Source organism: Triticum dicoccoides, chromosome 2B (genome assembly GCF_002162155.2).
Source record: "Triticum dicoccoides isolate Atlit2015 ecotype Zavitan chromosome 2B, WEW_v2.0, whole genome shotgun sequence".
NCBI lineage: Eukaryota > Viridiplantae > Streptophyta > Magnoliopsida > Poales > Poaceae > Triticum > Triticum dicoccoides.
Window position 1 is genome coordinate 198,035,237 of NC_041383.1, and position 72,089 is coordinate 198,107,325.

At 45.1% G+C, this 72,089-nt stretch overlaps 3 protein-coding genes and 1 non-coding gene across 4 annotated transcripts; 2 read left to right on the forward strand and 2 right to left on the reverse strand.

Moving 5' to 3' along the window:
* Positions 1-9,004: 9,004 nt before the first annotated feature.
* TRNAD-GUC lies at positions 9,005-9,076 on the forward strand. The gene has a single exon. It is a non-coding gene; the product is annotated as a tRNA-Asp (tRNA).
* Positions 9,077-9,871: 795 nt separating this feature from the next.
* LOC119363034 (UDP-arabinopyranose mutase 3) lies at positions 9,872-13,023 on the reverse strand. Its single transcript, XM_037628337.1, has 4 exons — positions 12,709-13,023; positions 10,893-11,143; positions 10,646-10,814; positions 9,872-10,471 (listed from the first exon to the last, which is right to left on the reverse strand). Exons 1-4 carry the CDS (start codon positions 13,021-13,023, stop codon positions 10,124-10,126), a joined length of 1,083 nt encoding a protein of 360 aa, XP_037484234.1. The 3' UTR covers positions 9,872-10,123.
* Positions 13,024-22,230: 9,207 nt separating this feature from the next.
* Positions 22,231-28,722, forward strand: LOC119360773. Its single transcript, XM_037626278.1, has 5 exons — positions 22,231-22,295; positions 25,719-26,180; positions 27,271-27,535; positions 27,660-27,836; positions 27,920-28,722. Exons 1-4 carry the CDS (start codon positions 22,231-22,233, stop codon positions 27,735-27,737), a joined length of 870 nt encoding a protein of 289 aa, XP_037482175.1. The 3' UTR covers positions 27,738-27,836; positions 27,920-28,722.
* A 269-nt stretch (positions 28,723-28,991) lies between these two features.
* LOC119367529 lies at positions 28,992-29,860 on the reverse strand. The gene is made up of 3 exons (XM_037633012.1): positions 29,719-29,860; positions 29,459-29,547; positions 28,992-29,379 (listed from the first exon to the last, which is right to left on the reverse strand). The coding sequence occupies exons 1-3, from the start codon at positions 29,740-29,742 to the stop codon at positions 29,226-29,228; spliced, it is 267 nt and encodes an 88-aa protein (XP_037488909.1). The 5' UTR covers positions 29,743-29,860; the 3' UTR covers positions 28,992-29,225.
* Positions 29,861-72,089: the final 42,229 nt, after the last annotated feature.

The following is a 72,089-nucleotide window of genomic DNA, read 5'->3' on the forward strand; positions in this document are numbered from 1 at the left end:
AACGAGAACGATGCTACGATGGAGATCAAGGTGTCGCGCCGGTGACGATGGTGATCACGACGGTGCTTCGGAGATGGAGATCACAAGCACAAGATGATGATGGCCATATCATATCACTTATATTGATTGCATGTGATGTTTATCCTTTATGCATCTTATCTTGTTTTGATTGACAGTAGCATTTTAAGATGATCCCTCACTAAAATTATCAAGAAGTGTTCTCCCTGGGTATGCACCGTTGCGAAAGTTCTTCGTGCTGAGACACCATGTGATGATCGGGTGTGATAGGCTCTACGTTCAAATACAACGGGTGCAAAACAGTTGCACACGAAGAATACTCAGGTTAAACTTGACGAGCCTAGCATATAACAGATATGGCCTCGGAACACGGAGACCGAAAGGTCGAACGTGAATCATATAGTAGATATGATCAACATAGTGATGTTCACCATTGAAACTACTCCATCTCACGTGACGATCGGACATTGTTTAGTTGATTTGGATCACGTGATCACTTAGATGACTAGAGAGATGTCTGTCTAAGTGGGAGTTCTTAAGTAATATGATTAATTGAACTTAAATTTATCATGAACTTAGTACCTGATAGTATTTTGCTTGTCTATGTTTGTTGTAGATAGATGGCTCGTGCTGTTGTTCCGTTGAAATTTGATGTGTTCCTTGAGAAAGCAAAGTTGAAAGATGATGGTAGCAATTACACGGACTGGGTCCGTAACCTGAGGATTATCCTCATTGCTGCACAGAAGAATTACGTCCTGGAAGCACCGCTGGGTGCCAGGCCTGCTGCTGATGCAACTAACGACGTTAAGAACGTCTGGCAGAGCAAAGCTGATGACTACTCGATAGTTCAGTGTGCCATGCTTTACGGCTTAGAATCGGGTCTTCAACGATGTTTTGAACGTCATGGAGCATATGAGATGTTCTAGGAGTTGAAGTTAATATTTCAAGCAAATGCCCGGATTGAGAGATATGAAGTCTCCAATAAGTTCTATAGCTGCAAGATGGAGGAGAGTAGTTTTGTCAGTGAACACATACTCAAAATGTTTGGGTATAATAATCACTTGATTCAACTGGGAGTTAATCTTCCTGATGATAGTGTCATTGATAGAATTCTTCAATCACTGCCACCAAGCTACAAGAGCTTCGTGATGAACTATAATATGCAAGGGATGGACAAGACTATTCCCGATCTCTTCGCAATGCTAAAAGCTGCGGAGGTAGAATCAAGAAGGAGCATCAAGTGTTGATGGTCAACAAGACCACCAGTTTCAAGAAAAAGGGCAAAGGGAAGAAGAAGGGGAACTTCAAGAAGAACACCAAACAAGTTGCTGCTCAAGAGAAGAAACCCAAGTCTGGTCCTAAGCCTGAGACTGAGTGCTTCTACTGCAAGCAGACTGGACACTGGAAGCGGAACTGCCCCAAGTATTTGGCGGATAAGAAGGATGGCAAAGTGAACAAAGGTATATGTGATATACATGTTATTGATGTGTACCTTACTAATGCTCGCAGTAGTACCTGGGTATTTGATACTGGTTCTGTTGCTACTATTTGCAACTCGAAACAGGGACTACGGATTAAGCGAAGATTGGCTAAGGACGAGGTGACGATGCGCGTGGGAAATGGTTCCAAAGTCAATGTGATCGCGGTCGGCACGCTACCTCTACATCTACCATTGGGATTAGTTTTAGACCTAAATAATTGTTATTTGGTGCCAGCGTTGAGCATGAACATTATATCTGGATCTTGTCTAATGCGAGACGGTTATTCATTTAAATCAGAGAATAATGGTTGTTCTATTTATATGAGTAATATCTTTTATGGTCATGCACCCTTGAAGAGTGGTCTATTTTTATTGAATCTCGATAGTAGTGATACACATATTCATAGTGTTGAAGCCAAAAGATGCAGAGTTGATAATGATAGTGCAACTTATTTGTGGCACTGCCATTTAGGTCATATCGGTATAAAGCGCATGAAGAAACTCCATACTGATGGACTTTTGGAATCACTTGATTATGAATCACTTGGTACTTGCGAACCGTGCCTCATGGGCAAGATGACTAAAACGCCGTTCTCCAGAACAATGGAGCGAGCAACTGATTTGTTGGAAATCATACATACTGATGTTTGTGGTCCAATGAATATTGAGGCTCACGGTGGGTATCGTTATTTTCTCACCTTCACAGATGATTTGAGCAGATATGGGTATATCTACTTAATGAAACACAAGTCTGAAACATTTGAAAAGTTCAAAGAATTTCAGAGTGAAGTGGAAAATCATCGTAACAAGAAAATAAAATTTCTACGATCTGATCGTGGAGGAGAATATTTGAGTTACGAGTTTGGTTTACATTTGAAACAATGCAGAATAGTTTCGCAACTCACGCCACTCGGAACACCACAACGAAATGGTGTGTCCGAACGTCGTAATCGTACTTTACTAGATATGGTGCAATCTATGATGTCTCTTACTGATTTACCGCTATCGTTTTGGGGTTATGCTTTAGAGACGGTCGCATTCACGTTAAATAAGGCACCATCAAAATCCATTGAGACGACGCCTCATGAACTGTGGTTTGGCAAGAAACCAAATTTGTCGTTTCTTAAAGTTTGGGGCTGCGATGCTTATGTGAAGAAACTTCAACCAGATAAGCTCGAACCCAAATCGGAGAAATGTGTCTTCATAGGATACCCAAAAGAGACTGTTGGGTACACCTTCTATCACAGATCTGAGGGCAAGATTTTGTTGCTAAATTCGGATCCTTTCTAGAGAAGGAGTTTCTCTCGAAAGAAGTGAGTGGGAGGAAAGTAGAACTTGATGAGGTAACTGTACCTGCTCCCTTATTGGAAAGTAGTCCATCACAAGAACCGGTTCCTGTGACAACTACACCAATTAGTGAGGAAGCTAATGATATTGATCATGAAACTTCAGATCAAGTTTCTACTGAACCTCATAGGTCTACCAGAGTAAGATCCGCACCAGAGGGGTACGGTAATCCTATTCTGGAAGTCATGTTACTTGACCATGACGAACCTACGAACTATGAGAAAGCGATGATGAGCCCAGATTCCGCAAAATGGCTAGAAGCCATGAAATCTGAGATGGGATCCATGTATGAGAACAAAGTATGGACTTTGGTTGACTTGCCCAGTGATCGGCAAGCCATTGAGAATAAATGGATCTTTAAGAAGAAGACTGACGCTGATGGTAATGTAACTGTCTATAAAGCTCGACTTGTTGCGAAAGGTTTTCGACAAGTTCAAGGGGTTGACTATGATGAGACTTTCTCACCCGTAGCGATGCTTAAGTTTGTCCGAATCATGATAGCAATTGCTGCATTTTATGATTATGAAATTTGGCAAATGGATGTCAAAACTGCATTCTTGAATGGATTTTTGGAAGAAGAGTTGTATATGATGCAACCAGAAGGTTTTGTTGGTCCAAAAGGTGCTAACAAAGTGTGCAAGCTCCAGCGATCCATTTATGGACTGGTGCAAGCATCTCGGAGTTGGAATAAACGCTTTGATAGTGTGATCAAAGCATATGGTTTTATACAGACTTTTGGAGAAGCCTGTATTTACAAGAAAGTGAGTGGGAGCTCTGTAGCATTTCTGATATTACATGTAGATGACATATTATTAATTGGAAATGATATAGAATTTCTGGATAGCATAAAGGGATACTTGAATAAAAGTTTTTCTATGAAAGACCTCGATGAAGCTGCTTACATATTGGGCATCAAGATTTATAGAGATGGATCAAGACGCTTAATAGGACTTTCACAAAACACATACCTTGATAAAGTTTTGAAAAAGTTCAAAATGGATCAGGCAAAGAAAGGGTTCTTGCCTGTATTACAAGGAGTGAAGTTGAGTCAGACTCAATGCCCGACCACAGCAGAGGATAGAGAGAAAATAACAGATGTTCCCTATGCTTCAGCCATAGGCTCTATCATGTATGCAATGTTGTGTACCATACCTGATGTATGCTTAGCAATAAGCTTAGCAGGGAGGTACCAAAGTAATCCAGGAGTGGATCACTGGACAGCGGTCAAGAACATCCTGAAATACCTGAAAAGGACTAAGGATATGTTTCTCGTATATGGAGGTGACAAAGATCTAGTCGTAAATGGTTACGTCGATGCAAGCTTCGACACTGATCCGGACGATTCTAAATCGCAAACCGGATACGTGTTTTTATTAAACGGTGGAGCTGTAAGTTGGTGCAGTTCTAAACAAAGTGTCGTGGCGGGATCTACATGTGAAGCGGAGTACATAGCTGCTTCAGAAGCAGCAAATGAAGGAGTCTAGATGAAGGAGTTCATTTCCGATCTAGGTGTCATACCTAGTGCATCGGGACCAATGAAGATCTTCTGTGACAATATTGGTGCAATTGCCTTGGCAAAGGAATCCAGATTTCACAAGAGGACCAAGCACATCAAGAGACGCTTCAATTCCATCCGAGACCAAGTCCAGGTGGGAGACATAGAGATTTGCAAGATACATACGGATCTGAATGTTGCAGACCCATTGACTAAGCCTCTTCCACGAGCAAAACATGATCAGCACCAAGACTCCATGGGTGTTAGAATCATTACTGTGTAATCTATATTATTGACTCTAGTGCAAGTGGGAGACTGAAGGAAATATGCCCTAGAGGCAATAATAAAGTTATTATTTATTTCCTCATATCATGATAAATGTTTATTATTCATGCTAGAATTGTATTAACCGGAAACATGATACATGTGTGAATACATAGACAAACATAACGTCACTAGTATGCCTCTACTTGACTAGCTCATTAATCAAAGATGGTTATGTTTCCTAACCATAGACATGTGTTGTCATTTGATTAACGGGATCACATCATTAGGAGAATGATGTGATTTACATGACCCATTACTTTAGCCTAGCACTTGATCGTTTAGTATGTTGCTATTGCTTTCTTCATGACTTATACATGTTCCTGTAACTATGAGATTATGCAACTCCCGTTTACCGGAGGAACACTTTGTGTGCTACCAAACGTCACAACATAACTGGGTGATTATAAAGGAGCTCTACAGGTGTCTCCGAAGGAAGATGTTGGGTTGGCGTATTTCAAGATTAGGTTTTGTCACTCCGATTGTCGGAGAGGTATCTCTGGGCCCTCTCGGTAATGCACATCACTATAAGCCTTGCAAGCAATGTAGCTAATGAGTTAGTTACGGAATGATGCATTACGTAACGAGTAAAGAGGCTTGTCGGTAACGAGATTGAACTAGGTATTGGATACCGACGATCGAATCTCGGGCAAGTAACATACCGATGACAAAGGGAACAATGTATGTTGTTATGCGGTTTGACCGATAAAGATCTTCATAGAATATGTAGGATCCAATATGAGCATCCAGGTTCCGCTATTGGTTATTGACCGAGAATAGTTCTAGGTCATGTCTACATAGTTCTCGAACCCGTAGGGTCCGCACGCTTAATGTTACGATGACAGTTTTATTATGAGTTTATAAGTTTTGATGTACCGAAGATTTTTTGGAGTCCCGGATGTGATCACGGACATGATGAGGAGTCTCGAAATGGTCGAGACATAAAGATTGATATATTGGAAGCCTACATTTGGATATCGGAATGGTTCCCGGTGAAATCGGGATTTTACCGGAACACCGGGGGGGTTACCGAAACCCTCCCGGGGGTTAATGGGCCTTAGTGGGCCATGAGGGAGAAGAGGAGGGCCGGCCAGGGCAGGCCGCGCGCCCCCTCCCCCCCCCCTAGTCCGAATAGGACAAGGAAGGGGGGGCGGCGCCCCCCTTTCCTCTTTCCCCTCCCCCCTTTCCTTCTCCACCAAGGCAAGAGGGGGGAGTCCTACTCCCGGTGGGAGTAGGACTCCTCCAGGCACACCCCTAGGGGGCCGGCCGCACCTCCCCCCTTCCTCCTTTATATACGGGGGCAGGGGGCACCCTAGAACACACAAGTTGATCTTTGTGATCGTTCCTTAGCCGCGTGCGGTGCCCCCCTCCACCATATTCCACCTCGGTCATATCGTTGTGGTGCTTAGGCGAAGCCCTGCATCGGTAGAACATCATCATCGTCACCACGCCGTCGTGCTGACGGAACTCATCCCCGACACTTTGCTGGATCGGAGTCCGGGGATCGTCATCGAGCTGAACGTGTGCTGAACTCGGAGGTGCCGTACGTTCGGTGCTTGGATCGGTCGGATCGTGAAGACGTACGACTACATCAACCGCGTTGTCATAACGCTTCCACTTACGGTCTACGAGGGTACGTGGACAACACTCTCCCCTCTCGTTGCTATGCATCACCATGATCTTGCGTGTGCGTAGGAATTTTTTTTGAAACTACTACATTCCCCAACAATTAGTCATTAGTAGCAATATTGGAGCAAATATCTTAGTTTAATGAAATATCTCAGTTTAAAAAAAGGGTAAATGAGTGTAAAAATATCACTCATCAAATGTCTTGTATGTGTGAAATAAAATTGCTTCGTAGTTGGCTCTTGTCTCGTTCACAATCTTTGTCCCTGCAGGTACCTAGAATCATAAAGATTGAGCCATGGAGAGGCTAAGGGTAAAGAAATCGTAAAATACTATTCTGAACACCAGTGACATAAAGGTATAGTATGGTAGCTTGAGTCCTATCTGTGGCAATATAAGAGGTGTAGTCATTAAATGCCAGATGCTTTTGCCTGATTTTATCTTAATTACTGATGCAACCTTACGCGATTGATAGGGCCTTTGGTTGGCCAACTCACTCTCGATGTAGGACGTGTGGCGATCAAGACATAATTTGGACATATCCCCCACTCTGATACGTTGCAAGCACATCTTGACTGTGCACAAACCAATATCATCATGATCTCGTCCGGAAATAAATGATTGTAAGAATAAGTCCTCATAACCATGACTATTTTTATTTATAAGTGTTCAGTTGTGCAACTTGATTTTGATATGCTTAAAGACTGCAATTTAATACTCTTGCAAAGCTTGGTAAAAACCCTTGTGCTAAAGGTGCACTTCCTCTCGTGGGTTCGATAACTCAGGGTCACCTCTAGGGAAAAAGGCGAGATCATTTCTGCTCCTTTACCGGGTCACTAAAGGGACTCATCACTCGTCCCCGTCCTAGACATGTTCAGGCTGACGACGAACAACGACAACACTTGGAAGGTCACCAGAAAGATGATCAACGGCAGGCTCAACCTTGATAAGGGCTGGGCCACCTTCTGTGTAGCCCACGAGATCAGGACCAGAGTATTATCACCTTCAAGCTGGTGAGCTCCACGAACTTGAGAGTCCTTGTCTTCAACGACCAGAGCATTCAGGTTGTGGCAAATTGCTTGCCGCACCACAAAGCATTCGACATGGAAGCTGAAGGTGTTGATGAGGGTGTTGCTGCTGCTAAGGGTGGTGTTGCTGATGTTGCTTAGGATGGATCGTTGCTATCTATGCTATGTTAATCAACTTTGAAGACTATGTGGTATTGTAGTGATGTTATACTGTTTGAACTGCTATGGTGATGGTTATGCTACGATTATGGTTATGCTAGATTAAGGTTATGCTTATGGTTTTGGTTGTGCTTATTCTTATGGTTTACGCTTATGCTTAAGGTTTATGCTATCGTTATGGTTACGCTATATATGTTGGTGTTGTGTGTGTATGTATTGGTAACCTCACCACTTCTAGAAGAGATCATCACAACACCTGTGTAGTATTTAACCAAACAACAGCTCTTTGCATCTGGGTAGAACATGCAGACAACCAAACACAGGTTCTGATGTTGCTGCTCAGTCAGAGTCGGAGGGGATGCAGACAAACGAACAACATGCAAAACTTAGTTTTTGACCTGCATCCACTCGGTCAGGCTGAGCTGGGTCACAGATACAAGTGCCCAAAATCGATGCGAGTAACCAAACACATCCAAAACCTACGGCCATGCACCTGAACAAAGTCTCACGTTGCATGCATTGTTATTCTCTGATGAAACTGAAGAAACCTAACACCCAGCAACTAGAACATGCATCGGGATTCAACAGCCTAACATTTTCAGCGGGCTATTGAGAGACGGAGGAAGTCGTGATGCGCTGAACAAGGTTGAAACTTGAAACGGAAGAGGAGGATGTTCCCCTAGGAGCAGCGCCTCCTATATATATCTAGCTTCCAGTTGGCTGCGGCGCAAGATACGAACCAAACAGTCAAATATCAGTCAGGCGGCAGGTTTCTGGCGTGAGGCCCCGTGGAGCTTTCAAGTGGCCGGCCACCACCATGTGTTCCCCGCCGCGGGCGAATAGTGTTCCCTCTGTCGGCGTCGTCCATGTCCAATCCGATATTCCGATCTCGCCAACGCTGCCGCAGCTGCTAGCACTGCTACTGGTGCTACAGCAGACGGCAGGCCCTCCTCCAGTCGTCAGTCGTCACGTCATGGCGCTAGCTGTGTGAAAAGTAAGGGCAGCAGTGCAGCTGGTTGAGCCATGGATGCCCTAATGATTGAACATGTTTCCTTCATGCCCTGCTATCTTCACTGCTAACCCAGCAGGGGTACAGTTCTTTGGTGAACTGGTTCTGTGGTGAACTGGTAATGGCCATCTGAGTGCCATGGTCGAATAGAACCAGAAACTGACGCTGTTCCGGACTAACTAGCGTTGATCGTCTGTCTGATCAGAGAGACGATCGGAACTCGGAAGTGTGTCATGATACGTACTCCCTCCGTTCCAAAATAAATGACCCAACTTTGTACAAAATTAATACAAAGTGGAGTCATCTAGTATTTTGGAACGGAGGGAGTAGCAGCCTGAACGATTCGTGTTTCTTCCTTGCTTGAAGCTCTCTTGATGGTAGTCCACGGTATTATACTCTGCAAATGCTGCTGGGTGTATATATACAAGCGGTTTTTGTGCTTATTATTGGAGGGAGATCTACATCTGGATCTGTGCTAATCTCACATATATAATGTTTTGCAAACATACACAACAAAAGTCGTTGTAGTATAGTGGTAAGTATTCCCGCCTGTCACGCGGGTGACCCGGGTTCGATCCCCGGCAACGGCGTTTTTTGTTGTCTTCTGTGTGCTATTAGCAGACAGCTACATCTAAACTGGCCAAAATTTCTCAAACTCAACCGCAACGATACTTCAGAAATAGCATGTGAAGGTTCAGAAACAATCTCCTTTTTGTTTGTCTACAAGATACCTTTTCTTAGAAGAGTCTACAAGATACCTGAATAGAAATCACAAGTTCGTGCTCACATGGGCTGTTGTGTCTGTGCTACTGGACAAGATTTCCACCCTATTGCTCTGCTCTGGCCGATTGTTTCCAAACCTGCTCTGAACATGTGTGCCACTGCTGCCTTCTGGAGTACATATCCGGTCATCAAGAAATCATAGGATTTCCACCTTATTTGCCGGGCTTTGTCGAGTTGTTTACAAACCTTCTCTGTGCTTCCAGGGGCTGATTTGGCCTGGCATGAAATGGAAACCACTGAACTGCCCCGCATTGCCTGGAAAGCACAAGCGAGTTCCAAGCCAAAAGGAGATGCGCCCTGACTCGTCCTCGACGCTGGTGCTTGCGATCTTTACATGCTGTGGCCTGTGGGCCGACAAACGACCTGGAAGCGCTCGTGTTGGCGATCTTTTATATGGCCTCTATGTTTTCTTGTGCTGTATGTATGTAGTCTGCATCCGGTCCGGGGGGGCTGCTGTGATGTATACTATGAAACCAGGGAGTGCTCCCTTTTCTCTGAATGAACATCTGTGAGTTTAAAAAACGAGTACGAATTCAGAATTGCACATCTTCAAGAATTTTTTTTTCTTCCAGAAACGTACATGTAGCTGTATGACATAATGCTTAATCCGAGAAACAAGTAACTTTATTCTATTTGAAGGTGATCCGATTCCGACAATACAACTGTCCCACACAAGCAAAAATGTAAATTCCCTAAAACCACCAGGGCAGTTGTCCAGGGAAGAAGGTAATATTTAAGTTACAACGAAGTGATATTTCTCATCTCATCGGCACTAACCAAAACAGGAGTATTTCAGTATGGATAGTTCACATGAACATGCAAACTGTATATGTATGCTACTGCCTTTCACAGTCTCACTTGCTCTTCAGAGCAGGGCCGTTTGTGGTGGTAATGGCACCCTTTGGTGGGTTGAGCTCATCCCAGGCCTCAATCCATGTGACCATGGCATCAGCAAGCTTGTTGAAGTAGCCATCCACCTTGCCGAGCTTCGCCCTCACCTGCTTGGCCAGCTCAAGGTAACACTTCTGGACAGTGGTGGCCTCCTTTGAGAGAGTCACAGACTGGAAAAAGGGGATCAGCTCCTCCTGCCAGAAGATGCCGTTGTATTCCTTCTTTAGGTTCACAAACGGGTTGCTTGCTTTGCTGTGCCAGATGTAGGGCAGACCAGTCTTAATACCCAGGCTCAAATGATCAGTAATCACCTGTGTAGACAGAGAACAGATAATTCAGTACAAAGAATTGGAAACAGGCTAGATACAATTTTTAGCATCCGCAGTGCACTAGATATAACTAATTGTCCATGGCAACCAACATGTTCAGTTTGCATTCACAGACATACCACCAAATACAGTTTTAAAGAAAATGACAGAATGTACCTTGGTGCACCATCCAGCCCACATATCATCGTAGCGACCAATAGGCTGGCCATCACCCATAAGGCCAAAGTACATTGCAGGACCAATGAGCTCACGGTCAAACGCGAGGTTCATTCCACACATAGGAAACAAGGTACCCTTCGGGATTGTAAGAACAGCATCAACATACCTGATCCCAAGAAAGAAACATCAGATTAGAAAGAAGAGATTGTTTAAAATATTGAAGTGCCAAATGTAAAATTCTCACCTGTTATTTCTCTCGCGAGGCTTGACAAGCTGGGTAGGGGCATCATAGTCTGGAATGTTGAGCCAAAGCCCATGAGACACAGCAGTTGGGGCACCCTCGCGAAGGCTGAAGGGGTACCCACGAACAAAATCAGCACCCTCACGGTAAGGGTCGTACAGAGTATTGAAGAAAAATGGAGTTGAAGGGCTCAGAAGGTTCTTGATGTGCTGCTCGAGCGCATTGATGTCCTTTCCTGATGGGTCCTTAGCAACCTGAGATTTTGTGAAAATAATAGGTTAGCAATGGGCTAATGGCATCTGCGCTGCATCACCAAATATACCGACCAATTCAGAATGGAAGACCAAAACAATGGCAGCAAGATAACAAATTTGAGAGTGCAAGCATGTGCGTGTGCTATGTCTGTCAACTAAACTACAATAGAAAACTATTACAGAACCCCCTTGACTGCAGGTGATGCCATGAAAGAGAATATGGTGTACTATTTTCTTTTCTTTTTTTGACCTTGGGTGTACTATTTTCTAGGTAAATGAATGACAAATGCAGGCCAGAGACCGATTCTTACAGTAAGAACTTTGCTTTTGCACTAGATCTCTGCTTCATAGGCCATCTCAGAGATCCAACAAAAGCAACATTATTTAGCAAATAGGTGGGACCCTCACGTGAATATACAATTGTTATTTTACATACCTTGTGTCAAGGTAGCTGTCAAAACAAACACCTCGCGCCAAGGTATGCTTTATAACTAGAGATAAATCCAACTAGAAGAAGGTATGTAGCCCATTAAAGAAAAAGGATGGTCACATCTATCGCTCAGTCCATATATGCTACTCTATCACTTTAGGCTCTGGATCGATCCACACAAGATGCAATCATTTCAAAATTGTTAGACAATCATTTATCCCAAAGCTAAAAGTACAGATGAGGACCCTAACACACAAACAAAAGATGCATCGGCATAAGTGACAAAGTAAGGCGGCAGGCGATACTTACAATTTGTACTGTCGCATTGTTATATATACGAGAAATTATTAATCCTACAACAATTGTGGGGTAACAAACTACCAACACCACATATCCATAGCTTACAACTCCACCTCATACCCATCCAACTGCAAGCAATACAGGAGTACAGGACCAAACCAGTGTGGCCACCTCCAATGCTTGATACTCCCTCTCACAAATATAAGATGTTTTAACTTTTTTCTGAATGTATATAGACACGTTTTAGTGTGTTTGTTCGCTCATTTCAGTCCGTATGTACTCCCTAAGTTAGTACAAAGTTGAGTCACTTATTTTGGGACAGAGGAAAAGTTAGTACAAAGTTGAGTCGCTTATTTTGGGACGGAGGGAGCACTTCTTCATATTGATATCCAAAACTGAAGTAACATTGTTAGATCAAAAGATGCGACTATCTATCAGTCAGTCATCTGGTGAAAAATTGCATTTACCTACCCAGATCACTTCCTCTCTCAAAAAAAAAACTAAAACTACCCAGATCACAGGGCTACGAATCACGTGATTTTAGGCGCGAGCAAACTGAGCGATCATAACTGACACGAGTAACAACGTCATGCAGCACCCCCCACGAAGAAATTAATGAGAGATCTCGCCTTTCTCCTCAATTCCCCCAACCAGATCTGAGCCCCACCCACACCAAAATCCACCTCCCGTCCCGTGACAAAAATCACACAGTGCAGGACACTACATAATTTCGACCAAATTCGAATGCGATCTAGCCCAATCGAGCCAAATCACACCACCACATAGGAAGAATATCTCGTAAGCGAGACGGCGAGAGAGCAGACAGAGCACTCACGAAGCAGTCGTCGTCGATGGTGTAGATGTACTTCTTCTTGGAGACCATGTACCCGAAGCAGCGGCAGGCCGAGTCCTTGAAGGAGATGCAGGAGGCCTTGGGGCCGAGGATGCGGTTGACGTCGTTGCGGTTGTAGAGCTCGTAGTCGAAGCCCTCGGGCACCTTGATGACCTTGCTCGGGTCGCCGTCCTGCACGATGATGAGGTGGTAGGGCTGGAAGAAGGGCCGCCACATCTCCAGGAAGTCGAGGTTGCGGATCGTCGGGATGACGATGTCCAGCTCGTCCTTGAGCAGCGGCGTCGTCGGGGTGGCCATCGCGGCGTTGCGAGGCGGGCGTCGGCGGAGGAGTTAGGCAGGCAGGCGGTGGTCGGCCGGGGTGCGGAGAGGTGTGCGAAACGGACAGGGTATATAAGGGAGGAGGAGGCCGGGCGGGGGTTTAGTGCGGGCCCGGGCCGGCTGGGCCGGACAGAGTGGACCGGCCGCGGCCGGTGTGGGCTGCTCCTTTTGCCTTTTTCCCTTTGCTTGTCATGGAAGTGAGCAGTATGTAGTCTGAGTGTGGTCTTTGGTGAATTAGTCAGACTTGCCAGAGTATTCAATCCAGACCCTACAACAAATGACATGATGTGATCTCATGTCTATGAGATTAGTTTTTCTTTGCCGAGCAGTCCAATCAGGTAACTTCAAAGTCCCAAAAGAAACAGTTCATGATTTACTTTGGACAAGTCAGCCAGCATGCCATCTCATCTTGCCGACTTAAAAAAAATAACTTAGCATCTTCAACACGCGTGCTTCGCCTCGGCGCGGTATAATTCTTTTACAGCACTAAAACAGTCTTTTTGCACGGGAGCGGCGAAGAGGTTTTTCAGATGCAAAAAACACGGCGGCGCCACCTGCAGCATCCCGCGCGCACAATCCGGCGCCCCAAATTTGCAGCGCAGCAGCCCATGCGCACGCCCGTACGCTAAAACTTTTTGTACGCGCTCTATTTTACAACGTCAGCTGAAGCGCTGTTTTCTGTCTCCGCGCACAAAAACGATTATTTTTAGCGCGTGAGGCATTTTTTGAGCGCCTATTGGAGATGCTTTTAACGTTCTGTCGTCCATCTCATCTTCCGTCCAACTACCCCCCCTTCCCACGCCCATGAAACACTCACCCCACCCCACATCCGAGTTTTTTTTACCTCGCCCGATTATCCTCAAATCAAATCGGTAGGGCAATTGTACATATCAATCGGGTGGGGTAACCTATATTCTGTTTGGTAACTAATAAATCATGGCAATTTATTTACAGCGGCCTGAAATTTTACATCTTTCAAAATTAACTTAACCTTCTGGTATTTCTCACGAAGCAATCACAGTGATTTAGTTGCATGTTTTGCAGCTACAGTTTAATTTTATATTCCAGAGAGCAGTCACGGTAATATACAATGGGCATGGTTTAGATGTATTTGTGTGCATGAAAAGGTGGGCATTTCATGCCCACAAGAAATCACATCTTCCTAAGCTAAAGTTTGACATGGGAACACTATACCTCGGTGGATATCATAATGCAAATGCACGCTTAATAATTTGAAATAGCCAGTGGATATATTATCTATGCATGAGTAGCACAGGCATTCATGGAAGCATTCATCTAGTACAATACCAAAAATGCCAAATCTACCGGATGTTTGCGTACAGAGAAAAGTTACGGGGATTTTACTTTAAACAATCCCATAACTTTAGCGTCGTGCACCTTGAGTGCCAGTGCGATTACTTGAAGGTCACACCACATTACAAGAGAGGGCACCTTTTCCCCTCTGTACGTTACAGCACAGCACGGAAGAGCTTTCAAGTCAATACGTTACAGCAGCATCACGCCGGAAAGAGACGCTTGTGTACACGAGAGAGAGCATCTTCGCTGGATGTGGCAGTAGTACTAGTAGTACGCACTAGTTATTGAAAGAGTCAATTACACTGGTGGTGCTACAACTTGGCGTAAACGAGATCACTTTGGTGCTAGAAGTTGTGGTGTACATTAAAGTGGTGCAAAAACTTGACATTAACGTGCAAATACGGTGCTTATCTCGTTTATGTACGGAGTAGGTGCTGACTAGGCGCATGGGGCCCGCTGTCAGCCACTCTACCAGAGAGATGGGGCATATGACCTGATTTTTTCAAAAAAATCCCTGTTGACTGGGAAGATTTTGTTACCTCTATGAGAAGTGAGTCCCGCATGTAACCTGAGACGGAAAACTAAATGCCAGATGTGGCCGGTGGGGATCGAATACACAACATCATCCACACAAACGAGCTGGCAAACCACTGCACCCATTAAATTTTCTTCGGCCAGTACGGGTAAAAACGTCATATGTATTTTTAATCGCAGCGCAGGCAGAGGTTAAACGGGTTGCAGATCTTGCGGCTTCTTCTGCACCTGTTAGTTTATTTATTTTTCTGTAGAAAGTATCAAAATTATAAGTGTTTAAAAAAATCTAAATTATAATCTCAGTAATAAACATAACGAACGAATATTTGTGTTTATAAATATTGTACATGCAAACAGAATAAATTATTTTATAAAATTGTTCACATATTATTTAAAAAATACTATGAATTATAACAGTGTTTGCATAATTTAGAATTTAAAAAGTTACATTACAATTCATAAAATTATTTTAGGTATACAGCATTTCAATAATTATATGCACGTTTGTATAGTTCAATGTTTTTATAACTAAAAATAATGATAATTTATAATTTAAACTGCTCATATGAATATTCATTTTCTATAATTTTAATATAAGTTGTGACTATAATATTTATGTATTCCTTAAATATTTTAATTTTATTGAATGTCCGTATTAACTAAATATTTTTTGCAGGATGTACATTTAAATGTTATTATTTACTAATAATCATTTTCATGTACTCCCTCCGTTCGGAATTAGTTGTCTTGAAAATGTATGTATCTAGAACTAAAATACATCTAGATACATTCATTTTCGCGACAAGTAATTCCGAACCGACGGAGTATAATATTTGAATAACACAAATATTTGAACATATTTTTTATTAATTATGTTTTACAAATAAATTTTAAAAAGGAACAGGTGTAGAATGGCCGCACTATCTGCAGCCCATAAAAGCTCCTCGTGCTTCCAGTTTAGTACATATAGCTTTCTTATCCGAATTAAACAAGAGATCTTGTTGGCGTACTGGTTAGTTGTGGCTTCTTGTCGGACATGGCTTGAGTCCAGCCGGCCTCACTTTTGATTTAATTTTCACTCTTGTCTGATAGGTGGGACCCACTCCTCATAGAGGTGAAAAAAAATGCCACTCTCCCATGTCAACAGGGGCTTTCTGTGAAAATATATATTTCGAGGGTGTTTTCCAAAAAATCAGGCCACACACCCCCTCTCTCTGGTGCAGTGGCTGACAGCTGGCCCCACGCGCCTAGTCAGCACTTACTTCATACATAAATGAGATAAGCACCGTATTTGCACGTTAATGCCAAGTTTTTGCACCACTTCAATGTACACCACAACTTCTAACACCAAAGTGACCGTTTACGCCAAGTTGTAACACCACCAATGTAATCGTACGCCGGAGATCAGGTTAGTTATGTTGAGTGCGTTGAGGAATCGTGCTGCGATTCTCAATTTCTCGATCGGGGACTCTTCCCTTTGCTCGTCTTACACGTTCGTGATCGCCGATGGCTACTACTCCCTCCGTTCCAAAATATATGACCCAACTTTATACTAACTTAGTACAAAGTTGGGTCATCTATTTTGGAATGAAGGGAGTAGTACACTGACCAGTAGTAAGGCTGACGAAAATGACCAGGGCGGGGTTCAAGACAAGTTTAACGTATCGTCACCAGTTAGCATAGGGCTCCTTGTACACCTTCGCTCGTATCTCGGACGCACATGGAGGTAGGGTCGTATTTTGTGCCTATAGAGCCATGGAGGTGTGATGGATCTTAACCTTTGCCAACGGGGAACGCTTCGTTTTAAGTTTTTTTTTAGGTTTGGTTAGGACTAGCACAGATGTTCGTGTGTTGCAAAGCAAGAAACATGCTCTCACACACTTCTAGCGAGTCATCTGTGTTGCCACTTCTCTTTATCACCATCGTTGATGGTGGTCAATTGTCTACCTATTTACGACAAATATGATCAATCCGTAGACGGTGAGCTAAGTCATTACACTCTAGTATGTCAATTTCATGATTCTCTCCCTACATGTTTCCAGCAGCGAACTATGTCGTGTTCTTCCGCCATGGCCATCAAACCATAGTTCAAAAACCAAAATAGGTGAGCATCCTGAATTTACGTATACTTGATGTCAACTCTGATTCCCCAACATTATATTTTTGGTCTTCTCGCACCATGCTCTCACATCCAAGAATCATTATTATTACATGATGATAACTCCATGACAAAGCAATGTGAGAGTAAACTTGTTGTTCTAACCATCAAGTATAAAAAGTGAAAATTAATATTCACAAAGTTCATTTCCATTGGCTGCAAATCAATCAATTGTCAAGTTTACTTTTCGCACTTCCTTGACAAAAACTTGACTTCCACACTGTCCTAAATAATTCCTAACTCCATTTAATAAGGGACAAGCATAATTTATATGTACCACAGGAAATTCGAAACAACATTATCAGGAAATGGAGTACCCAACATACATGTAGGTTATTTTATTTTGCACCGGTACATGCAGGTTAGTTAGCGTGTGTGATGACCTCATTTATTTAAGGGTTTGTCTAGAACTAAGTCGACTAAGACTTAACGTAGTCTCAGTCGAGTGATGTCAGCGCAGTTGTGGTGATACGATCGGCACGGCTGGATGTTGCAAACGGCGAGGAAAAATGTTGCAGCGGTACTGCAAGCAACGCCAACATATGCCGCAACCGTTCTGACTAAAATGCTACAACCGTCAATGGAGGATGTTGCGACCGATGAGATGGCGTGCTACAATCGACAAGGGATGACATGCTACAACTAGCAATACGGATGTTGCAGCCGGTAGAAATAAATGTTGCAAATGATGGGACAAAATGTTGCAAGGTCAACTGAGGCTTGGTTAAATCTGAGTCGAGTGAGTTTTAGCATGCAAGTCCGTTTATGTAATGGGTCCTCTCTCCCATCCCAGAGTTCTTCTAGGTTCCATTCTATTTCTTTCCTCTAGTTCCATTCTTTCCTGCCAAATGTATGTCATCTCTTAATTTTTTTTCTACATGCTCAATTGCTCAAATTTATTCCTTCTTTGATTTTTTTCCTTCCTTCCTCCTCATAAGAGGATTTAATGAATGTAATTTATTTATTCATTCTTCTAATTTATTTATTTTTCTGTCAAATTTATTTCCTTCTTCTAATTCTTTCCATTCGTGCTCAATAACTCATAATAGTGGGATTTTATTCCTTCCTTCCTCCACACAAGAGTGTATTCCATGTTTTAATCCCTATCCTTTATGCTCATATTTGTGACCAAATGAGACACACTCCTTGAGGTGATTTATTAATTTCAATTCATAGACATATATAAATTGATGTGATTCAGTGTAAGAAAGCGAGGTGGGACAATTCAATAGCTGAACGAACGACCTGGTGTTTACTCGTTGTGTAGCCATAGCGATTCGTATGTGGGAATCCATCCAATATGGCACACCGCACACGTATATGAAAAATTGGAAACCTCATCTTTTGTGCATACACAATAGCTAGCTCAGTTGGCTGCACATTTAGGAATAGGATGGTAGGTCGCAAGTTCGTGTCTCCACTCGAACAATTATTTGTGCCTGGTTTTTCCGGGCTGTGTTGCTGGGTTGGCTTTGTTCGAGCAACGAGTGGGTTGTGCCCACCTGGTGGGCTCACTATGGTAATTATTTTCTCCAATAACTCTTATTTATTTCATAAAAATTCCTCGTGAAGTTTCAGCTCATTTGGAGTTGTGCAGAATAGTTTGCCTGACGTAGCCTTTTCAGGTCCAGATTTCCAGCTGCCGGAATTCTCCCTCTTTGTGTGAACCTTACATATTATGAGAGAAAAGGCATTACAATTACTCTAAAAAGCATTATTATGCATAAAAACATTATAAATAACAGTAGGAAAACATGATGTAAAATGGGCATATCACTCTTGTAGGGGTTTATGATATTGTGCCTGGGAATTTGTTGTGATCCAAAACAAAATGGAGACAAAAGTTAAAAATATTGCAATGTGGTTGTGAACACAATAAGAAAATGCAAGAATAAATTAAAAAGAGCACGAAACATGAGATGATGGTTGTTTGAATCAATAGGGCTAAGGCGTACTCAGGGAGCCGGATTCCCCACTAGTATTTATCTAATGCGACCTATGCCTAGGCATAATTCAATGTTCGGATTTCTAAGTCACTTTATATGTTTCTACAAGTGGGTGTAGCCAAATACAGACACGTGCATATATGCCACTGCCACAGAGGGCGTACATCGCCATCGTTTATCCCCACTTCAGTTACATAACAGTGACTAAGGATGCAACTATGATGGTCTCCGTTTATCCCATATTGCAATGATCAGGGAAAGAGGGAGATACGTATTGTCACTTCAAACATTCGCAAACCTGTGGCACCCCGGCTCAGAGAAATCGGAACGCCCCGTATTCCAGCCCAGAGATCGAGATGAAGTCTTCTGGAATACGACATTTCTTAGCACAGAACAAACCAGCTTTCTATTACAACTTGAATACGAATACAAGGTCTCCGATATTACAATGAATAACACCGGCACAACAACACTATGCCAACTACAGTTTCTCTGTGCAAGCAGCATAACAACTCGAGGCAGCGGAACCTCTACTCGCAGCGGAAGAACGAACGGTGATGATGGACTCCAATACGCAGGGAATCTGGCTGGAATCTTTATCCTAGCTCGCGAACATAGGAACCACACCAAACAAGCAAGCAATCTAGGCACGACCTGCAAACTGGCATGACACGCCAGGTCAGTACATTGAATGTACTTACAAGCTCACAGCAACCAAGAGCAATCAAGACAAACAACAACATGGCAATTACAGGTTAACATGAAACTATATCAATCAACCATAGCATGAACAAGATGAACACGGTAATGCTAGAACAATATGAGCATGGCATGAACATATGAACATAATGATTCTAGCATGCAACATGATGACACTATCATGCACCAACTTACTCTGCTCGGGTTACCTCGTAACCATCACATGCATCACTTACCAACCTCGGACATCTCGCGATCATCTCAGGATCAAATCAAGCTTGGTATAAACAATACTGTACTAATCATTTCATGACCACAAGGAACTTGACCTTTACCCTCAATTCTCGCATAACACCACAAATATCCAACAACTCGGTATCCTCGATACCACGGTGATCCTCTCACGATGACATAAAGATCAACCAACTTCTCTCATCATCGGACCAGGGTTGTTATTAAGCACATCATTATTATTACTGTTGACTCATAGTGTAACCAACTCCGAACTGGGCCCTTATCCGCGGGCGCGGCTATCGATTGATTTAAACACACACTCTGCAGAGGTTAGCACACTGTACCCACACCACGGAACCCATGGCCTCATGCTCCCATTCGGGTGGACCAACGGTATTCTGACAAAACCGACTATTGCCCATGACACTCTCCCGGCCACTCTGACCAACTCCCCTTTGGGCTAAGTCATGTGTGGCCCCGTGCCTACCAAAGGCATCAACGGCCACCGTCGTGGCAAAACATAAACGGTCCCAAATGGGGACAAGGTACCATAACAACAACAACGGGCACACAAGGTTTATGTCCGCCTACGTAATCAGGGTAGCGTGCGCCCATAGCCTTCCCTCGTTGGAGGCACCGGCGAGAGGCATGACAATAGACCCAGTTAGGTCCTTCCCATAAAAGGAAAATGTGGTTGCACTAGTCAACTCGATATGGTGGCACCATGACTCAGCCAACAGTTGTTCAAGTTCATTATTATCCAGTTAAACTTGAACGCAACATGATGCAACTACAATGCATGAACATGGTATCAACATAAACGTGGATGTGCATCATAACTATCAACCATATCAACAACGAATCATATATCCGAATGAGCATGGCATACTGGCGAGCATAAATGACACAATCATAACTCTACCATAAACATTGCATGACCAGTAGCATCATGAATAAATACCATGCAAGAACATAGCAAGATCACTACCAAGTAAGCATGTAACCAACTAGATGCAAAGGAACATGCATAACCACGGTTCTGGATATCATACGGTAAACATGCATCGGACTGAACATCACTACTACCAGCATGTACTACTACTACCAAGCATGACATGGAAACAATACTAGCAAGTAGTACAAGATAACAAGATGCATCGGAACATAGCATGAAGGTGAACATGAAACCATGAGCATAACCAAAACAACGACAGTAGTAGCAAACAAGCAGGCAGATAACTGGCAAACTTTTATTAAATATAAAAGTGGAAACCATGGCTACTGCATGGCTATCACGCAAGTGGTTGATCTGGCTTCCCTAGGGGCGACGGAGACTCCGGGGAGAAGTGAGGTGAAGCTGCAGAACGAAACGCCGAACGGTTCTCTCTCGGAGGGGGCTAACTGGAAGCAAGTGCAAACTGGTCATTTTCACTGTGGGACCACCTAGTGAAAATGTTACCTACAGAAAGAGCTCGACGAGACGAAGACGTGAGCGTTGGTTTCACCTCAATCGGAGCTACGGTCGTGAAGATATGAGGTGTAGAAGGTCAGGGACCTATTGTGAATATTTTCATCACCAACGGGTCCCTGAGTGGATAAGGCAGAAGTGCATATAAGAAAATGCACTTTCAGAACTTGAAAAACGTACTTCGGGCCGAAGCAGAAAAAGAATACGCTTTCAGTAGCAGTAAACGTACTTCTGAAAGTACGCTTCCACTTATCTGAGTGGATAAGGCTATGAGCCACTTATGTGTGGGGTCGGGGAGGAGGCGGGATCCACTGGCAGGGGGGACGGGGCCGGCTGGGCGTCGTCGTCTTCCTCCTCCCTCTGTCCCGATCGAAACATAGGAGGGGCAGGGGAGGGCGATGCCGGTGGTGGCCCGGCCAGCTTCGGCCTCCGTTGGCCGAGGCGAGACCTTCGGGCGGTGCGGGGCGGAGAGACACTCCCCTCCAGGGGAGACACGGGAGCCGGGGAGGAGCAGGGAGATGGCGACGGGTGGTGGCACGAGGAGGCAGAGGCGGGCGGCCGGCGGTGGAACTCGCGGCTCCGGCCGTCTCCGGTCGAGGGAAAGGCACCGGCGGGTGCGCGGGGCTGCGACGCACCCGTTCAGAGAGGAGGCGGCCACCGAGAAGGAGCGGAGAGGAGGGAAGGGGCGGCGCCAGGAGGAGGCCGAAAGCTTCGGGTGGCGGTGGTTCTCGGCGCTGCGGTCGTCTCCAGCGAAGGGAGAGGGGGTGGGGCGGCTCGGAGGGACGAGGGGAAGATAGTAGGAGGCTCGGGAGAAGGGGAGGAGAGCTGTGATGGTCGAAATCGAGACCAACTTCGGCGAGGTCACGGCGGTCCGAGGAAGAAACAACGATGTGAGGTTGCTCTGGTGATCAAATGAGGCGAGGGAGGGACTGGTGAGCTGCGGAAGGACTTGCGCATGCTTATATAGGCTGCGGGGAGGTCTCTGGAGCGTCACGGGTGAGCTCACGCCAAGCTCCAATGGAGGACGACAGCTCGTAGTGGCACGGGCTTGGAGTTTGCGACGCATTTATGGCGAAACAGGAGGGGGCCCGAGCACGGAGAAACTCCAGGACATGGATGGAGGTCGAGACGACGAGGTAGACGACGGGAACAGGGCCGAGAACGAGCCAGAGCACGCAATTAGTCATGACGCAAGCGTGATCACCACGGGCACTAGAGCAAATGACTCGTTTTGGCTGGAACAACCATGTCTAGTGGATAGACCAGCGTGCCCTTAGTCTAAACAAACAAAGAATTAGGTCTAGGGGCAAAGAAGAGATTGGCACCTAGCTCTAAAGCAGATCAACATGAAGGTGTTTGTAACTTGTTGTGGTTCACACGTGTGGAGTTGGACTCGGATCTTTGACACAGCGTTATCAAGCACTAAGATGATGCTGATTACCAAAAATCAGCCTAATAGGAATGGTTTAGATGAGGGTTGATGTAGAAAGTGCCATAATGGCCAGATTAGGAAATTATGATTGTGATGAGCTGAAATTTGAAGGAGGTGGGTTATTTGATTTTAGAAATACCAAAGTGGCACTTGCTTCACAAAGCTTCATTCTAGAAAGAAATTTGGAAAAATTCATAAGGACAAATGGCTAAATGGATGGAGCCAAAACTTGGTGGTGAGAGTAGATATGGGTAGGAGAATGTCCTAGAAAATATTCAGCTTAAATTAAGCAATATAAAATATGGTTGCTTCACAAACTGAAAAATCTGACCAGAAACCAAGATTTGGAGCTGGGCCCATATGGAAAGGTTACATGAGCTCAAATTTGGTGGAGAGTGGTTATTTGATCAAAGGAAGTATGTGGCAAAGTTTCATCTCATTTGGACATGCCTAGAATATACTTCCTTCACAAAGTTCCTTTCTGGACAGAAACTTTGGAAAATTGCTGAAACATAATTGCTAGGAAAATGAGTAAGAAAATTTGCACAGGTCAATGATATGGGCATGACAAGATGTCCAAAAAGTATGGAGGCAATCAAGCAAAGATAAATAGCACTTCCTTCACAAAGTGCAATTAGGGAAGAATAGGAAAAGAATTATTGGAGGATGATTTTTGAACATGGCATGAAAAGTTTTGCCATATTTGAGCAAGATATGACCCAAACAATTTATGAGAATTATTTGTGAATTTTTGGAGTGACAGAAAGATGGGTTGCTTCACAACCTAGGGCAAAAAGGATAATTCCTTTAATAGAAAAGGAATATTCTCAATAAAAAGAATATTGAGATTTGGGCTAGGATGAAAATGACATGAGCTAGGGATGGTTTTGGGGATGACAAGCCACTATAAAACCTAGGAAGACATGAACTTCCCAAGTTTTGGAACCACATAGCCACAGAAAAGCAAATCAAATCAATAAATCCACAAAAATCAAAGGAAAAAGAAAAGGGCAAAATCCAGGGTGTCACAAAACCCTTCATCACACAGATAGTAATGATCTTTCATCAAAGAGGCATATGTTGGATGGTCAACTTCACCATGTGAAGCCTGGTGGCCATGTGGCATCATCTTTGCGTCGTCCCCGACTATAAAAGCCCGATGGTGAGGCATCCATCACCAAAACCATAGTCGTCGATACCTCCCGCCTACTCCTCCCGTAGACAGCTCATCTAGTTTTCGCGACAATGTCGTCGTGTCAGGACGTGGCCTATTGGTTGAACGTGTTGGCGAACGAGAACCTTCCGTCCCAGATGCCGCACAACGACGTGTGAACTCTCCCCACGGTGCACTTGCTGAGATAGCGGCCAGAGCTAAATCTGGCAGATCTCTAGGTAGGGGATCCTAGGCTAGATGTCTTGGGATGATAGTAACAGGACACATGATTTTACCCAGGTTCAGATTCTCCGAGAAGATAAAATTATATGTTCTGCTTGTGCTTTATTGCGTTGGAGTGTGTATGGAGTACAAGTAAACTACAAAAGATTGTAATGCGTCTCTACAAGCCGGACCCCACGGTTTGTATAGATAACTGGGGGTTTGTCATAGGGTACAAGATCATAGTCGCTTACGTACGAGGAGGTAATGTCCTCCATGAATCCATCATCTTGTTATGTACACCAAGTCTTCTGGATCTTCCTTGTATATACCGTGGACTACCAGTGCGGCCCAGGACGGAACCGACAAGGGGTCCTCAACCGGCCCACCAGGGCGGAAGTCAACACGGTGAGAAGACCCTTAGCCGAAACAACGTCAACAACCGCCACATCCTCCTCCCTCTGTGGACGTGGCACCGACGGCTCTCGTGATGGAGTATACAGGGGATATGCGCCCGTGATGGCAACCATAAGGGATATGGCACTCCGTGTGGTGCCGGTGGTTCATGTCGCGGTGGGCGCTGTTGATATGGCACCTTGGGCGCCATTGTCCCTGCCAACAACCTTGTCTTCATTGCCCCCACTGCCCACCTCACCCCGTTTGTCCCCGTTCCCATCGAGGCCCAACCCGAGCCGGAGCCTGAGCTCGAGGACCCACTCGGAGTCGTGATGCTTGAAGCGGAGGCGCGCCGTCGCGACGAGGAGCACATCCACGAGCGCTTCGGCCGCACAACCAACGAGGAGGAGGAGGAGGAGTAGCTCGTAGTCCTCACTTCAAGGAGGAGAATGACGACTTCATCTACATCGATGGGTTCTCAAGGGAGGAGGACGAGGAGGAGGACTAGGCGACGGCGGAGACGAAGTAGCGTAGGTAGTAGTAGTTGGAAATGTCTATTAAGAACGTTGTATATGTTGAAAATGCAGCTTAATGATATTTCAAGTCGCAAAATATATGTAATGCGTCGACTTTTGACCACTAATATACTCCCTTCGTCCCATAATATAAATGCTTTTATATTATGGGACAAAGATAGTGTAAAAAACGCTTTTATATTATGAGACGAAGCGAGTAGTTGCTAGTTATGTTTATGAGATTGATGACGGTTATGAACTGTTTGGTTGGATTGAATGCCGCTTAAATGAAAAAAAATATGATGGCTATCGTTTGGTGATTTTATGTTTGCGCACATAGAGTCAGCCTCCAAATTATTATGAAAAGTACAGTTCATATAGAGGATGGCAATTCAGAATATGATAACTCCGCGCGAGTTGCTCTTATCTTTATCTTTACCTACTAATAAACCAGCTATTGCTTCTGATCGTACGTTATTGCATTTTTGCAGAAAAGTCCCTCCGTTTCTGAGAAATTAACCTGCGGTCCTCCTAATAAGTGAACCAACGGGGGAAAGAAAAAAAACGCACGACGACCTCGCCTTCCATCACCACCTCCAGCGCGCCGCCGCATCGACGCGCAGCCGCCTGCCGCCAACGCCCCTCCGCCGCGCGCCTTCCCCACCGCTATGGCTTTCCACCACCGGCGACACTCGATGTTGGCGCCACACCTTCCCCCATCCCCTCTCTCTCGCCACGACCCGACGTCGTCGTCCTCCACCACCAGCCCAGCCCTTGCGTCTTCCTCTTAAAGCGACGCTACCCACCCTCCCTCCTCTCTTTGGCCGACGTCCCATGCTCCGGCAACGACAAAAAACAGTTCCAAACCGTCTGCCTCGCCTCTCAATCACAGGTGAGCCGACGGGAGTCGGTTCCTCTCCTCCCCAATGCTCTTCTTCACCTGGCCAGAGCACCTGCTCCTCCCATCACGTGCAGATCGACGGAGCAGTTCGATGGTCGTTGCCCAGCTGCGTGCAGTTCAGTACTGCTCTGCCCCATCGACTTCAACCACCATCTCGCCAGGTGCACGCCATGTGTTTGCTAAAAAGACTCAGCGCACTGCAACATCATTTTTCTTTGTTTCATGGTCATTTGTAGGTAGCTCATTCTTGCTAATTTCTGTAGCTTAGATTACTTTACAACGTTTATCCTATGTGCTCTGCACTTTAGGTTGTTTGCACGAACAGTACACTACAAGGAATTTTGTCCGTTTGATCTGTGTTGAGAAAAAAGTTTGAAGTGTTTTGAAAAACAGTTGGTTTATATTGTTGTATTGTGATTCACTAGAAGGAATTATGGCAGTAGTTCAGCGAAAAAGGTTTACCTCAGTTCAGACTAGAGTTGCTGGTGCTTTAGGGTGGATGGTCCAGATAGACCAAAACAATGGTACCTATGTTTACTGCACTTGCATACTCTGGTAAGCGCTTAGGCCTGATTTGTTGTTAGCAGCCTGGGTAATTAATCCCCTTCCTGCAACTTTCAGCTTGCTTGTGGACCCAAGATTGTCCAAGTGAGATGTTGGGAGAAGGTGCTAGCTGCACACGGAGTCTCGTTTCTTGGTAATGGCGAACCAGTTTCCATATCTCAGCATATTCAACATGTTAAGAGTTCAATTTGTCTCGGTATGCTGCTATAGGGCTTGGGCACATGCGCCTTTCTCAAGATGTGTCTGCAAGCAGCTATACATTTTTATCCTGTTGTGCTCTGATCGCCTGATGGTCTTGGATGGTGTAATTGCTTTTGATGATTTAGGAAAATTTGTGTTAAATCTTCTCGAAAGATTCAAGCTGGTTGACATGAAACCGGTGGTGGAGCAGTGCAGCAGACGTCAAGGCTATGAATGGCGGCAAGGGATAGAGCCCTGGCGCTTGCTTGAGAATTTAGTTGCTATAGCTAATAACGACTGACCAAATCAGTATGTCTGGAAGTTGAACATTTAGGCTACAACCTGTACGAGGTACAACTTTGTAGGATTGTATGATGAATCTAGGCATGAATTTAATTGAAATCACGTAATGTTTGTATGGTTAAATCACACAAATTAGGCCTGAGAGTAGCTGGCTGCAAAATGCTGTTCATGTGTAATTATTAATTCATGTTTTTTTGTTGTTAGACAAATGAGCTTGTTTAAGGAATTCAAGTATGGACGTGGAGCAGCAGATGGATGGATGTTAGCCAACACAAAAGTTGCACACGGCAGGTCTGAGATCTTCCACTTGCTACTCGCTCTTGTCAAGACATTAGGTGATTATAAGGCTGTCATGGGTGAAGTGTTGGGGAAGCATAACAAGGCTCTGGAGCATCAAGTTCTTCCAATTACTTCTGCAGATGCCAAAGTAGTTCAGCCAGTTGCCCAAAATAAGCAAGTCTACCTTAAGGCATGAATTTGTTATACTTCAGGCCCCAAACTGTGTTTATAAGCAGTAGCTTATGCTTCCTCTACTTAAGGCACGAGATTGGCACCAAAAGTTTCCTCACAAACTTACACTATTTTCATTGCAGCAAGGCCATTGTCCATCTCCAGAGAAGCGCAAGGCCATTGTCCATCTCCAAAGAAGCGCAAGGCCAATAGCCCACTAGATAAGGCTATCGAGGAGCCGTCTGAAATAGATGTACTTACTGCGTTATTTGAAATGAATGGATATCTTGTTGACACAGTTTTGGGATAAAATAAAACAGGTATGATGCAAATTTAATTTTAGCGGTATAGATTTTGTACCGTTATAGTGGACGGGCTAATGTGGGTTTTGATTTCTGTGCAGATTAAGTGATGGGTGTCAGGCTCTATGGTGTGTTTGACTACAACACTACTGATGTCGCACAATCTGCCGGGGATGAAGTGGCAGATGCCATCGCAAGTGTTTGCACATGATGCAGTAATAGACAAAGCATATCAAGGTGCAGTGTCCTAGGCTCCTAGGTGTTCAAAGGTTCATGCATATCCAAGTGTTCTTGACCCATGAAGTAGCAGACTAGCAGCCACGTACATGTTCACTCTGCATGGAGATTCAGTATGCATATATCAAGAAAATATATCAGACAGTGTTATTCCCATTTTCTGGCAACAAGCAGAGTGACTGCTAAGCTCTTCAGCATGTCTGCAGTCAATCTGGTAGCAAAAGCAGTTGCAAAGGAAAGTTGACTACACTGACAAAAAAATAGATGTTTGCTTTATTTTATTATGCAGAACTATACTACATTATATCTTTAGATTGGGACACTGATGTATAGACCATCATTTTTTAGTACTTAGAAGGGGTTCATGGCAAAAGATAAATTTCAGATGTACATGGTATAACTTTCACCTTTGAGGTTCTTCAGGACATGTTCTATTTGATGTTCTTCAGGAGAGGTTCAAGATTACATTCAAGGAGAGAATGTAGCCATAGTGACATTCATGAAGTGAAGCAACTGCCAACATTGTAAGAGAGGTGTAGTCGGGGCTGTCATACCATGTAAATCAGTGAGCTACTCTTTGTAGAGTTGCTACGAAATTTATGTTAATTTCCTGCGGATGAATAAGTTCCTAATATTGTTTTAATGAATTTCTATTTCGTGTTGTCTAGACTTAGCAATGTGGACATATCTAATTTTATTGTGGAAAGCACCACAACTTTTGCCTGGAACAAAACAAGGTATTTGGGTGAGACTGTAAGCACCTAAATGATTTTTGTTTGATTCTTTTTTGAGTTTCCAGTTATCCTCTATTTCTTTGCTTCATTTTTACTGGTTTTGAAGTATTTGTTACTAATAACTTTTGCTGTTATTTTCCTTTCATGAGTTTGTATTTGTTTCTATTGCTGATCGGCCGGCCTCTTTTTTTATACAAACATATAATTTCAGAGTACTTATCTATTAGGACATCCTTAGATTCATCTTTGTACAACTTTATACATGGTAATCCCATCTCCCGTCGCAACGCACGGGCAATTTTTCTAGTATTTCTCAAACCATTTATTTACCCGGGCATGTCTAGTGCATATCCATGGCACGCCTCCACGCAAATAACACAATCGCCAACATGCAATGCACCCGGCCGGTTCGGTGGAGACGGCGTACGTCGGCCCATCACTTGCCGGCGAACCCTGAGAAGAAGCGGTTGATGGCGGGGAAGACCTCCGGGCGGTGCGCGCTGACGAAGCGGCGGAAGGCGTGCTGGCTGTACCTCTCGCCCTCCTCCGCGTTCTCCAGCACCGCGCTCTGCCGGTTGCTCTTGCTCACCCTAAACAAGAGAGCAAAACAGTTAACCATATGCATGCATCGAAATGATCCGATCGATCGGGGTAGCTTGGAGACCTCACCTGACGTCTGGGTTGAGGAAGACGTTCCGGGTGAGCTGGAAGACGCACATCCCCGTCACCAGCGACATCGCGCCGATCAGCGGGTAAACCTGCAGCACCAGAATTTTGTTAATTAACGCATGCAAGATACAAAAACATGCTGAAGCAATACTATAGCACTAATTATTGACAAGGCAAAAATGTGCATACAAAAACAGAGCACACCAAATTCACAAGAACCATGACAAAATTTCATGTGAGTAAAACGATCTTGCACGTACATCTGGCTTCAACCAACGGCCCATGTCGTCGCCTGGCCTAGCGTTGCGCTTCGCGATGATCTAAACTCTGGAAGACACTGCTGCTATCACCTTTTCTCCTGTGTTCTTCTTCCCGGCCAATGGTTTGCCCGCTGTATGCAGAGATATATATACATACACGCCAACACCATGCGTACATGGGGCGGTGCCCAGCAGGCTGCGACGACGTCTCGGAAGACCGATTTCTGTGGGCGAGCCCGGGATATATCGAGAAACCATGAGCCGCCTGCTGTTTTTGGAGCTCGCTCGTCAAAGGTTGAACAGTTCCCGTGTCAGGTCAGCCCGCCCGCTTCTCTCCCGCGGCCGATTCCAGGCCGGGTCAACGTTGCCGCACTACCTATGCGTCGTCATCGTATCTCTTTCGTTTCGGTCGATGGGCACGTACGTTCGTACGTAGCATTTCCATAGTCAAAACTGGCGTTTTCCTGGCATTCGATGGGGACGAGAATACAGATAGGCCTGGATCTCTGAAACCATGGGAGCAAATCTGGTTTTGAACATTATGATACATTGATACATTGATACGGCGTGGCGTGATATTTACGTCCATGCGACCAAAAAAAGGTAAGGAAGGGTGGAAATCCAATTTCCCTCTATTTTTAGATCCCAATTTCACACAATCCAGAAGGTGGTGGAAGCCACTCGAACCTGTCTACACATATCAAGGACCCTCGGTGTCTTCGCTTCTCGGCCAACCCAACGTGGTGGAGAAAGAGCTTTGAAAAACATTCTCATTAATAACTTTCCTCTGTGCGTGGTAGATTACGGTTGGTGGCGGCGTCGGAGGATGCGACCAGCGCGGACAGGGAGGGCAGCGGCGCGGTGTAGATGGCCAGCTGCGCGGTGGTGACGGTCGGCAGCGGAAGCGACGGGGTGGGCGGCGGCAAAGACATGATCGAAACTGAGCTACCTGATATCAAACTGTTAGAGTACGTAATGGGCCCATTAGTCTTAGGGTTAATTAGAGATAAGGGTCGCTTGCTTAGAGGTCAAGTAAGCCTTGCTTGGGAGTCAAGTGAACCTCTCTATATAAAGAAGAGAGGAGATGTATCAATCTAATCAAGTAAGAATTAAGAAGGAAATCCCTTCTCTCTAGCCCGGCCGTGGGCAAAAAGGCCCCCGGCCGGCCCTCTCGCGCCCTCCTTCTAACAACGCCGTAACAGTTTGGTATCAGGTAGCTCAGTTCCGATCATGTCTTCGCCGCCGCTCACCCGTCGCTTCCGCTGCCGACCGTCACCACCGCGCCGCTGGCCATCTACACCGCACCGCTGCCCTCCTCGTCCGCGTTGCTAGTCGCATCCTCCGGCGCCGCCACCGCCCAGATGTCGGCGTCCTCCATCGCACCACCGGCCGCCGCCTACACCCCGGAAGAGATCACCGGGGTCCTAAACAACCTCGTCACAGCCGTCCAGGGGATCCGGCTGTACCTGGCCAACCCCTACGGGCCGCCGCCGGCCCTGCCGTGGTACTCGCCGCATCCAGGGGCCTCCGTGGCGTTTGCTGGGACGCTGCAGCCCCAGCTGCCGCCGCCGTCCCGCAGTGGCTGCAGTGGCCGGCGCCGGCTCCCGCCGCGCCTCCAGCGCCCATCGCCGCCCCTGAGCCGCCGTGGCAGCCACCGCACCAGGCGGCCTTCGCCGCGCTCGCCGGGCCACTCCAGCAGCCACTGGAGCTGCCATCCGTCGCCACCACCGCCCAGCCCTGGCTGCAGTGGAAGCCTCCGCTCCTGGCGGCCTCCGCCGCGCTCGGCGCTCCGCTGCCGCTGCCCGATGCGCCACCGCAGCAGCCGCTGCAGCTGCAGCAGCCACCACCGGTCAGCTCCGGCCCCGCATCAACCACGCCGGCGGGAGTCCCGCTCCACCAAGTCCAGTCCCTGTCACCGCTTCCGTCTTGGATCGCTACCTGCCACGTGTCGGTGGCGGTGAGGCTGCAGGCTGCTGCGCGCGGCCTCCTAACGCGTCGGCGGTGCGGGAGATGCGCGGTCTGCAGCTGCCGCTCCTCCAAGTTGTCCTTCGCTGCGCAAAGGACCTCGATCTCATCCATTGCGCCGGGGATCTTGGGCATGCGGTTTCCCCCACGGGCGACGGGCATGCTGTTTTCCCCGTGGGCAGCGACCTCAAAGTCTGCGACATCGGCGGTTGGGGGGCGCACCCCTCATCGTCATTCTCCATCGCAAGCCCTCCATTCTTCCCTGTGCGGTGCAAACCAATAGTCGTTCGACAGGGAGAAGGCATGGTGTCAATGACAGCAGCGCACGGTGTAGCACCACTGCATTCCGCCACCGGCCGACGCAAGGGCGCCTCTGCTAGTCACTCTTGCGACCACTTCCAGGTGGTCATACACATGCACTCCTTTTGTCCAGGTGGTGTCCATGGGATCCAGGGGGACTGTACACGTGCACGTCCGACGTGCGGATGGTGTCCACTTTTTGTTAAGGGGTCCAAAGTAAAGCGTCCCAGTGTTAGAGTATGTAATGGGCCTAATGGGCCCATTAGTCTTAGGTTTAATTAGAGATAAGAGTCGCTTGCTTAGGGGTCAAGTAAGCCTTGCTTGGGAGTCAAGTAAACCTCTCTATATAAAGAGAGGCGATGTATGAATCTAATCAAGCAAGAATTAAGAAGGAAATCGCTTCCCTCTTGCACGGCCGTGGGCAAAAAGGCCCCCGACCGGCCCTCTCACGCCCTCCTTCTAGCAGCGCCATAACAAGGTGATAGGAGCTAGGGTTCTCCCCGATCTCGGACATAGGCTGTAGGGAAGGAGGGAGGAGGGCGAGGGCTAGAGCGCGACGGCCGGCGGTGTGGCGCCGTCCTTGCATGGTGCGGCGGCGGCGATGGAAGGAGGCGGCTAGGGTTTAGGGTTTCCGGCTCCTCTGGGAGCCGGGCAATAGAAATATTATTATTGCTTAAATCTCAAAATAGTCTTACAAGTTGTATATATAACCACGGTGTGAAATAAAAAACTAAGATAACTTGCGGGCTAAGCTTGCCCGGTGGGCCTCCTACGGCCGTAGGTCCGGCGGTCATAACATCTCTCCCCGCTTACGCAAACAACTCGTCCTCGAGCTGAAAGTCGGGGTAGTGTTGGCGGAACTCCTTGCACTGCTCCCAAGTAGCGTCCTCCTCTGAAAATCCAGCCCACTGAATCAACACGTACCAGGAGCCGCGACGCAGCTGAGCCTTCAACGCCTTCTCCGGCTCAGGAAGTAGACGCCCATCAGTGACCGGCAGAAGCGCTGGAGGAACCGCGGGTGGCTCGCCACGAAAGGGCTTGAGCAGCCCCACATGGAAGACATCATGGACCCGCGCACCTGCCGGAAGCTGAAGACGGTAAGCCACCTTCCCAATGCGTTCCAGGATAGCAAAGGGACCGGCATAGCAAGGACCCAACTTCCTCTTTGCACGTGGGTCCAGGGACTGTGTAGATCAATGAAGTAGACACAGCCACACCCAATCATCCACCGTGAACTTCGCCTCGCGATGGTTGCCATCGTAGTAGTGTTTGGCCAACTGCTGGGCCTGAAGGAGGCGTTGCCGGACTTCTGCCAGCATCTCATCACGGTTCCGCAGAAGAACACCGGCCGCCTCGCCCCGTACCAAGGCCGGATCAACAGGAAGAATCAGCGGAGGTGGTCGGCCATAAACCACCTCAAAAGGCATAGCACGGAGGGCGGAGTGATAAGAGGTGTTGTAGGAGTACTCCGCCCACGACAGCCAGTACACCCATGCGCGAGGACGATCACCTGTGACACAACACAAATACATGGCAATCACCTTGTTAATGACCTCGGACTGACCGTCCGTCTGAGGATGGAAAGCTGTGCTCAGGCGGAGCTTAACGCCTGCTAGCCGAAAGAGGTCGCGCCACACATGTCCCGTGAACACGGGGTCCCGATCACTCACGATCGAAGATGGGAACCCGTGGAGACGGACAATGCCGTTGAAGAAAGCCCGAGCGACAGACGCCGCCGTGTAGGGATGCCCGAGCGCGATGAAGTGGGCATACTTCGAGAAGCGGTCGACCACCGTGAGAATGACAGACTTGCCACCCACCTTTAGGGAGGCCCTCGATGAAGTCCATGGAGATGTTCGCCCAGACCTGGGATGGCACCTCCAAAGGCTGGAGCAAGCCAGTCGGCCGTAGAGTCTCCATCTTGTTGCGCTGGCACGTCACACAAGACCGTACCCAGTCACAAACCAGAGCACAATCACCTGGAATGTAGAAGTCGGCACGGAGACGATGGAGTGTTTTCTGCACACCCTCATGGCCCGCCGAGTGGGCGAGGCGCAATACTTGATGACGAAGATCGTCATGCGCCACAACGAAGACCTGATACGTCTCCAATGTATCTATAATTTTTGATTGTTCCATGCTATTATATTACCTCTTTTGGAAGTTTATGGGCTTTATTTTACTCATTTATATCATTTTTGGGACTAACCTACTAACCAGAGGCCCAACCCGTATTGCTGTTTTTTTGCCTATTTCAGTATTTCGAAGAAAAGGAATATCAAACATAGTCCAAACGGAATGAAACCTTCGGGAGCGTGATTTTTGGAACAAACGTGATCCAAAGGACTTGGAGTGCAAGTCAAGAAGCAGCCGAGGCCTCCACGAGATAGGAGGGTGCCCTCCCTATAGGGCGCGCCCCCTGTCTCGTGGGCCCCTCGGGCAGCCACCGACGTACTTTATCCTCCTATATAAGCATACGTACCCCGAAAACATCCAGGGAGCCAACAAAACACAATTTCCACCATCGTAACCTTCTGTATCCGCGAGATCCCATCTTGGAGCCTTCGCCAGCGCTCCGCCGGAGGGGGAATCGACCATGGAGGGCTTCTACATCAACACCATAGCCCCTCCGGTGAGTTGTGAGTAGTTTACCAGAGACCTTCGGCTCCATAGTTATTAGCTAGATGGCTTCTTCTCTCTTTTTGGATCTCAATACAATGTTCTCCCCCTCTCTTGTGGAGATCTATTCGATGTAAACTCTTTTTGCAGTGTGTTTGTCGAGATCCGATGAATTGTGGGTTTATGATCAAGTTTATCTATGAGAAATATTTGAATCTCCTCTGAATTCTTTTATGTATGATTGAGTTATCTTTGTAAGTCTCTTCGAATTATCAGTTTGGTTTGGCCTACTACATTGATCTTTCTTGCCATGGGAGAAGTGCTTAGCTTTGGGTTCAATCTTGTGGTGTCCTTACCCAGTGACAGCAGGGGTTGCCAGGCACGTATTGTATTGTTGCCATCGAGGATAAAAAGATGGGGTTTATATCATATTGCATGAGTTTATCCCTCTACATCATGCCATCTTGCTTAAGGCGTTACTCTGTTCTTATGAACTTAATACTCTAGATGCAGGAAGGAGTCAGTCGATGTGTGGAGTAATAGTAGTAGATGCAGGCAGGAGTCGGTCTACTTGTTGCGGACGTGATGCCTATATACATGATCATGCCTAGATAATCTCATAATTATTCACTTTTCTATTAATTGCTGCACAGTAATTTGTTCACCCACCGTAATACTTATGCTATCTCGAGAAAAGCCTCTAGTGAAACCTATGCCCCCCGGGTCTATCTCTTATCATATTTGCTTCTAATCTACTTTTATTTGCATCTTTACTTTTTGCATCTATATTATAAAATACCAAAAATATATTTATCTTATCATACTATCTCTATTAGATCTCACTTTCGCAAGTGGCCGTGAAGGGATTGACAACCCCTTTATTGCGTTGGTTGCGAGTTCTTTGTTTGTTTGTGTAGGTGCGTGGGACTTTTGAGAAGCCTCCTACTTGATTGTTACCTTGGTTCTCAAAACTGAGGGAAATACTTACGCTACTATTGCTGCATCACCCTTTCCTCTTCAAGGAAAACCAACGCAAGCTCAAGACGTAGCAAGAAGGATTTCTGGCGCCGTTGCCGGGGAGGTTTTTGCTCAAGTCAAGACATACCAAGTACCCATCACAAACTCATCTCCCTCGCATTTACATTATTTGCCATTTGCCTCTCGTTTTCCTCTCCCCCACTTCACCCTTGCCGTTTTATTCGCCCTCTCTTTCCCAATCTCCTCCTCTTTTTTCTATTGCCTTTTTCTGTTTGCTTGTGTGTTGGATTACTTGTTGCCATGGCGCAAGATAATACAAAATTGTGTGATTTCTCGAATACCAACAATAATGATTTCCTTAGTACTCCGATTGCTCCTCTTAATGATGTTGAGTCTTGTGAAATCAATACTGTTTTGCTTAATCTTGTTATGAAAGATCAATTCGCCGGCCTTCCTAGTGAAGATGCCGCTACTCATCTAAACAACTTTGTTGATTTGTGTGATATGCAAAAGAAGAAAGATACGGATAATGATATTGTTAAATTGAAGTTATTTCCGTTTTCACTTAGAGATCGTGCTAATTAAAGTTTGGTTTTCGTCTTTGCCTAAAAATAGTATTGATTCTTGGAACAAGTGCAAAGATGCTTTTATCTCTAAGTATTTTCCTCCCTCTAAGATTATCACTCTTAGGAACGATATTATGAATTTTAAACAACTTGATCATGAGCATGTTGCCCAATCTTGGGAAAGAATGAAATTGATGATTCGCAATTGTCCTACTCATGGTTTGAATTTATGGATGATCATACAAAAATTTTATGCCGGTTTGAACTTTGCTTCTAGAAATCTCTTAGATTCGGCCGCGGGAGGCACGTTTATGGAAATCACGTTAGGAGATGCTACAAAACTTCTTGATAATATTATGGCTAATTATTCTCAATGGCACACCGAAAGATCTTCTAGTAAAAAAGTGCATGCTATAGAAGAAATCGATGTTTTGAGTGGAAAGATGGATGAACTTATGAAATTGTTTGCTACTAAGAATACTCCTCTTGATCCCAATGATATGCCTTTGTCTACTTTGATTGAGAATAATAATGAATCTATGTATGTGAATTTTTTTGGTAGGAATAGTTTCGGTAACAATGCTTATAGAGGAAACTTTAATGCTAGACCGTTCCCTAGTAATTCCTCTAATAATTATGGAAATTCCTACAATAATTTTTATGGTAATTTTAATAAGATGCCATCTGATTTTGAGAATAGCGTGAAAGAATTTATGATTTCTCAAAAGAATTTTAATGCTTTGCTTGAAGAAAAATTGCTCAAAGTTGATGATTTGGCTAGGAACGTTGATAGACTTTCGCTTGATGTTGATTCTCTTAAACTTAGATATTCTTCTCCTAAGCATGATATCAATGAGTCTCTCAAAGTAATGAGAATTTCCATTGATGAGTGCAAAGAAAGAACCGCTAGATTGCGTGCTAAGAAAGATAGCTTTATAAAGGCGTGTTCTTCTAGTTTCCATGAAAATAATGATGAGGATCTTAAAGTTATTGATGCGTCTCCTATTAGATCTTTGTTTTGCAATATGAATCTTGATAATTATGGGACTGATGATGAGTCAACTTTGCCTAGAAGGCGTCCCAAGAATTCGGAGTCTTTAGATCTTGATGCTAAATTTGGTAAAAGTAGGATTGGAGAGGTCATGACTTTAAATGGCATTGAACCCACTATCTCGGATTTCAAGGAATTTGATTATGATAATTTCTCTTTAGAAGGTTATATTTCCTTGTTACAATCCGTTGTTAATTCTCCTCATGCTTATAGTCAAAATAAAGCTTTTACCAAACATATCATGGATGCCTTGATGCAATCTTATGATGAAAAACTTAATTTGGAAGTTTCTATACCTAGAAAATTTAATGATGAGTGTGAACCTACTATAAAGATTAGAATTAAAGATCATGAGTGTTTTTCTTTGTGTGATTTGGGTTCTAGTGTTTCCACGATTCCGAAAACTTTATGTGATATTCTAGGTTTCCATGATCTTGATGGTTGCTCTTTAAATTTGCACCTTGCGGATTCCACCATTAAAAAGCCAATGGGAAGGATCAATGATGTTCTCATTGTTGCAAATAGAAATTTGGTGCCCATAGATTTTATCGTTCTTGATATAGATTGCAATCTTTCTTGCCCTATTATTCTTGGTAGACCTTTCCTTAGATCGATTGGTGCGATCATTGATATGAAGGAAGGGAATATTAGATTCCAATTTCCATTAAAGAAAGGCATGGAGCACTTCACAAGAAATAAAGTCAAATTACCTTATGAATCTATCATGCAAGCTACTTATGAATTTAGTGTCAAAGATGGCACTACTTAGATCTATCTTCGCTTTTATGCCTAGCTAGGAGCGTTAAACGATAGCGCTAGTTGGGAGGCAACCCAATTTTATTTGTGCTTTTTGTTTTTGTTCCTGTTTAGTAATAAATCTTGCATCTACCTCCTGTTTAGATGTGTTTTTATCTTTTAATTAGTGTTTGTGCCAAGTAGAACCTATAGGATAACCTATGATGATAGTTGATGTGATTCTGCTGAAAAACAGAAACTTTGCGTGCACGAATTTAGTTTTGTTAAATCACAGAAACGTGCTTTTGCGTTGATTCTTTTTTATGCTAATCAATAGACAAATTGTCCAGGACTTCCTATTTTGGTAGGATTTGTAGAGTTCCATAAGTTTGTGTTAGTTACAGATTTCTACGGACTGTTATGTTTTTGATAGATTCTATTTTTCGTGTGTTGTTTGCTTATTTTGATGCATCTATGGCTAGTAAAATAGTTTATAAACCATAGAGAAGTTGGAATAGAGTAGGTTTAACACCAAAATAAATAAAGAATGAGTTCATAACTGTACCTTATGTGGTGGTTTTGTTTTCTTTCACTAACGGAGCTTATAAGATTTCCTGTTGAGTTTTGTGTTGTGAAGTTTTCAAGTTTTGGGTAAAGCTTTTATGGACTATGAAATAAGGAGTGGCAAGAGCCTAAGCTTGGGGATGCCCATGGCACTCCAAGATATTCAAGGATAGCCAAAAGCCTAAGCTTGGGGATGCCCCGGGAAGGCATCCCCTCTTTCGTCTTCGTTCATTGGTAACTTTACTTGGAGCTATATTTTTATTCGCCACATGATGTGTGTTTTGCTTGGAGCATCGTGTATTATATTAGTCTTTGCTTTTTAGTTTACCACAATCATCCTTGTGTTGGAAATATGCCCTAGAGGCAATAATAAATTAGTTATTATTATTATATTTCCTTGTTCATGATAATTATTTATTAACCATGCTATAATTGTATCATTTCCTTAGACCATGAGATTGTGCAACTCCCGGATACCGTAGGAATGCTTTGGGTGTACCAAATGTCACAACGTAACTGGGTGGCTATAAAGGTACACTACGGGTATCTCCGAAAGTGTCTGTTGGGTTGGCACGAATCGAGACTGGGATTTGTCACTCCGTGTGACGGAGAGGTATCTCTGGGCCCACTCGGTAGGACATCAACATAATGTGCACAATGTGACCAAGGGGTTGATCACGGGATGATGTGTTGCGGAACGAGTAAAGAGACTTGCTGGTAACGAGATTGAACAAGGTATTGGGATACCGACGATCGAATCTCGGGCAAGTACTATACCGCTAGACAAAGGGAATTGAATACGGGATTGATTGAATCCTCGACATCGTGGTTCATCCGATGAGATCATCGTGGAACATGTGGGAGCCAACATGGGTATCCAGATCCCGCTTTTGGTTATTGACGGGAGAGTTGTCTCGGTCATGTCTACATGGTTCCCGAACCCGTAGGGTCTACACACTTAAGGTTCGATGATGCTAGGGTTATTAGGAAGACTTGTGTGTGATTACCGAATGTTGTTCGAAGTCCCGGATGAGATCCCGGACGTCACGAGGAGTTCCGAAATGGTCCAGAGGTAAAGATTTATATATGGAAAGTTGTTGTTCGGGTTCCGAGAAAAGTTTGGTTTTTTCGGTATTGTATCGGGAAGCTTCCAGAAGGTTCCGGAGGATTCCGGAGGGGTCCGGAGGTCCGGAAAATGTTCCACCACGTCCAATACAGCAGCATGGGCTGTAAGGGGGCGCCCTAGCCTTAATGGGCCAGGGGCACCAGCCCCCCAAGGCCCATGCACATGGGAGAGGGGAAACCCTAAGGGGGAGGGCCTCCACTTGACGTGGGAGGCACTCCTCCCCCCCTTGGCCGCTGCCCCCAACCCTAGATGAGATCTAGGGGGGCCGCCCCCCTCTCTCCCCACCTATAAATAGTGGAGGGGTGGGAGGGCGGCCATGCCCTTGAACCTGGCGCAGCCCCTCCCCTCCAATACCTCTCCTCCTCCGCATGAGCTTGGCGAAGCCCTGCCGGAGAACTGCCACTCCATCACCACCACGCCGTCGCGCTGTTGTTCGACTCTCTTCCTCAACCTCTCCCTCCTCCTTGCTGGATCAAGGCGTGGGAGACGTCACCGTTCCGTACGTGTGTTGAACACGGAGGTGCCGTCCGTTCGGTGCTAGGATCATCGGTGATTTGGATCACCACGAGTACGACTCCATCAACCCCGTTCACTTGAATGCTTCCGCTTAGTGATCTACAAGGGTATGTATATGCACTCTCCCTTCCCTCGTTGCTAGATTACTCCATAGATTGATCTTGGTGATGCGTAGAAAATTTTGAATTTCTGCTACGTCCCCAACAGTGGTATCAGAGCCAGGTCTATGCGTAGTTTATATGCACGAGTAGAACGCAAGTTGTTGTGGCGTTGATTTTTGTTCAATATGCTTACTGTTACTAGTCCAATCTTGTTTCGACGGTATTGTGGGATGAAGCGGCGCGGACCGACCTTACACGTACACTTACATGAGACAGGTTCCACCGACTGACATGCACTTGTTGCATAAGGTGGCTAGCGGGTGCCAGTCTCTCCCACTTTAGTCAGTTCAGATTCGATGAAAAGGGTCCTTATGAAGGGTAAATAGCAATTGACATATCACGTTGTGGGTTTTTGCGTAGGTAAGAAATGTTCTTGCTAGAAACCTATAGAAGCCACGTAAAAACATGCAACAACAATTAGAGGACGTCTAACTTGTTTTTGCAGCATATGCCTTGTGATGTGATATGGCCAAAAGATGTGATGAATGATATATGTGATGTATGAGATTGATCATGTTCTTGTAGTAGGAATCATGACTTGCATGTCGATGAGTATGACAACCGGCAGGAGCCATAGGAGTTGTCTTTAATTTTGTATGACCTGCGTGTCATTGAATAACGCCATGTAAATTACTTTACTTTATTGCTAAACACGTGAGCCATAGAAGTAGAAGTGATCGTTGGCGTGACAACTTCATGAACACACAATGATGGAGATCATGATGATGGAGATCATGGTGTCATGCTGGTGACGACGATGATCATGGCGCCCCGAAGCAAAATGATATTGGCCATATCATGTCACTATTTGATTGCATGTGATGTTTATCATGTTTTACATCTTATTTGCTTAGAACGACGGTAGCTTAAATAAGATGATCCCTCGCAGTAATTTCAAGAAAAGTGTTCCCCCTAACTGTGCACCATTGCGAAGGTTCGTTGTTTCGAAGCACCACATGATGATCGGGTGTGATAGATTCTAACGTTCGAATACAACGGGTGTAAGCCAGATTTACACACGCAATACACTTAGGTTGACTTGACGAGCCTAGCATGTACAGACATGGCCTCGGAACACGGAAGACCGAAAGGTCGAGCATGAGTCGTATAGAAGATACGATCAACATGAAGATGTTCACCGACGTTGACTAGTCCGTCTCACGTGATGATCGGACACGGCCTAGTTGACTCGGATCATGTAATCACTTAGATGACTGGAGGGATGTCTATCTCAGTGGGAGTTCATAAGATGAACTCAATTATCCTGAACATAGTCAAAAGTTTTTTGCAAATTATGTCATAGCTCGCGCTTTAGTTCTACTGTTTAGATATGTTCCTAGAGAAAATTCAGTTGAAAGTTGATAGTAGAAATTATGCGGACTAGGTCCGTAAACTGAGGATTGTCCTCGTTGCTTCGAAGAAGGCTTATGTCCTTAATGCACCGCTCAGTGTGCTGAACCTTGAATGTCGTCTGTGGATGTTGCGAACATCTGACACACACGTTTTTGATAACTACGTGATAGTTTAGTTAAACGGTTTAGAGTTGAGGCACCAAAGACGATTTCAAAACATCGCGGAACATATGAGATGTCTCGAGGGCTGAAATTGGGATTTCAGGCTCGTGCCCACGTCAAGAGGTATAAGACCTCCGACAATTTTCTTAGCCTGCAAACTTAGGAAGAAAAGCTCAAACGTTGAGCTTGTGCTCAGATTGTCTGAGTACAACAATCACTTGAATCGAGTGGGAGTTGATCTTCTAGATGAGATAGTGATGTTTCTCCAAAGTCATTGCCACCAAGCTGCTAGAGCTTCGTGATGAACTATAACATATCAGGGATAGATATGATGATCCTTGAGAGATTCGCGATGTTTGACACCGCGAAAGTAGAAATCAAGAAGGAGCATCAATTGTTGATGGTTGGTGAAACCACTAGTTTCAAGAAAGGCAAGGGAAAGAAGGGATACTTCATGAAACGGCAAATCAGTTGCTGCTCTAGTGAAGAAACCCAAGGTTGAACCCAAACCTGAGACTAAGTGCTTCTGCAATAAGGGGAACAACCACTAAAGCAGAATTACCCTAGATACTTGGTAGATGAGAAGGCTGGCAAGGTCACTAGAAGTATATTGGATATACATTATGTTAATCTGTACTTTACTAGTACTCCTAGTAGCACCAGGGTATTAGATACCGGTTCGGTTGCTAAGTGTTGGTAACTCGAAATAAAAGCTACGGAATAAACGAAGACTAGCTAAAGGTGAGCTGACGATATGTGTTGGAAGTGTTTCCAAGGTTGATGTGATCAACCATCGCACGCTCCCTCTACCGTCGAGATTGGTGTTAAACCTAAATAATTGTTATTTGGTGTTTGCGTTGAGCATAGACATGATTGGATTATGTCTATCGCAATACGGTTATTCATTTAAGGAGAATAATGGTTACTCTGTTTATTTGAATAATACCTTCAATGATCTTGCACCTAAAATGAATGGGTTATTGAATCTCGATCGTAGTGATACACATGTTCATGCCAAAAGATATAAGATAGTAATGATAGTACCACCTACTTGTGGCACCGCCATGTAAGTCATATTGGTACAAAACGCATGAAGAAGCTCCATGTTGATGGATCTTTGGACTCACTCGTTTTTGAAAAAGTTTGAGACATGCGAACCATGTCTATTGGTGTATATGCATGAAGAAACTCCATGCAAATGGACCGTTTGGACTCACTTGATTTTGAATCACTTGAGACATGCAAATCATACCACATGGGCAAGATGACTGAAAGCCTCGTTTTCAATAAAATGGAACAAGAAAGCAACTTGTTGGAAGTAATACATTTTGATGTGTGCAGTCCAATGAGTGCTGAGGCACGCAGTGGATATCGTTATGTTCTTACTTCACGGATGATTTGAGTAGATACTGAGTATATTTACTTGATGAAACACAAGTCTGAATTATTGAATGGTTCAAGTAATTTCAGAGTGAAGTTGAAGATCATCGTGACAAGAGGATAAAATGTCTATGATATGATCATAGAGATGAGTATCTGAGTTACGAGCTTTGGCACGCAATTAAGACATTGTGGAAATTGTTCCACAATTAATGCCGCCTGGAACACCATAGTGTCATGGTGTGTCCGAACATCATAGTTGCACCCTATTGGATATGGTGCGTACCATGATGTCTCTTATCGAATTACCACTATCGTTCATGGGTTAGGCATTAGAGACAACCGCACTCATTTTAATAGGGCACCATGTAATTCCGTTGAGACGACACCGTTTGAACTATGGTTTGGAGAAACCTAAGTTGTCGTTTCTTAAAAGTTTGGGGCTGCGACGCTTATGTGAAAAAGTTTCAGGTTGATAAGCTCGAACCCAAAGCGGATAAAATGTATCTTCATAGGACACCCAAAATAGTTGGGTATACCTCCTAATTTAGATCCGAAAGCAATAGGGATTGTTTCTTGAATCGGGTCCTTTCTCGAGGAAAAGTTTGTCTCGGAAAGTTAAGTGGGAGGATGGTGGAGACTTGATGAGGTTATTGAACCGTCACTTCAACTAGTGTGTAGCAGGGCACAGGAAGTTGTTCCTGTGGCGCCTACACCAATTGAAGTAGAAGCTTATGATAGTGATCATGAAGCTTTGGATCAAGTCACTACCAAACCTCGTAGGTCGACAAGGATGCGTACTACTTCAGAGTGGTACGTACTCCTGTCTTGGAGGTCATGTTGCTAGACAACAATGAACCTACGAGCTATGGAGAAGCGATGGTGGGCCCGGATACCGACAAATGGCTCGAGGCCATAAAATTCGAGAGAGGATCCATGTATGAAAACAAAGTGTAGACTTTGGAAGAACTACTTAATAGTCGTAAGGCTGTTGGGTACAGATGGATTCTAAGAGGGAAGACAGACAATGATGGTATGTGTCACCATTAAGAAAGCTCAGCTTGTCGCTAAGATGTTTCCGACAAGTTCAAGGAGTTGACTGCGATGAGACTTTCTCACTCGTAGTGATGCTAAGAGTCTGTTGGAATCTTATTAGCAGTTGCTGCATTATTTATGAAATCTTGCAGATAGGATGTCAAAACATTGTTTCCTTGACGATTTTCTTGAGGAAAGGTTGTGTGTGATACAACTAGAAGGTTTTGACAATCCTGAAAGACGCTGACAAGTATGCAAAGCTCCAGCAATCCTTCTAAGGACTGGAGTGAGCATCTCGGAGTTGGAAGATCAAAGATTTTGGGTTTATACAAAGTTTATGAGAAACTTGTATTTCCAAAGAAGTGAGTGGGAGCACTATAGAATTTCTGATGAGTATATGTTGCTAACATATTGTTGATCAGAAATGTTGTAGAGTTTCTAGAAAGCATAGGGTTGTTTGAAAAGTGTTTTTCAATAGAAAACCTGGATTAAGCTGCTTGAACATTGAGCATCAAGATCTATGAGGATAGATCAAAAACGCTTAATGATACTTTCAAATGAGCACATACCTTGACATGATCTTGAAGGTGTTCAAGATGGATCAGTCAAAGAAGGAGTTCTTGCCTGAGTTGTAAGGTATGAAGTTAAGACTTAAAGCTCGACCACGGCAGAATAGAGAGAAAGGACGAAGGTCGTCCCCTATGCTTTAGACGTAGGCTCTACAGTATGCTATGCTGAGTACCGCACCTGATGTGTGCCTTGCCACGTGTCTGGCAAAGGGGTACAAGAATGATCCAGGAATGGATCATTGGACAACGGTCAAAATTGTCCTTGGAGTAATAAGGACAGGTTTCTCGATTATGAAGGTGATAAAGAGTTCAGCGTAAAGGGTTACGTCGATGCAAGCTTTAACACCTATCTGAATGACTCTGAGTAGCAAACCGGATACGTATAGTGGAGCAACCATTTGGAATAGCTCCAAGTGGAGCGTGGAAGCAACATTTACAATATGACCTAGAGATTTGCAAAGTACATACGGATCTGAATATTGCAGACCCGTTGACTAAAACCTCTCTCACAAGCAAAACATGATCAAATCCCAGAACTCATTGAGTCTTAATCACATGATGATGTGAACTAGTTTAGTGACACTGGTAAGCTCTTTGGATGTTGGTCACATGGCGATGTGACTTGTGAGTGTTAATCACATGGAGATGTGAACTAGATTATTGACTCTAGTGCAAGTGGGAGACTGTTGGAAATATGCCCTAGAGGCAATAATAAATTAGTTATTATTATTATATTTCCTTGTTCATGATAATCGTTTATTATCCATGCTATAATTGTATTGATAGGAAACTCAGATACATCTGTGGATACATAGACAACACCATGTCCCTAGTAAGCCTCTAGTTGACTAGCTCGTTGATCAATAGATGGTTATGGTTTCCTGACCATGGACATTGGATGTCGTTGATAACGGGATCACATCATTAGGAGAGTGATGTGATGGACAAGATCCAATCCTAAGCCTAGCACAAAGATCATGTAGTTCGTATGCTAAAGCTTTTCTAATGTCAAGTATCATTTCCTTAGACCATGAGATTGTGCAACTCCCGGATACCGTAGGAATGCTTTGGGTGTACCAAACGTCACAACGTAACTGGGTGGCTATAAAGGTACACTACGGGTATCTCCGAAAGTGTCTGTTGGGTTGGCACGAATCGAGACTGGGATTTGTCACTCCGTGTGACGAAGAGGTATCTCTGGGCCCACTCGGTAGGACATCAACATAATGTGCACAATGTGACCAAGGGGTTGATCACGGGATGATGTGTTGCGGAACGAGTAAAGAGACTTGCCGGTAACGAGATTGAACAAGGTATTGGGATATCGACGATCGAATCTCGGGCAAGTACTATACCGCTAGACAAAGGGAATTGAATACGGGATTGATTGAATCCTCGACATCGTGGTTCATCCGATGAGATCATCGTGGAACATGTGGGAGCCAACATGGGTATCCAGATCCCGCTGTTGGTTATTGACCGGAGAGTTGTCTCGGTCATGTCTACATGGTTCCCGAACCCGTAGGGTCTACACACTTAAGGTTCGATGACGCTAGGGTTATTAGGAAGACTTGTGTGTGATTACCGAATGTTGTTCGGAGTCCCGGATGAGATCCCGAACGTCATGAGGAGTACCAGAATGGTCCGGAGGTAAAGATTTATATATGGAAAGTTGTTGTTCGGGTTCCGGGAAAAGTTCGGATTTTTTGGTATTGTACCGGGAAGCTTCCAGAAGGTTCCGGAGGGGTCCGGAGGTCCGGAAAATGTTCCACCACGTCCAATACAGCAGCATGGGCTGTAAGGGGGCGCCCTAACCTTAATGGGCCAGGGGCACCAGCCCCCCCAAGGCCCATGCGCATGGGAGAGGGGAAACCCTAAGGGGGAGGGCCTCCACTTGACTTGGGAGGCACTCCTCCCCCCCTTGGCCGTCGCCCCCAACCCTAGATGAGATCTAGGGGGGCCGGCCCCCCTCTCTCCCCACCTATAAATAGTGGAGGGGTGGGAGGGCGGCCACGCCCTTGAACCTGGCGCAGCCCCTCCCCTCCAATACCTCTCCTCCTCCGCGTGAGCTTGGCGAAGCCCTGCCGGAGAACTGCCACTCCATCACCACCACGCCGTCATGCTGCTATTGGACTCTCTTCCTCAACCTCTCCCTCCTCCTTACTGGATCAAGGCATGGGAGACGTCAACGTTTCGTACGTGTGTTGAACACGGAGGTGCCGTCCATTCGGCGCTAGGATCATCGGTGATTTGGATCACGACGAGTATGACTCCATCAACCCCGTTCACTTGAACGCTTCCGCTTAGCGATCTACAAGGGTATGTAGATGCACTCCCCCTTCCCTCGTTGCTAGATTACTCCATAGATTGATCTTGGTGATGCGTAGAAAATTTTGAATTTCTGCTACGTTCCCCAACACCTTGCTGTACATACCTTTGGGGAGAAGCCTACTTGATTAGAATTTGCTAGAATACACTATGTGCTTCACTTATATGTTTTGAGCTTGATAGTTTTTGCTCTAGTGCTTCACTTATATCTTTTAGAGCATGGTGGTGTATTAATTTTGAAGAAATTGCTAGTCTATCATGCTTCACTTATATCTTTTTGAGAGTCTTTTAGAACAGCATGGTATTTGCTTTGGTTACAAAGTTGGTCCTAGAATGATGAGCATCCAAGTTGAGTATAATAAAAACTATCATAGAAAAAGAATTGGATGCTATGATCAAGATGATGCTTGATAATTGTTTTGAGATATGGAGGTAGTGATATTAGAGTCATGCTAGTTGAGGTGATTATAAAAAATACTTGTGCCAAGGGTTGTGATTCCCGTAGCATGCACGTATGGTGAACCGCTTTGTGATGAAGTTGGAGCACAATTATTTATTGAGTGTCTTCCTTATGAGTGGCGGTCAGGGATGAGCGATGGTCTTTTCCTACCAATCTATCCCCCTAGGAGCATGCGCGTAGTGCTTTGGTTTTTGATGGCTTCTAGATTTTTGCAACAAGTATATGAGTTCTTTTGACTAATGTTGAGTCCATGGATTATACGCACCTCACGCTTCCACCATTGCTAGCCTCTCTTGTGCTGCGCAACTTTCGCCGGTACCATACACCCACCATATACCTTCCTCAAAACAGCCACCATACCTACCTATTGTGGCATTTCCATAGCCATTCCGAGATATATTGCCATGCAACTTTCCACCGTTCCGTTCATATGACACGCATTACTTTTGTCATATTTCTCTTTGCATGATCATGTAGTTGACATTGTATTTGTGGCAAGGCCACCTTCATAATTTTCATACATGTCGCTCTTGATTCATTGCATATCCCGGTACACCGCCGGAGGCATTCATATCACTACAAAAAAATACACTTCCGTGATGATACGTGTTTGTCACAGTAGGTCGCGTTTTTTGTCATGCATGTACATCCATGACGATTTTATGACAGAATCAAGATAGTCATACCTGTGCTATCGTAGAAGTGTTCCATGACATTACCAAAATTATCATCACGGAAGTGTCCACTTCCATGAGGATAAATCGCGCGTCACAGAAGTGCTTTCGTCAAGGGTGACCGACACGTGGCATCCACCGTAACAGAACGCCGTTAACCTATCGGGTCGGGTTTTGGATCCGATAACCCGTTAACAGCCCTGACCAATGGGGATTTTCCACATGTAAAATCATCATTGGCTGGAGGAAACACGTGTCGGCTCATCATTGGGACAGATGTCATCCACTCACTGGACAGAAGGCGCCTATGATACATCAACATGTGGCACGGCCCAATAGTGGCCCATTCCTGTGAAAAGGCCGACCTGTTTGACTTGGTCAAAAGCTGGCGGGCCGGCCCATGGAAAGCCTGTTAACGGCATGTTAGCATATAGCCCATTTATAGCCCGCTAACCCAAGGCCCGTTACGCCCTATGCGAATTAGGCCCAGTAGCGTCATCTGGGCCATCCAATATGATTCCAGCCCGTTTTCACTTCTGGCCCATGTATGGCCCATGACGTCTTTCGGCCCATATGAGGCCCTTTGTAACTCTTGGCCCATTAGCGGCCCGTGCTGAAACTGGCCCGTAATGAACAGTATATTACTTTACACCCATTAACGGCCCGCGGTGAAACTGGCTCGTAATGAACAGTGTACCACTTTATACCCATTAACGGGCCGTTATTCCGTTTGGCCGTTTCCATCCCAAGTTAACCTTCGGCCTTTTGAGGGCCCATTTATTCTTGGGCTCATTTGCAGCATTCGGTTACTTACGGCCAGTTACTGTCATTTTCTGCTTGTGAGCCAAATTCAGCCCGTCGTTACAGTCGGCCCGTTTGTGGTCCGTTAGTCTGTTGGGCCATTTTCATAGCATCACCAAATAGGGCCTATTAACGGCCCGTTATGGTCAGCCCATAAAACGTACGATTTCCATTATAGGCCCATCTACGGCCCATTAAAGGCCCGTACAAGACCCATAAATGAGTCGGCGGCCCATGGATCCTACGTGACGTAGAAGGCCCATGGATCCTACGTGACGTATAAGGCCCATGGATCCTACGAGACGTAGAAGGCCCATGGATCCTACGAGACGTAGAAGGCCCATGGATCCGACGGCCCGTGAAGGGCCATGGTCGGGCGAGTTGGCCCCCGTTTGAACGATATAGCATATTCAAAGAATTATCCTACTCAATACTATCACCTCTAAAAAGCATACACTATACAACAAAGAGATCAAGGCATAGAAAGGTAGAATAATCCTACACTATACAATAAAGAAACTACAGCCGATTATACCCACTGGGCATTATGGTTCCGCACAGGTGATAATAAAGCATACACAAACAACAAATTACATACACTGGGCAAATATAGCTCATACATCATGGACGCGCATAACCTTAACTCCATTTGAACTATAATCTCTTCAGAAAATAGGATTGGCCGGATTCAGATAGCACAAATTTCAGTCTGCAAAATCTCCAATTCCTTCATGGTTACCTCGGTGTCTTGTTTCATTTTTTTGACTCATGCATCTAATACCTGCATGTCCAGTCTCAACTTGTTGATTATACGTTGACAATCATGTACACGTTGTCTTGCCACCTCTAGTTGATGCTCGAGAACATTAGCACATTCCAATTCCAATCCATAATCATTCGGTAACGGCCATGCCGCACTGCTCGCAGATTTTTGTGTTGATGTCACTTCATCCTGAAATGTTTCTGTAAGTACACATGACTAGGGCAAAAATATAGTTACAACAGTGAAGTGAACAAGACACTATTTTGTACTACATGGCAAAACAGGACTAACAATAATGTTACACGTCACTTTCACAAAAAAATGTTACACGTCATGAAGCATAAGCATGTGATATTTTAAAAATTATAAAAAAGATAGTTTGTGCAGCTTGCATACAGAAATCTCTCTTAGCTCACCAGAGGAGCATGATGTTGGGGCCCAATCGAAAACACAGACAAGTTACAACTTTAGACAGCACGTTGCGTATAAGTAAGCAAGCAGTTGGCCATTCTGTACCTCAATTAAAGTCTTAGGGAGCATAATGAACAGCAGAGGGTTTCATACAAACATACTACAGCAGGCAAAACTATGCAATCATTAGCGTAGTATAAACTAGATTGTGAGCCTCATGCAATAATAGTTGGTTAATAGACTTCAAAGCTTCATGCACACTTCGGCAGAGTAATTAAATGGTAAGGCCTTTAATTATGTCAACTAATAGTGATACAAGTACCGAATATCAGGCATGATTATTTGGGCATCTCATTAAGTGAGGACAAATAAAGCAATTGAAAAGAGAAAATTAACTATGCCTAAAACAAACAAGGAATTGAACTGTTGAGTTGCATACAGTGACTTACCTTAGCAGGTTGAAGAGGCTCAGCGCAGCTCCTACTTCTCTTGCAAGGCTCCTTCCTAACATCTTGTACTTGGAAATCCTCAATCTTATCTTCATTGCACCCCCTGTGCAAGGTGGCACAGACTAGTTACTCGTCTCCTTGGAAGATAAATATGCATACTTTCCAGTCTGTGAACACAAAAGGATGAGATTATAACAAAACAACACCACATAATGAAACATGCCGCATCTCTTGCACTTGCACACAATGAAATGAGCATTTACTATGTCTACACTATGTAAAAACTAGGCATACCTTCGAACTGGATCTCCAGGTACTCTTGGAGAGCCTACTGTAGTGTACAACCAAACCTTTATGTCACCTATGAGTTAGACAAGGCCCCACTACAGCAGCCCTTAGTGTTTAAATCATTGACAAGCTCTGTTAGAGTGTTAGGTCAAGAACAGCAAGTAATCAAAGAAAACAGTCCTAGTATGGCTAGCTGATGCAAACAAGCAATTGAACAGATGTGTGAGCAAATCTTACATATCAAGAAAAGAAGCAAAGAAGGAGGCTTAAAGACCATCACTTGACTGATCATATTTAAGGGGCATTTAAACATCATGTGCAACGTATGAACTAACATAAGCATTCCATATTCCAGATTCTACAATGGAATGCACATGTATTAGGTTATGCCATGTATGATGATGCCTAAATGTACAGATAGCAGGCAGGAGTGATTCATCATTGCACGCACAATTGAATTGCAGGTTAAGGGCCAATTCGATTCCGCCTTTTCAGGGCATATTGTCAAAATAAGCCATAAAAGATGTAAAGAAGTCATTTTTGAGTTATGGGCTTGGGCTTAACTAATTTCGCTTTGGAGGGGGGTGTTTCGGGTAGAACCTCACTAAAAACTGAAGGAAGGGGAATAGTGAAATGACTTTGTTGTCTTCCTATATTACACTCAAAATGCAACTGCTGACGCCCATGTCACACCTGACCCTCAAGTAAAAACAAACACGCAAGCATTCATTGCCCTGCCTGCTTGCATCTCCTCTCCCCTTTCCCTCTACCTCGATCCCCTGCCTGTAGCACTAGGGTTCCTCCAGCGAGCCGTCGCCACTGGTCCCATCTGGCCTGGTCCTCGATGATGCTATGTCCAGCTAGGCTACATGGCTGACGGGTAGGGGCAAATCTCCTTGGCTGCTCCTCCCTCTGGCGCCGCCCCTCATTCTCATGGTCTCCAGCAGCTACTCCACTGTGGTTCGTCCAACGCACTACTCCGGCGGGCGCTGCACAACTCCGGCTGATGCCACACTGTGGCAGAAGGCACCTTATTCCCCCTCCCCTCCTCCCAGGCCATGGCCTTGAGGTGCTGTTGAAGGATGAGCTCTTCCAACAAGGTGAGGATCTCCTCTGATTTTTTGCCAAATTTTCATTCTGATTCACTATACAATGAATTGCTATGAGCTGCTTCTGCTGCTGCTATATGATGCATTGCTATGAGCTGCTCCGGCTGCTGCTATATGATGAATTGCTATGAGCTGCTACTACTGTATGATGAGTTGCTATGAGCTGCTGCTGCTGCTATTTGATGAATTGCTATGAGCTGCTGCTGCTATATGATGAGTTGCTACAAGCTGCTCCTATTGTTGCTATATGATGAATTGCTATGAGCTGCTCCTGCTGCTGCTATATGATGAATTGCTATGAGCTGCTGCTAGTATATGATGAATTGCAGACTGTTGTTGTTGTATGATGAGTTGCTATGAGCTGTTGCTGCTGCTGCTGCTATATGATGCTTTCAGGTGGTGCTGCTATATGATAATAACCAGCCACTTGGACCATCGAATTTCAATAAATAATTGTTCTTCATTTAAATGTGGGTCATGTGTTCTTCGTTTAAATTAGGCAATGGGATCTCTATGGAAAACATTGACCAAAGTAGATTGTGCCAAGTAGATGGTATCTTTGTATTTGCATTTTGAGCAAATAGTGATGGTCTGTTTTCCTATCATATTAATTACTGCACTGGGTTCAATTTGTGATGTTTGCAAGTCAAATTAATTTCCATATGGGCAGCAAAATGAAAAATATATAATGCAATCTAGACTTTCCACTGATCATACCAAAGATAAGCTGAAAACGCAATGAAAAGAATTGGTTGGCTTATTACATGGAGCTTATATTCACAGGTGCTTATTTTCTTAGGATAACTCGTAATAATTGTCCCTAAGAAACTTGGCTAATAGAACTGGCATACAAATAACATGTCACGATGATTGCAATGGAGGAGTGACGTACCATAGCACACTGTATAGGCTCACCGCTGCCTCTCCTTTTTTTTGCGATGTTCCATGAAATTGCCACATACATCTTGTACTTTTTCATTGTGTAACCCTATCTGCAAGTTGACACGGCTAATTTCAGTCATCTCTACATGATACTACATTGCATATCCCTTGCGCATATTTAAACCACCAATTAACAATTGTGTGCGTACCATAAACTAGCCATGACTCTGTATGCTGGACTAGCAGGCACTCTAAGGGAGCCTAATGTAGTGCACTGGAATTCCTACATGCCACCTACGATTTTGAGTAATGTACTGCCCCTGTTCCTAAATATATGTCTTTGTAGAGATTCCAGTATGGACCACATACAGATGTATATAGATGCATTTTTGAGTGTAGATTCACTCATTTTGCTCCGTATGTAGCCTATAGTGGAATCTCTAGAAAGACTTATATTTAGGAACGGAGGTACGAGGTAGTATCATGTATGACATCTACATATCTAATATAGCAGCCAGTAGTAGAAATCATTGTCTGCACAACGGGATTACTGGTCGAAAATCCTAGCAAAGCACGCTGGTAGGCAGTAGGGTTTAGGTTTAGGGTTTAGGGTTGCCAGCTACATAACAGGTAATAGCGACCGGTTAGTATATTTGAAATACATCGGGCAGGTGATGTTGGACGGGTTTAAAGGTGACAAGTACCTAGGCCGTGGCGGGTGCTTGGCATCTCTCCAGATGGTGGGAATCAGGTTAGAAACATCGAGGGTGATGACGCTGCGCTGGCTGTTGGGGTCCGACAAGGAGATCTAGAACCGTCGAGTAGGGTGTTTGTGGAGCGGCTCCGGTAGGGTGGACTACGGTGTGGGCGAAGCGGATCTGTGGCCGTGGACGAGGGCGTAGGTGAAGCTGCTCCGGTGGTTGGGTTATGGATGGTGTCGACAACGTAGATCTGCCGCCATGGACAGGGCGTCAGAAGCTGCTTCGGTGGTTGGGTTAAGGATGGTGTCGACGATGTGGATCTCCGGCCGTCGACGGGGCGTCAGAAGCTGCTCCGATGGTTGGGTTAAGGGTGGTGTCAACAATGCGGATCTGCGGCCGTGGGCGGGGCATCAGAAGCTGCTCCGGTAGGTTGGATGAGGGTGCAAGGAAGCGGATCTGAGGCCGTGGACTTGTGAGTTGGCAAAGCGGCCTCGGTAGGATTGAGAATGGTATAGGCGAAGTTACTCCGGTAGGGTTGATGATGGTGTCGGCGAAGCGGCTCCGGTAGGGTTGAGGAAGGTGTCGGCAAAGCGGCTCTGGTAGGGTTGAGGAAGGTGTCAGCGAAGAGGATCAGAGGCCGTCAACGGGGCCATCGGTGGGGCGGCTCCGGGGGGTGTGGACGAAGCATCTCCGGTGGGGAGTACGAATGAGCCGGTGCAGATGCGCGGCGGTTGACGAGAGTACCGGCGAAGCAGATCCGGCGCCGTGGACAAGGCCGACACTGAAATGGGCTGTGGTACAGTGGTGGATGAGCAGTCTACTTGTTTCTAGGGGAGGTGGGAGGGGTAGATGCGGCCGCAGAAGCAGATCCGGCACCGAAGGAGCAGGGTGACACCTCGATCTTGATACTAATCTATTGTCTGGATTCTCTCTCAAACATACACACACACACTACCCGGCACCGAAGGAGTAGGGTGGCACATCGATCTTGATAATAATCTATCTACTCCTCTTTCAAACACACACACACACACACTCGCTAGGTGTGCCTCTGTGCCTACCGCGCACACTCTCGATACGTCTTTCTCTCCCCCCCCCAACAATGACAGCAAAAGGGTGACAACTCGATTTGATCATAATCTGTCAATTGGTTTCTCTCTCAAACATTGTGTCTCGGTGCCTCGCTCGGTAGCCCCCTCGATATGTAGACTTCTCGCGCGCGCACAGCTGTAGTGACGATGACACTGAACCCAGTGTGCCTTGTTTTTACCGGCCTCATGTGATAGTTTTCACCCTGTTTTCTGTTAATTAACAAGGCAAACTTTTCTTTGTTACTACTAGTGAATCTGAAATCATTCGGGGTAGACATAAAATATATCACTTCAACCCAATCATCGCAGCAACTATTTTAAAAGAAATTAGCTAGTTGCCTGTGCGTTGCACGGAACATCAAGATGCATTTGTATGAGTATATCTTGTGAGAGAAAAGTTTGAACGAGGGAAGGCCTTATTTGTGAACATGGAGAGACGTGTGGGTATATGTTTGCAAAATTGCCATAGTTTCTTTCCTATCCGTTAGATATAAATCCGACGGCCTATATTGCAGGATGGCACGCACACCATCATCACCAACTCTGTTTTCTACTCCCTCCGTCCGAAAATACTTGTCATCAAAATGGATAAAAAGAGATGTATCTAAAACTAAAATATGTCTAGATACATTTCCTTTTATCCATTTTGATGACAAGTATTTCCGGACGGAGGGAGTATTTGTCTTTTTAGAGATTTCAACAAGTGACTATGACCGGACCTTACCAACATACTCAAAAAAGTAGTCCATAATTTTGATGTTACCCTCTTTTCTTGGCGGTGCAGTGCCATCTGGATACCTCATAAATAAATCAAGGACAAATCTGACCCCTTCCTGAAAAGACATAAGTAGCAAAATGAGTGAATCTACACTCTAAAATATGTCTACATACACATCCGTATGTGGTAGTCCATTTGAAATCTGAAAAAGACAAATATTTAGGAACGAATGGAGTATATATAAGAGTAGACATGGAGATATATCTCCAGCATGGTCTACAACAAAAATGTGCTGGGCTGGTTAACGTCGGATGCTCGCAACGCGATGACATGAGTTCGAATTCTGTCTTTTAACTTTAGATTTTTATATTATATATTACTCTACTTATTTAATATATACTTCTTTCGCTACTGTACTGACAGTGGAACCAACAGAGTACTTAGAATATTAAGGATGGACTTGTTTCTTTTTACCTTTCTGTACGAAGCTGTAGCCACCCTGCAAGTCACATGTACACTGTACATGCAATTAACTTTTTATAGAGGGACAACCATACAGGCAATTAACTCAAATGGATTGGATGTCACTCTATTATTTCCAGCATAAAGAGCATCTCCAACGGCAGACGGCAAATTTCCTACCGCTTCCTTCCACGGAGGACGACATCAAACGCCAGCGGCATGCATTTTTACAACTCTAACCAACCAGATGAAATTTGTGCAAACACGGACTAATTTCATATAAGCATGAATGATTTCGTATAAAAAAGTCGGATCTTCATATAAACATGATGGATTTCATTACATTTACATGAACTAGAGGTGCCAATCCGGCTCTCTTGTATAATTAATACTCCCTCCGTACGGAAATACTTGTCCTAGAAATGGATATATCTAGAATTATTTTAGTTCTAAATGGCCGCTCGCGGATCCCTTTGTCTTCCTCATGTCCGTCAAACACTTGCGGGGTCGACGAAGGTCCTCGGAAGAGACGAAGCAGCAAAGAAACCACCTGAATCTGTGGTCGTTGCCTCGGCGGTGGCCTTCATGGGTCCCAAGTGGCGGCGGCTTCCCATGTTGTACTTCTCCTCGATGATGGCGGCGGACACAGAGAAGCTGGCCACCAACTCGTCGCTCTCCACGCACCCGGCTTCTTTCTCTGCCTGCATGGCGCTGCCGCAGGCATGGGAGGCACGCCCACAGACACATGAGGCGCGGCCACCGCAGACATTGGTGGCGCGGTACGACACGGCAGCGACGACGCCCGTACCGGCGTGCTCACCGCCTTGCCGGCATGGAGCAACTCGCCACTCCTCATCGATCTGAACTAGAGCGGCGAGTTGCTGAACCACGCGCCTGCTTGGGGCGGCAACTGGCTCCGTCGGGCCAAGCGAGGTTGGTGAAGCACCGAGCGGCCTCCCCCGTATCCGGAGGGCTCGGCAGGCCACCCAGCCGGGTAATATGCCGGAGAATGGCTCATCGGAAGCCATCAGAAGAGTGGAGAAAATGGTGAAGGAGGAGATGGGGGAGCGGCGGAGGGGTGCGATTCTTGCCCGCTGTCTGTCTTGCCTCGTGTAACTAGAGGGCGGACGGTAGGAGCTTGGCCGGCGTCTGGCCTCGTTTAAACTAAGGGCGGCCGGGAGGAGCTCGGCCAGTGTTGCGTTTAATTCCAGCCCACTCATGAACGGATGTGTGGCCGGAGTACGATTCTCGGTTTGCATGCGGGTTTAACGGAGGGGTTTAATGGAGGCGCCGGTGTAGGACCTTGAAGTATGTCTAGAGGGGGGGGTGATTAGACTACTTGACCAATAAAAACTTAACCTTTTCCCAATTTTAGAGTTTGGCAGATTTTAGCTACTTTAGGACAAGTCAAGCAATCATCACACTATTCAAGCAAGCATGCAAAGAGTATATAGGCAGCGGAAATTAAAGCATGCAACTTGCAAGAAAGTAAAGGGAAGGGTTTGGAGGATTCAAACACAATTGGAGACACGAATGTTTTTGGCGTGGTTCCGATAGGTGGTGCTATTGTGCATCCACGTTGATGGAGACTTCAACCCACGAAGGGTAACGGCTGCGCGAGTCCACGGAGGGCTCCACCCACGAAGGGTCCACGAAGAAGCAACCTTGTCTATCCCACCATGGCCGTCGCCCACGAAGGACTTGCCTCACTAGCGGTAGATCTTCACGAAGTAGGCAATCTCCTTGCCCTTACAAACTCCTTGGTTCAACTCCACAATTCTTGTCAGAGGCTCCCAAGTGACACCTAGCAAATCTAGGAGACACCACTCTCCAAGAAGTAACAAATGGTGCGTTGATGATGAACTCCTTGCTCTTGTGCTTCAAATGATAGTCTCCCCAACACTCAACTCTCTCTCATAGGTTTTGGATCTGGTGGAAAGAAGATTTGAGTGGAAAGCAACTTGGGGAGGCTAGAGATCAAGATTCATATGGTAGGAATGGAATATCTTGGCCTCAACACATGAGTAGGTGGTTCTCTCTCAGAAATGGTAAGTTGGAAGTGTAGGTTCGTTCTGATGGCTCTCTCCATGAATGAAGAGGAGGTGGAGGGGTATTTATAGCCTCCACACAAAATCTAACCGTTACACACAATTTACCAAACTTGGTGGGACCGAATCGTTAAACTCGGTCAGACCGATTTAGTAAACCTAGTGACCGTTAGGATTTTCGGTGGGACTGACATGCATCTCAGTGAGACCGATTCGGTTAGGGTTTGGGCATAACGTAATCTCGGTAAGACCTATTACACAAACTCGGTGAGACCGATTTGGTAATAAGCTTTCCAGAGAGTTGGTCAGGTAAACTTGGTGGGACCGATTTGCTCTTTTCAGTAAGACCGAAATGTTACAAAAAGGAAACAGAGAGTTTACATTGCAATCTCGGTGGGACCGATCGCTCACTTCTGTTAGACCGAAACGTTACGAAGGGAAACGGAGAGATTACAACCCCATCTCGGTGACCGAGATCCCTATCGGTAAGACCGATTTGCTTAGGGTTTGTGGCCATGGCTATGACTTTTGGAATCGGTGGTGCCGGATAGGAAGATTCAGTGTGACCGATTTTGGCTTTGGGTTTAGGTCATTTGTGGATGTGGGAAAGTAGTTGAGGGTTTTGGAGCATATCACAAAGCACATGAAGCAAGAGGCTCATTAAGCAACACCTCATCCCTCCTTGATAGTATTGGCTTTTCCTATAGACTCAATGTGATCTTGGATCACTAAAATATAAAATGAAGAGTCTTGAGCTATTGAGCTTGAGCCAATCCTTTGTCCTTAGTATTTTGAGGGATCCACTTTCATCATCCATGCCATGCCATTCATTGAGCTTTCCTAAAATGATAGTCTTGGAATAGCATTAGCTCAATGAGCTATATGTTGTTATGAATTACCAAAACCACCTAGGGATAGTTGCACTTTCAATCTCCCCCTTTTTGGTAATTGATGACAACATATAGATCAAAGCTTCGACAAATGATAATAAGATTGAGTGACATCGTCTCTTTGAGGAGTATGTGATAAGCAAGAGCTCCCCCTAAATTTGTGCATAGTTTAAGATTTGCTTTGGACTGCAAATGCACAATGAATTAGGTTCATGGGTTACTCTTCCATGTCACATACATCTTGGTGGAGTGCTCAAAATAATAAACATTGAATACATGCACTCATCACCAAGCAAAGTGAATGATCACATAAGATAGATAGGACAATATCAAGCATGCATAAGTGTAGCTTATGATCAAACACATGATCATCAATGTCTCACAGGCATAGTATCTCAACCAATCAAAGCAAACAAAGTTTAAAAACCACCAAATAAAGCAAGAGAGAACAAAAGCAACACTCTCTCTCTCTCTCTCGAAGCCTATGATCTATACATTTTCTCCCCCTTTGGCAAAAAGTTACCAAAAAGTTCATAGAAAATGCATAGTGCTAGATCGACTCTCAGGCTTGATCTTCTGGTGGTGGTGTCCTGATGACTCCAAGGACGAAGGCTTCAGCTGAAGTAGAGGGTGTTGGAGTGGATGCTGGAGCTGGTTGCACTGGAGTTGAAGGGGCAGTGGCTGGTGCTGAAGTTGTTCCTCTAGTGTCTGTCACTGGCACTGCAACTGACCTCTGGGCTCTGGGCACTCTGGCAAACACATTAGTTGTAGTCTTGCCCTGCTTCTCCTGCATGTCCTCTTGCAGCTGCTCTACAACTGACTGAATCTCAGTTACTTTGACATCAAGGTCATGGAATTTGAGTTCCATGATTCTCTCAAGGCTCTCCTGATTCTGAGTGAGGGTGGCCAGTCCCTTCTCAATCCTTAGTGTAGATGCTATCAAGTAACCAAGCTGCTCTTGTTTGGTCTTCACGAAATATTCAGATGCCTCCTCTTGAGTTGGCATCCTGGCAGCCTTATCCTTCTTTGCCTTCTCCTTCTTCTCCTGAGCTTGAACTGATTGTGGATCATTTTCATTCATGACAACCTCATTGTCCTCAAAGTCTAGATAAAGTGGAAAATATTCCTTATCCAACTGATATTTCCCTGTGCCCATCTTTGAGTTGATCAATTCCTGAATCTGAGGTGCATATCCACAGCTCCTCTTCTGATCTGATGCAGTCCTCTTAATTATTTCAATCATCAGGCTCATGACTTTGAACTTCTGTGGCACATCAAACACATGCAACATGTTGATGGCATGCCCTCTGATCATGTTATGGTCACCAGACTTGGGCAATAGAGTATGCCTCAGAATCCAATTGATGGTTGGCAACCCTGACAGCAGAAAGTGAACTGATCCAAACTTGTGAATCTCAACTGCCTTGTCTGGGATCTCCTTGTACATGTGAGCCATGGAATTGTGATCCATCTTCTTCTTTGCATAGATATCTAGATCATCATCATTTTCCTTTGGGGCATTTATCAGACTTGCCCATTCTTCAATAGTTGACTGGTACCTTGTACCTTCAGACATCCAAACAATTCTTCCATCTAGATAAAAGTGTGCTGTGGAGTAGAATTGCATGATAAGTTCATCATTCCAGTGGGTGAACTTCTGTCCAACAAAATCAGCAACTCCACAAGCAACAAAGCTTTCTTGCACTCCTGGATAGTGCTCTTCATTGTCCTTGATGTAGGTCCAGTCGACCCACCTCATGTCACAAACTATAGGCTTCTTATCCAACAGAATTGTCTCATAGAAGTCCTGTTGTTCCTTTGTGTGGAACCTGTAGTCAACAACAGTTCTTCTCCTTGATGCATATGGATCTTCCATCCTCCACAGTCTCAGCCCTGAATCCTTCCTGATCCTCATGTCCTCAGCCACAGGATGGGCATCATTGTGGTCTGGTATCTTGGGCTTGAGCTTTCTTAGGCTTGACCTTCTTCATCTTCTTCTTCAGCAACATTGGGCACTGGGGCCTTGTTCTTCTCAGCAGCTGGAATACTTCTAGTATTCCTCTTTGGAACTTGCTTGGCCTTGGAGGCAGCTTTGGGTGCTTCCTTGGGCTTAGATGTTGCAGCCCCTGATTTGATTGCATCACCCATAAGCTTGGGTGCCTTAGGTGCAGCATCCTCTCCTCTTCAGCATCCCTTCTCATTGAGGGCTTTCCAAGGACCTTGGCAGTTGTGGTTCTTGCTCTCTTCTTTTTCTTGTCCTGAGCACCTTCATCCTCTGATTCAATTGTGAATTTCATAGTCTCTCCAGTGGGAACTTTCTGAGGTTTGGAAGAAGTGACTTTCTTCTCAGGTGCCTCTATGGGATCTGTCTAAGCTGGCACTTGAGTGGACTTTCTGGCTTCAGGCATTGGTGTCCTCTTGGCAGGAACTTTCTTCTTCAGTCCAGGCTTAGTGCTATGTGCAGAGCCATATTCTTTCTTGAGCACCACTTTCTTGGAAGTAGCCTCATCTTCCTCAGCTTTGTAATCCTCATACTCTGAGTCTGATGTTCTTTTCCTTCTCTGCCTGGTAGCAGCCTTGGGCAGGTTGCTAGGAGTGCTTCTGCTCCCTTCATCTGTAGTTGAGGGACTAGTGCCCTCACTCAAATCCATCTGCTCTTCTGACCTGTTCTGGCTGTCACTCTGGTCTGACATGCTGCAAAAAGCTGACTGCTGACCCTGTGAAGAGTTATAGATGAGATAGAATAGATGAGCATCACAAAATGCACAGATTTTTGCAAAAGAATGATTCAAAAATTCAGTTTTAGTTTTCCATGAAAAGCATTTCGGATCAACCGATTTTCAAACTCGGTGATACCGAAGCAGTTTTGGAACCTAAACTGGTGAACTCGGTTGGACCGAGTCACAGTTCGGTGGCACCGAGACTGCTAGGGTTTCACAGAATCCTCAAATCGGTCGCACCGATTAGTAACTCTTGGTCAGACCGAGAGTCACTAGTGCAATGGCATAAGCCAAATCGGTGAGACCGAGTTTTCAACTCGGTGGGTCCGAGATGATTTCGGCGGAAACCTAACCCTAAAATTTTGAATCTAATCTACTCTACTGATTACTTTGGCTGGATAAGAGTGTTTCAATCATGGCAAGAATCAATAAGAATACAATGTGCTAGGAATCAGACGTGGATAGCACAAAGATTGAGTCCATACCCTAACTTGGCGGTGGACTCCCTACAGCGGCAACGGTGGGGGCGAAATCCGTTGACGGCGGCGGAGACCAGCTACTGGAGGCTGCTGGCAACGAGGAGACGATCCGGAGACCTTCGATGGCAGAGCGAGCTATTGCGCGGGCGAAGGGTTTCGGAGAAATTTCCAAAATTTTGCCCGTGACTATATATAGCCCGACCCTGTCGGTGTGACCGAGTGGAACAACTCGGTGGCACCGAGATGCATAACTGTGTGCAGTTACAGCAAATCGGTGTGACCGAAAAGTTCAAGTCGGTTGCACCGAGATTGAAAACTCAGATCAACTTAATGATCTCGGTAGGACTAAAATGGAGGAATCGGTCAGACCGAGAGTCACAAAGAGGTTTTGGAAGTTTAAGTCTATGACGAATCAGGGACTCCGAGTGCTCCTCACATAGAGTGGTTCGAATCCGACTTGATCAAATTTTGTGATGTAGCATGAATAGAGTTTGAGATGAGGAAAGCATAGATATCTAAAGAAGGTTCTTAGGCATTCTTGTCCATCCACTTGGCAAAAAGAAAAACCAAACAATCAAAACAACGAGTGGATGTCCTTGAATGAGTAAAATATGCACCAACATGCTCACACAGTAAGATGGCAAATGAAATATGTGGCAAAGCATGCACAACCAATTCTAGCATCTATCAAACAATTGGTGATGACTAGGTCATCTATATATGAGTATATTGACTTAGAGTCAAATGAGAACATTTGATCATAGGTCATACTCATCGTTTAAGCTGAAGTGGGGTTACCACTTTTACATAATGCATTAATGTGTTCACACCATTAGAGTTGCTTTGACTCAATTATTAGAGTTAAGCTCCCCCTAGATGTGAGATCCCCCTTAGAGGGATGAACTAACCTTGGGTTTTGTCGATGATGACTTCATGTAGGTGTTGAAGATGTATATGCTCAATGTTGATGTAGATCATTTGGAGCAATCCTTTGGAGTGAGTTGCACTTTCAACTTACCTACATGGGTTAGTCCCACAAGGAACAAACAAGAATATCCATAGACATAGAGTGATTCACACACAAGATGATGTCCATGAAATCATTAGGTTACCTTGTCCCTTGCCTTACCAACATGAGGGTTTGTGACTCCTTGAACTAGTGCAAGATGTGGAAGTTGATTGCACTTGTTCTTGCCAAAAAGATATGAGTGAAGAATGTTGGCGGAGTCACCCTCAAGAACTCTCTAGTTCTTCTTCTTCGGGATCCACATCATCTTGATGGGAATCCTTGGAGTTGTAGTTGTACTTGATGATGTAGAACTTGACGTAGTCTTGGGAACCCACTTGAACGAGGCTTTAGGTGCTTCTTCAAATGCATCAATCTCTTCTTGAAGCTTGTCCTTGCCTTTGTTCTTTTGGTCTTGTGGTGGAAGATCATCTTGAGGTTGTGTTCCCTTGAAGAAAGTAGGATCATACTTCTCTTGTTGAGGAACAAACTTTGTCTTGGGGTATTGATCTTCTTCCCACTCAACTCCATTGGCATTGAACTTTCATTCAAAACCAACACCTTGATTCTTCCGGTGCCTTCCTTGCTTGCGTACAATTTCCTCGAATTGCTTACTCCCGGCAAGGCTCTTGTAAACACTTTTCTCTATAATTCCCTTCAATAAGCTATTTTCTTGCTCAAGTGTAACTTGGCTAAGAGAATCATTAGTGGAATCAAGAGAACTACTAGAAGCAACAATATTGGATTTGACATTGTTATTGTTACTACTAGAGGAAGTATCTTTCTTGTACTTGTTACTAGACTTGACTTGGGGCATGTAAGTAGATAAGAGTAAACGCTTGGCAATGTAAGAAGAACTTTTCTTGCGGAGATCATCATTGATTGCTTTTAAGAACTCATGCTCTTGCTCAAGATTGAGCTTTTCAAAGCGTAACTTATCATGAGCCCTTAAAAGTTCTCGATGATCTTCATAGATAGTTTCATGAGCTAATTTAAGAGTGTTTAGTTCTTTAGTAAGAAGCTCAATCTTCTCCTTATCATTGTCATTCGTTTTATCTTGATTAGCATGATTAATTGATGTTTCATCATAGTATTCATCACTAGAGTTGTCAACAAGTAAATCATCATCCACAAGCAAGTCATCTTCATCACTATTGAAATCAACATACTCAGGATGTGTTACCTTTGGACCTTTGGCCATGAAGCATCTTCCAACACCTTCATTTGGTGAATCAAATATGTTGTAGGAGTTGGTTGACACAAGTGCTAGACCGGCAACACCTTCATCTTGAGTATATTCGGAGTCGGAGTGATAGCTTCTCTCGGAGTGATTGTCGGAGTTGGAGCCGTATACCCATTCACCAACATGAGCTTGATGTCTTCGTTTTGTGTAGCTCCTTGATGACTTATCCTTCCTTTCCGAATCCTTGCTTCTCCGTGAGGGTCTTCGTTCATAACGATCATCTCTACTCCTCCTCTCTCTTGGTGGTGATTCTTCTCTTTTGCTCCTTCTTCTTGGAGAATCTTCTCTTCTTTTGTAGGGTGCCGTACACTCATTGGAATAGTGTCCGGGTCTCCCACAATTGTAGCAATTGCGCTCTCGACTAGAAGATCTCTTGTCATTGTAAGACCTTGACTTGGAGCTTCTTTCTTTGCTTCTACTCTTGTAGAATTTGTTGAAGTTCTTCACCATTAAGCTCAATTCTTCATTGAAGGTTTGTTTCTCACTTGATGATGTGGGGACTTCACATGAGGCTTTGTAAGCACCACTTGACTTGTTGTGAAGTTCCTCCTTATCCTTGAGTGACATCTCATGAGCAACAATTCTTCCAATGACTTCCGTTGGCGTGAGGTCTTTATAGTTTGCCATCATTTGAATCAATGTGCACATGGTATCGTACTTTCCATCCAATGCTCTTAGGATCTTCTTGATGATGAATTTGTCGGTCATCTCTTCACTCCCTAAGCCGGCAATCTCATTTGTGATAAGTGCAAGCCTAGAGTACATTTCAGCGACACCTTCACCATCCTTCATTTTGAACTTGTCAAGCTGACTTTGGAGCTTGGATTCCTTGACGGACTTGGTACCTTCATGCATATCAATCAAAGTATCCCAAATTTCCTTTGCATTCTCAAGACGGCTGATTTTGTTGAATTTTTTGGGGCACAATCCGTTGAAGATGATATCACAAGCTTGAGCATTGTATTGCAGCATCTTCAATTCTTCCGCATTAGCTTCACGGTTCGGCTCTCTCCCATCAAAAAATTCACCTTGCAAGCCAATACAAATAATTGCCCAAACAGCGGGGTTATGTCCAAGAATATGCATTTTTATCTTATGCTTCCAACTAGCAAAATTAGTACCATCAAAGTAAGGACCTATATGGTGATAATTTCCCTCGCTAGACGCCATACTCTCCTAGGTTGTGAAACCAAGGCTATGACCACCAAAAGCTATGGAAATCAAAGCAAATGGAGACCAAAGCTCTGATACCACTTGTAGGACCTTGAAGTATGTCTAGAGGGGGGGGGGTGATTAGACACTTGACCAATAAAAACTTAACCTTTTCCCAATTTTAGAGTTTGGCAGATTTTAGCTACTTTAGGACAAGTCAAGCAATCATCACACTATTCAAGCAAGCATGCAAAGAGTATATAGGCAGCGGAAATTAAAGCATGCAACTTGCAAGAAAGTAAAGGGAAGGGTTTGGAGGATTCAAACGCAATTGGAGACACGGATGTTTTTGGCGTGGTTCCGATAGGTGGTGCTATCGTACATCCATGTTGATGGAGACTTCAACCCACGAAGGGTAACGGCTGCGCGAGTCCACGGAGGGCTCCACCCATGAAGGGTCCACGAAGAAGCAACCTTGTCTATCCCACCATGGCCGTCGCCCACGAAGGACTTGCCTCACTAGCGGTAGATCTTCACGAAGTAGGCGATCTCCTTGCCCTTACAAACTCCTTGGTTCAACTCCACAATCTTGTCGGAGGCTCCCAAGTGACACCTAGCCAATCTAGGAGACACCACTCTCCAAGAAGTAACAAATGGTGCGTTGATGATGAACTGCTTGCTCTTGTGCTTCAAATGATAGTCTCCCCAACACTCAACTCTCTCTCATAGGTTTTGGATCTGGTGGAAAGAAGATTTGAGTGGAAAGCAACTTGGGAAGGCTAGAGATCAAGATTCATATGGTAGGAATGGAATATCTTGGCCTCAACACATGAGTAGGTGGTTCTCTCTCAGAAATGGTAAGTTGGAAGTGTAGGTTCGTTCTAATGCCTCTCTCCACGAATGAAGAGGAGGTGGAGGGGTATTTATAGCCTCCACACAAAATCTAACCGTTACACACAATTTACCAAACTCGGTGGGACCGAATCGTTAAACTCGGTCAGACCGATTTAGTAAACCTAGTGACCGTTAGGGTTTTCGATGGGACTGACATGCATCTCGGTGAGACCGATTCGGTTAGGGTTAGGGCATAACGTAATCTCGGTAAGACCGATTACACAAACTCGGTGAGACCGATTTGGTAATAAGCTTTCCAGAGAGTTGGTCAGGCAAACTCGGTGGGACCGATTTGCTTTTTTCAGTAAGACCGAAATGTTACAAAAAGGAAACAGAGAGTTTACATTGCAATCTCGGTGGGACCGATCGCTCACTTCGGTTAGACCGAAACGTTACGAAGGGAAACAGAGAGATTACAACCCCATCTCGGTGAGACCGAGATCCCTATCGGTAAGACCGATTTGCTTAGGGTTTGTGGCAGTGTCTATGACTTTTGGAATCGGTGGCGCCGGATAGGAAGATTCGGTGTGACCGGCTTTGGCTTTGGGTTTAGGTCATTTGTGGATGTGGGAAAGTAGTTGAGGGTTTTGGAGCATATCACAAAGCACATGAAGCAAGAGGCTCATTAAGCAACACCTCATCCCTCCTTGATAGTATTGGCTTTTCCTATAGACTCAATGTGATCTTGGATCACTAAAATATAAAATGAAGAGTCTTGAGCTATTGAGCTTGAGCCAATCCTTTGTCTTTAGTATTTTGAGGGATCCACTTTCATCATCCATGCCATGCCATTCATTGAGCTTTCCTAAAATGATAGTCTTGGAATAGCATTAGCTCAATGAGCTATATGTTGTTATGAATTACCAAAACCACCTAGGGATAGTTGCACTTTCAGCCGGGCGTGCAGCGGGCGGCGCAGTACTATTCGATTTGACAGCATTAATGAGCCGTCAAATCACAAAGGCCCTCGCCTCTCATGAAACCGACCGAGCTAGACTGCCCCGCCCTCTAGCCTTTTAAAAAATGTATATACTCCACTTTTGTACAGTAGTAGTATCGATGGATTGCGCCATGGAGCAAAACTTGAAATTAAAAAAAAGGTGGTGCATATAGAGAGCGCTCGTGAACTATGTGTCATACATGGCAATAAATAAAGTACTACATGATATTAATATATGATACATGGCGCAGGAGTACTAAGTATTATTAATACAGTTTTGCTAGAACTCATCAAGATGTGATATAATTTGGTCTCATTCATCTTTTATAGCCATTGGATGTGATGCTATAAGATGCGTGTGTGCTGACGTGGGTTGTATTTGTTCTTGTGCAACGAACTGACCGCTGCATGTCATGTTTGATAGTCTCAAGTAATTAAAAGCATACAAGCCCCACATTTCTTCTTGGTTGATTCCTATATTTATGTCAAAAAATAAGAAACACCGTGAGAGTTAATGCACCACGCCTATGTGTTTACTATTTGGTTTTCGTAAGATGACTTAATACTCACCTGGACGGAGGGAGTATTCGATTTGACAGCGGGTGGCGCAGTTCCCGATACAGCTTTAATGCAGACGAGGGAGGGAGTAGCGGTTCCCGATATGTTGAACGGCCAATGCATCCTACTTCAATTAATGCATGAGGGAAGTAATGGGAGGAGGTCCGGGAAAAGAGGCTGCACGATGTGAATGCAATGCAGTTTGCCCTCATTGCCCTCATATAAAGGCGCCCCTCCATTCCAATGCATCTACCACATTGTACGCACCTAAGCATTTTCCTAAGCACCTACACTAAGCGCAAAATATCTCACTCCAGACCCATGGCGGCGATGCGCGTGAGCGAACAGCGGCTGCGCCAGATGGTCCACGACGCCGGCCTGCGACATGGCACCGAGGATCGTCTCCAGACGGTGTTGGAGACCGGCTGGTGGATGGCCGTCGTCGATGTCAACTACGACTCTCAGTTGGACCAGATGATCGTTGCCACCAGCAACAAGTTCACCATCCTCAAGAAGCTCGCAGACGACATCGCCATACTCCTCCAGCCCGCGCGCCCATGCTCCTCATTGCCTGCCACCCTAATCGGCCTCCATGGCCGGAACCTCTTTCAAGCACTGGTGGCCCTGCGACTGCCCGCCGACGCCACGAAGAATGTCCACCTGGAGGTCGCGCTCGCCGCGAGGCGCCTCTCCCTGCAAGAATTCATCGACCTACACATCCACGTGTACGAGCAAATCGTGTACATAGGTATCTACTAGGCCAGTGAGGACGCTACGACATTGGCCTTCCTCAACCGGCTGGAAGCCTTGGATGCCTTTGCTGAGAAGCACCTCGACCTCGCCACAAAAGCCGCCGCTCCTTAGCCGCCGGTCGGTGGCCCAGCGCACTAAGTTGAGGAGGAGGAGGTCGTACGTTCGTGGATCCATCTTTCTTCTTGCCTTATGTAACCACCACTCTGATCGCATCATCGTGGCCTTAATTCTTATTGTGCTGTTGCATTCTCGTTCCAGTCAATACCGACATGTGCGATCCCTTTGCTTAATTATATGCATCACTGTAACTAGTACTCCATCCGTCAATTTATAAGTTGTGCTTACCTTTTCCATCAACTTCGTGCAACACGCGGGCATCTTGCTAGAAACACTAGAATATGTCTATATAATCCGTATGTGATAGTCCATTTGAAATCTCAAAAAAGACAAATATTTAGGTACAGAGGGAGTAATATATTAGGAGTATATCAAAACAATAGTGATATCTTTCAAGTTTGTGAACAAATACTACTATTCTACACACTTTGGATCTGTCGCAACGCACGGGCACATTGCTAGTAAAAGGAAAAGGCCTGCCGCGTTCGCGTCACATCCCCCACACGCCCGGGAATCGGGAGTACAATACGGCCCGTCCGGCACGACACATAGCTTAGGGAAGGCGTGTTACCTAGCATTTTCACTTTCATGTGGGACCGCCGTTGAGCAAACCGACACCCCGCCCGCCGCCGGGTTGGAAAACAGAAACAAGGGGAAGATCTAGCTGTAGCACGGAAGCCAATAAATTTTGTGTCAAACGGGGCTTGTTGATAGAGTAGGAGCATTCCGTACTAGTACTACTCCTACTAGTACCAAGTTTGTACTCCTAATACTATATTACTAGTACTACCACTATACAACTAGTAGATACGTGTACGGCACAACATCGTAGGAACAAAAAATGGGAAGATCTTGTTTTGGGTGATTTATCTTTTTTTTCAATCAACGTAGTATGAATAATATGACGTGGGGGACACCCATGAAGCTTATGTGGCTTGGTTGCATGGCTACGGAAGGTTAGAGAAAAATAAATAGATAATGTGTTTAGAGTGCACTTCACTAAATAGATATACTTTGGATCCATTGCAACGGACCGGCACATCTATATCTATACCCCCTATATAGAGTGTGAAAAACTTTGAAAGTTGGCCGTTGGATGAAGCCAATCCGACGGTACAAAGATGGCAAATCCGAGCACTACTGCCGTTGGATATCATCCACCAGATTCTGCCACATGTATAATCTAGAAGACTCCATGGTTGAACTTAATTCATGACTAACTTTGCCACAACTAAGCTTAGGCAAAGTTATTAGTTCTTCAAAGTGAGAGCCACAAGTTGGCAAGCCTAAGGGAATCTTGCCACATTTTTTGTGTGTATTTCATGTGGGGCCTTAGTGTGGCTTGCCTAAGGTGTGGCTTGAACCAAACACTCACCTAAGTTAATCAAACTTGCCTAACCTTACATTCCACCAGATTTTGCCACATGTTAGAATCCAGAAAACTCCACATGTAGAAGCAAAATGCACAAACCACCAGAATCTCGTGCGTGCAATGCACGTGTACCTTACTAGTACTAGTTGGTAGTAGTAAGAAACAAATTCCAGTTTTGGCACGAGCTCGTACTGCGGGAGCACCACAAGGCCTGCCGCAGGAGTTACATTTCCCTCTCGGGGCCCACGGGACCGAACTTCAGTGGCTTAGTGCCTGGCCTATGAGTCAATGACATGCGGACCTTAAATGCGGCTGGCCCACATGTCATTCTCATGGTGGTGGCATGGTTCGCGACTCACTCGTTCGAGATGAACCAGCCGGTGGTGGCGTGGCCGTGGCGAGGGTGCCACAGCTGGGTGTCGGGGCATTATGAGGCATAGATGGCCACACCGGTAGGTACTACCTGTAGTACATAAGTACTCCAGCTGAGGATTGATGCCCGGGACGAAATGTGTCACAGCCGCTGGATGAAAATTCGATGGTGCGGGAGTACGGATCGGAGCACAGCAGCGGAGCAGGCAAACCGCGTCCAATTGGGTGTGTCTGTGGTAGAAAGTTGATGGTCGACGCAGTTCAGCTGGCCCGCATGTCATGCAGACAAAGGCAGAGGAGCGGCGGGGATGAGAGGGATGAGGGGCACAAACAATCCTACCATTCTGTCACTAACATGTGGGACCCATAAGCATGGGTCCCACCTATCAGGGAAGGAAAGGCAGGGCAAGGCAGTGATAGCCACGTCAGAGGATCCATGTCCATGTCGGGGTACGTCATGCCGTGGGTTGGAGCGGCGTCGTGGGGATCGCGTGTGGGTGTGGCAGTGGTAGAAACAAGAAACGTGATGGTCGCCGTGGTTCAACTTCCATGGACAAGCTGTCGTGTCTGCTGACACATGTATATCAAAACTACAGTGTTTGTATTTCAAGCACGTGAACAAGTATTATTCTACTAGTTTGGATCCATTGCAACGCACGGGCCAGCACATTGGTAGTAGTAGTGTCCATCTCTATCTCTAGAGGCCTTCCCTCGTTCATCCTTTTCTCTCACAAGATAAACTACTCATACAAATGCATCTTGATGTTCCGTGGAACGCATGAGGATGTTTCCTTGGGGGTCTCTCCAGCGCGGCGTGGCCATAGTTGCAAGTTGACGCCCCTTGAGATGCCGACGTTGAGGGGCACTCGGATTTCCTCCGATGAGAAGGTAAGATGAGTTTAATCACGTAGTAAATGCATTCTAAAGACTACTTCCGTGTCCATTTCCTAATTCTCCCCCTGCCCACTGTTTCACAGGCTAGGCTCGGTGCGAGTGGAGATTGGCTTGCATATGTACGGGAGGGTACCAACATCAATTTTCACAACATTTACAACGGTGACACCATTCCCGTAGAACCTTTGTCCAACATTGGGATCAGCCATGCAGCGGGCCACCGCATGAACTGGTACGATGGAACCACGGTGAGATTGAATAAGATAGCATGAACCTTGCACATGGCGGTCAAAGGCGGACCATGCTGTCTGCGACCGATTTGTTGCTGTATGAGTAGGAAGACGTTGTGCTCCTTTCTAACCGCATCTTAGCGGTGACAAACCAGGGGACTTATTTTGTATGGGACACATCCTACGATATACTCCCTCTCTCCCAGTTTATTTGTTTTGAATATTTTTGTTTTATAAGTTTCAAATTCAAATTTAGAGCTCCCCATCACATGTTGAGATTACAATGTCCATTAAATCGTTGCGTGCATGTATAGTAAAGAAACAAATCTCGAGTTTGGCACGAGTTCGTGCTGCTGGAGCACCACAAGCCCTGGCACAGGAGTTACATTTCCCTCTCAGGGCCGTCGGGACTGAGCTTCAGCGCCTTACTACACCTACCTTTGAGTCAATAACATGTGGACCCGATAGGTGACTGGTCCACATGTAA

Excerpts from the sequence above, each read along its gene's own strand:
- LOC119367529 (XM_037633012.1), bottom strand. The coding sequence starts at position 29,742 with ATGGGCCGTTGGTTGAAGCCAGAT. Across the intron at positions 29,548-29,718 it reads GCCGTTGGTTGAAGCCAGAT|GTTTACCCGCTGATCGGCGC; the intron begins GTACGTGCAAGA and ends CTGGTGCTGCAG. Across the intron at positions 29,380-29,458 it reads TTCCTCAACCCAGACGTCAG|GGTGAGCAAGAGCAACCGGC; the intron begins GTGAGGTCTCCA and ends TCTCTTGTTTAG.
- LOC119363034 (XM_037628337.1), bottom strand. The coding sequence starts at position 13,023 with ATGGCCACCCCGACGACGCCGCTGCTCAAGGACGAGCTGGACATCGTC. Across the intron at positions 11,144-12,708 it reads CCATCGACGACGACTGCTTC|GTTGCTAAGGACCCATCAGG; the intron begins GTGAGTGCTCTG and ends ACAAAATCTCAG. Across the intron at positions 10,472-10,645 it reads GGGCTGGATGGTGCACCAAG|GTGATTACTGATCATTTGAG; the intron begins GTACATTCTGTC and ends CTGTCTACACAG.
- LOC119360773 (XM_037626278.1), top strand. The coding sequence starts at position 22,231 with ATGGTCGAAATCGAGACCAACTTCGGCGAGGTCACGGCGGTCCGAGGA. Across the intron at positions 26,181-27,270 it reads TTCAACCACCATCTCGCCAG|ACAAATGAGCTTGTTTAAGG; the intron begins GTGCACGCCATG and ends TTTTGTTGTTAG. Across the intron at positions 27,536-27,659 it reads ATAAGCAAGTCTACCTTAAG|CAAGGCCATTGTCCATCTCC; the intron begins GCATGAATTTGT and ends TTTTCATTGCAG.